Source organism: Dysidea avara, chromosome 14 (assembly GCF_963678975.1).
Source record: "Dysidea avara chromosome 14, odDysAvar1.4, whole genome shotgun sequence".
In the NCBI taxonomy this organism is placed as follows: domain Eukaryota; kingdom Metazoa; phylum Porifera; class Demospongiae; order Dictyoceratida; family Dysideidae; genus Dysidea; species Dysidea avara.
The window spans coordinates 1,060,631-1,132,719 of NC_089285.1; the positions used below are offsets into that span (position 1 = coordinate 1,060,631).

General features: G+C 38.4%; 3 protein-coding genes and 1 long non-coding RNA gene across 8 annotated transcripts; 2 read left to right on the forward strand and 2 right to left on the reverse strand.

Annotated features, from left to right (window-relative positions):
- The first annotated feature begins 6,916 nt into the window (after positions 1-6,916).
- LOC136244849 (uncharacterized) lies at positions 6,917-7,915 on the forward strand. Its single transcript, XM_066036393.1, has one exon. It carries the CDS (start codon positions 6,917-6,919, stop codon positions 7,913-7,915), a length of 999 nt encoding a protein of 332 aa, XP_065892465.1.
- Positions 7,916-56,279: 48,364 nt separating this feature from the next.
- On the forward strand, positions 56,280-58,218 carry LOC136244753 (uncharacterized). Its single transcript, XM_066036312.1, has one exon. It carries the CDS (start codon positions 56,585-56,587, stop codon positions 57,440-57,442), a length of 858 nt encoding a protein of 285 aa, XP_065892384.1. The 5' UTR covers positions 56,280-56,584; the 3' UTR covers positions 57,443-58,218.
- LOC136244752 (uncharacterized) lies at positions 57,464-59,152 on the reverse strand. The gene is made up of 2 exons (XM_066036311.1): positions 58,772-59,152; positions 57,464-58,684 (listed from the first exon to the last, which is right to left on the reverse strand). Exons 1-2 carry the CDS (start codon positions 59,017-59,019, stop codon positions 57,637-57,639), a joined length of 1,296 nt encoding a protein of 431 aa, XP_065892383.1. The 5' UTR covers positions 59,020-59,152; the 3' UTR covers positions 57,464-57,636.
- Positions 59,153-60,216: 1,064 nt separating this feature from the next.
- LOC136244589 (uncharacterized) lies at positions 60,217-62,929 on the reverse strand. Of its 5 annotated transcripts, none has more exons than XR_010695453.1 (10): positions 62,848-62,929; positions 62,636-62,695; positions 62,476-62,531; positions 62,150-62,419; positions 61,903-62,094; positions 61,737-61,844; positions 61,223-61,381; positions 60,603-60,761; positions 60,500-60,552; positions 60,217-60,441 (listed from the first exon to the last, which is right to left on the reverse strand). It is a non-coding gene; the product is annotated as an uncharacterized lncRNA (long non-coding RNA). The 5 variants fall into 5 exon arrangements; XR_010695454.1 differs by having other exon boundaries at positions 60,603-60,650; positions 61,223-61,425; XR_010695450.1 differs by having other exon boundaries at positions 61,223-61,425.
- Between the last annotated feature and the right edge of the window lie 9,160 nt (positions 62,930-72,089).

The window sequence follows — 72,089 nt, forward strand, 5'->3', positions numbered from 1 at the left end:
CGTAGCGTATTACAAGGACTGGATACTCTCACCGAAGCTAACAATGGTGGCGACATACAAGCTAGCTAAGACTGGTAATAGATAATATAGCTAACTGGACTGATCTGTATACATACCTTACGCAAGGAAATTTAGACTTAAGAAAATTTTGACTAATCAAACCCGATTCGTCAAATTCTCTCGCGTATAAATTTCCTTGCGTACGGTATGTAGATCAGTCCAGGTATATTATCAGTGACCAGTCTTAGCTAGCTTGTATCTCGCCACCATTGTTAGCTACGGTGAGAGTATCCAGTCCTTGTAATACGCTACGTTTCCGCTTCGCAAACTTGTATAAATACCAGTATACGACTATATTTGCTTCGAAATCACCATCAGCCACTCTGGATATCAGTAGACAATCGTGCCCTGAGTGCAAATGAAGAACGGAGTCCACGTCCTGTATCCCTTGAAAGCGCACCGAAATTTATTTTAGTTGGATACGCGCTCCTCAACAATAAAATTCAGGTCCGGTCCGGTCCGGTCCGTTCCGGGTTTTAACGAAGGCCAGAACTACTGATCGAATTTAAACATCTGTTTCCTGATGTGTCTGGGTGTACTAAGTCTATCTATCATGATGTGGATGTTGACACTGCTCAGCCATGTAAGCAACACCCTTATAGGGTTAACCCGATCAAGATGGAGTATTTGAAGGCAGAGATAGACTATATGCTGGAAAATAAAATCATTGAGCCTAGTTATAGTGATTGGAGCAGCCCATGTATTCTTGTTCCTAAGCCAGATGGCACATTTCGCTTTTGTACTGACTTCAGGAAGGTAAACACAGTGACCAAGACCGACTCTTTTCCTCTCCCACGAATAGAGGATTGTATCGATCGAGTTGGAAAAGCCAAATATGTAACCACCCTGGACCTTCTAAAAGGATACTGGCAAGTTCCTCTTACAGAAAGAGCAAAACAGCTGTCCACTTTTGTAACACCACAAGGACTATATCAATACCGAGTCATGCCGTTTGGCATGAAGAATGCTCCTTCCACATTCCAAAGAATGATCAACAGAGTGTTGGGGGTCTGGAGTGTTGTGAAGCCTACATAGATGATGTTATTATATACAGTGACGCCTGGCAAGAACATCTCTCTCAATTGCGTGCTATCTTTATTCGATTTTCCCAAGCTAATCTCACTGTCAATTTGGGTAAAAGTGAATTTGGTCATGCTGAAGTAATGTTTCTGGGGCATGTGGTTGGGAATGGCCAAGTGAAACCAGCCGATGCCAAGACTCAAACTCTACTTGAATATCCAGCGCCTCACAACAAACAAGAACTTATGAGGTTCCTGGGGATGGCAGGATACTACCGTCGCTTTTGTCATAATTTCTCGGTGATCACTACCCCACTTGCAAACCTGCTGAAGAAAGCCCAGAAGTATAGTTGGAGTATCGATTGTGAAGCTGCTTTTATAAAGGTTAAAATGATGCTATCTTCAAAACCTATACTACAGGCACCTGACTTTTACAAACAGTTTCGGTTGATGGTAGATGCAAGTCACATGGGTGCAGGAGCAGCTTTGATGCAAGTTGATGAGAAAGGGATTGAACACCCAGTGTCTTACTTCTCTCATAAGTTTAACCCACACCAAGTGAATTACTCCACAATTGAAAGAGGCTTTGGCATTACTGCTAGCCCTCCAGCACTTTGATGTGTATTTGAACACGACTTTACATCCGGTCATCGTATATACTGATCATAACCCTCTTGTGTTTGTGAACAAAAATGAAGAATTCTAACCAAAGATGGAGCATGCTGTACCAACAATACAACATGGAGATTCACCACATCCGTGGCAAGGACAATGTTATTGCGGATGCTCTGTCTAGGGCTTAAGTTTTGACCAGCACTGATTGAACTACTTGCACACATTATTTTCATTCAAAATTTTGAGCTAGTTATGTATTAGGACACATTGCTGTCTCCCCATGTTTTTTTCTTCTTTTGTAGAGGGGGGTGTTATGTACATTGAGATACGAATGTGGGAGGGCGTGGCCGAGTGTGATTTAATTAGAACATTACAACCGCATGTTAGTAAAGAGATTATCCACCGTAACACGGTTGTACCAATTTTACGTCCACTAGAAACATTAAAACCAGCCATTGAATTGGTGCCTGTCCTTTTTTCTTTGTAAAATATAGCCACATGTACATTTTTTGTATCTTATGTTTACTGTTTCATCACAGCCTGGGTATACTACTGTACAAAGCCTGGGCCCAGGGTTTACTTCAATATCCCCACATATTAGCATTAGTATTGCTAATACAATATATATTAGACATATAACATAAAAGGTCCTCACCACATGTCGTACTTGGTTAAAACAACCTATGGCTATCCTTCATTGTATAAGAGTTATCATGTTTCGTGAGAACTCAAGCGCGCTGTTCGTTTTAATCACCCTAAATGGATGGAAACACTTATAATTATATATACACAATACGTACTTTTGGTTAATACATGAACAAACGTCCTTTCGGTTAATACATGAACACGAGGCTTATTGTATTCTAACATTTTATCTCTACCAAATATTTTGTTGACGTACAGTATTCATTATTAAGGTTTAAACTACAGTAGAACTTACCTAGAAGGAAGCATACAACGCAGTTTCTTGAAGTATAACTTCTAACAAATTTTTGAAACAGTTGCAACAATCGTTATTTAGGGCGCACCGCAGACATTATTGCTTGGCACCGGAACCTATTGTTTTGTTGTTACTTGGCATTATATGGAGTCTATATAATTAACCTGAGCACGGAAAGAAAATTCCTATGTTTAGTTTTCCCTTCGATTAATTTCAAATGCAAAACCGGTGAGTGTGTATTTGTACACGTTGTTTCGTCGTACATTAATTATTTATGACGTATAATGATGAAACTTTAAATTTGTATTTATGTTATTACTTGGTTGTGTAATTATTAATGGCACATTTTCATAATGAAAAATTAGAACATTAGAAATTACGGAACAGGGGGTTGCGTGTTTATTAGGAAAGCTTGATATTGATAATGGTTCACTTTTGTGAGCTTGGTATTGATAACGGTTCACTTTTGTGCCGTTCCAGGTTGCAGTAATGACTCTGTGAAGAAGCCGGAGTTGTCATACCATTGAGTACCTTTACATAACAAGAACTTACTTCGACACTGGATACATAAAATAGGACGGACAAATCTACCACTCATAAACAACGATTTCTTTTTGTTCTTTTTTTATAATTCAAAATGCAAATGCTGTTTACCCATAACAATGGTTGTATTAGTTTCTTCTAAGGTTATTTGTACTTCTTTGGCAAGGGAATATTTATATGGCAGCTATTTTTAGTACTGGTTAGGTCTCCAAGACTGGGAACCTCCACCATCGGATGATGACGACAACAACATTGGACAGATTCCACCACCCAAAGGTAGCCTCACTGAAGTGGATGATCAGGAGACTGGAAGCTACTGATGATGATGTATGTCACACTTTCTTCCATTGTCAGCTACTCACTGTAATTGTATTTATAAATACAAGAAGAACGCTCGACTGGAAGTGGTCGAGTGTTGGAGAGTGGTACTGGGAGAATACTGGTATGTCACTGAACAGTTTGTCTTGTTGATAATGTATTCCTTTTAGGCTGAAGATGTTTCTGCACTGACCGAAAGTACTGGAGGGAATGAGATTGCAGGCGTGAGTGGAGGGGGCAGTAGCAACAGCAGTTCTAGTGAAAGTGGCTCCCTAGGAATCTCTATTAACATTTCTAATTTAAGCAGAGTACCAAATAGGTTAGGTGTTTCTATTGATTTGTCAAATTTAACTTGTCCCATTCCTCCACCTTCTACTACAACTGCTAGTGCCTCTATTCCTCTCAGGGGGGATCCATTTGTTGAGCCTGTGGGTCCTACAACACCCCTGCCACCAACAGCTACGGCAATGGATTTTTTTGGGCAGAGTTTTGATGACGATCTTTTTAGGCACATTGTAGATGAAACCAACTTGTATGCCTCTCAAAAGGGTTCTAAATGGAGGTGGCCTCTAACTGTAGATGAACTAAAGGCCTTCTTAGGGGTATGGATCGTGATGGGAATAGTTAGGCTACCCCGGGGTTCGTGATCATTGGTCCCAAGAACGTATTTATGGGGAACATTTAGTGTTGCTAGAGATGGTTTTTTTGAGATCTTGTGGAATTTGCATTTCAATGACAATACCAAGACTTTTCCACGGGGACATGATAATTATAATAAGCTGCACAAAATTAGTCCCATTGCTGATCACCTCTCACGCAAGTTTTTGGCCCTTTACAATCCACACAGGGAGAACTCCATAGATGAAGCCATGATCGTTTATAAAGGTCAGTCATCCCTGAAGCAATTCATGCCCAAAAAGCCAATCAAGCAAGGTTTTAAAGTGTGGTGTAGGTGTGATAGCAAAAATGGGTATACATGTAGCTTCCAAGTATATACGGGAAAGGTAGGCCAGACCACGGAAAAGAATTTGGGGTCAAGGGTAGTTAAAGATTTGTCCGAACCATTAAGGGGTAAAAACTATCATCTCTACTTTGACAATTTCTTTTCCAGTCCCACACTTTTGGCTGAGCTATTGGATTTCAAAATCTATTGCATCAGGACTGTGGTGTCAAATAGGAAACATTTTCCGAAATATAGTAAGGCCCAGGTCAAGGCATGAGAGCACATCACCTCACAAGTCATAGACAATAAAGTCCACTGTTTTGTTTGGAGGGATAGGAAACCTGTATGTTTTAATGACACCATTTGTGATCACACAGACATTACTTCTGTGTCTCGGAAACTAGCTGATGGCAGCCTAGCTGACTTCAGCTGTCCACGGTCAGTTAATCTCTACAACCAGAACATGGGAGGGGTAGACTTGGCTGATCAATTGCGTAGGTCATACACATGTTCTCGTAGATCAAAATCTAGGTGGTACATGCGAATGTTCTGGTTTTTTTTTTGATTTGTCCATTGTAAATTCCTACATTCTTGAGTCTGTCAGCCCAAATCATTGCCCAGGAATAGCTAGGACTGGGCGACAGAAGAAGCAGTATAGGTCCCACTTAGAATTTAGGAAAAGTTTGGCTTTAGAGCTTATAGGGAATTTCAGCTCAAGGGGAAAGAAGGGAAGGCCTAGGCGTAGTGCAGAAGTAGTACCTGCTGTGTTTGATCGACCACGGAAGAGTTGTACTTCGAAAGTTAGATGGCTGAAATCACGCCATTATACAGATTTGTCTTTTCTTATTTTATGTAAGCTTGTAAACAAATGTGATAGCATTTTTGTAGAAATCATAACTTGATCAAGTGATTTTTTATGTGTCTGTAAACGTTATTGTATGTCAATGTATCATTCCAGAGTATTTCTTCCAAATTTGGCAGTGCTGACTGTTTCCATGACGAAGTTGTGGCCATCGCAAACAAAAGATGCACGCGTATTCTAAAAAAAATAGCGATGATGTTACAATTATTATTTAAACAACACCTCACCTTGTAGAGCAGTTAATGGACAGTATTCAGGCCGCTTTTCAGTCACGAAGGATCCTTAGTTAAAGAGTTACAGTGGTGAGTTCACGCCTGTGTAATATACAAAATTTTGCTTAAAATAATTCAGGTAACGGGGTATGCGTGCCACTTTAATGGTTTTTAGGTAACAAAGGGTTAATATACTGGAACTCAAAAGTTGAGGACAGTGCTGGTGAAAAAAAAGAAGGGCTGTCCAAGAACGTTAGCACCTATTGAAGAATTTTTTCTTGTGCTGGTAAGACTCAGGCTGGGGCATCTAGAGCAAGTTCTTGCAGATCGATTTGGCATGTCTTGTTCAATGATATCAAGAATATTTACCACATGGATTAATTTCTTGTATTTGAAGTCCATGTTTGGAGTCTTTGGACAATGGTGAAATGTAAGGTTTAGCTTATAGCTGAAATGAATGACCCTGAGCAGTCTTAGAAATGCTGGACTACAACCATATTTTAATCTCTTGTTTGTATTAGTGTGCGATGGGCCCATGTTGAGTGGAATTTGTGTCATTTTGGCCCATGTTGAGTGGAATTCAGAATTTCCCGAGAGACAAAGAGTGAGGTGTGGAAAATAGATGAATTGTTGGAAGTAATTAAGGTGGAGGTTGAGGCAAGGGGATGTGGAACTCCAATTCTGCAGAACTTTGTACTAAAATTCAGAGGGCAGAATCTCAATCGCAGGAGCAGAATGTGGTCGATCCATCATCTGCTGTAAATGAAGAAGAAGAGTCTTTTGTTAAATCTGAAACTACTCTGCCTACTCCTGCTGATGGGTCATCCCTCAACTGCTTGGTTTAGTGTGGGACTGTGAAACTGATCAGTTCGTATTCAATCTTCAAGAGTTGATAGATTATTCAGCTAGTTTGCCATGTAGCAAACGATCACTGCTGAAGGTTACTGCAAAGATTTTTGATCCTTTGGGGTTGCTAAGTCTTTTTGTTATCCGACTGAAAGTTCTGTTTCAAACCCTGTGTAAAGAAGGTTCTCATTGGGATGACACACTTGCAGAAGATGATTTCAAGAATTGGAAATCACTCCTAAGTGAATTCAAGACACTCAATAACCTCAGAGTCCAAAGATGCTATTTCTTCACAAACACAACTCCAGTGTCAATTCAGTTACATGGCTTTAGTGATGCCTCTTGTCAAGCCTATGCAGCAGTAGCGTATTTACGTTCAGTTTTTCCAGATGGGAGAGTAGACATACAGATTGTGGCTTCTAAAACCAGGGTGGCTCCAATTAAGCAGCAGTCAATCCCACAATTGGAGTTTTAGGTTCCCTGATATTATCGAGAGTTTCCCATTCTGTGTTGACTTCTTTACCAAACCAGGTTCAAACATTTTATTGGACAGACTCTATGACTGTCGTCTACTGGATTCAAAACAGTAAACCCTGGAAACAATATGTTAGCCACCGAGTCAATGAGATTCATCAACTGACCAATCGATCTCATTGGAGACATTGTACTGGTGTTTTAAACCCTGCAGATTTACCATCTCGTGGCATTAGTGGTGGAGAGCTGACTTCAAGCAGCCTGTGGTGGAATGGACCTGCATTCCTACAATTGGATGAGGAGAAATGGCCACTAACAGATGAATGTTGTGATATGGATGAGGTTGTGCAGTCAGAATTAACGGAATCATCAATAGCCGCTTCTCGTATCCTTGCAATCCCTAGTAACCCTGTTACTAGATTTCCTAAGCTTGACCAGATCATTGATACTACAAGATTCAGTAACCTCAAGTCCCTTTTGAATACAACTGCTTATATTTTACGCTTTGTCAAGAATACCAGACGACATGACCATGTTTCACGTCAGAACAGTGCTTTGGTTCAATTGAATGCATCTGAGATTCTTAATGCTGAGGTTTACTGGATTCGGTCTATTCAGGCTGCTCAGTTTCAACCAGAGATCAAGATTCAATTTCTTGAGACTGCCAAGTCACCGCAACCGATTAGAGTTCTTCAATTCAGGCTGAAGCTTGATAGCAACCACATCTTGAGATGTCAAGAAGATTGGGAAATTCCTCTGTTACTTAGCTGCAACAATCCGATCCTTTTACAGCCTGATCATCCTTATTTCAAATTTCTTGTCCTAGATGCTCACTTGAGGGTGAAACACAGTGGGGTAGAAACAACGTTATCTACCTTGAGGGAAAATTACTGGATTTTAATGCTACTGAAGGATGATGGTACTAAGAGGATGTTTTGGAAGCTTGCTGTTCTCATGGAGCTGATCACTGGGAATGACAATCAAGTTAAAGCAGCCATCATCAAGGTTGGTGATTCACCACGATTACTGAAACGGAGTATCACACATTTGGTACCTCTTGAATTGAATTGTCAGGACGTTTAAATTGAATTACTTTTGTATAGGTTAAATTCTTACTAGGCCAGTTTTATTTGTTTGACTTTTGTAGGCATTTTATGTAATAGGCATTTTTTTGTTGTTGTTTGACTGTATCAAACCTGGGGAGTGTAGGAAACCTTTAATAATTGTAGATGATGTAATGATGATGATGTAATTATTGTGCACATGATGTAATCAACTAATTAGTGATAACGAATAGTCAACTAGAGTGGAGTGGTGTAAATCGTAGCAATCGTTTTTCTGTTACAATAACTATAGGAATGCAACTGGCTTCTTCTATCCCAGTAAAATTGATGATACAATGTGTTTGGCTTCATTTAATGCTTACTGTGCTTGTAGTTGTAAGCACTAGCTATGTATGAATATGTCGACATCCACATTGAATATTTCTGTCTTCCTTTCATTCTTGGGGTTACAGTAACTATCATACGGTCCCTGGTATTTACAAGTGACAAAAACCACAAGGTCACATCTCAGATTCACACCATGCATGTACTGTAACGTTCACGTAATACACTGACCCATCTATACATCCGTATATACAGAAGCCGAAAGGTTTCAGCTTGTCATACCCATCCATGTGCCACACAAAATCAGGGTCCTGCATGGAGTTAGTTATATACACAATGACACCATAATCAAGGTACAGAGATACTAATTATGAACAGTACATACAGGTATTATTATTAGGCCGGGGCACATACAAAATAGCACAGGACAACCTACCAATTAACCGTATTTCTTATTATTCTTAGTACTCATTTATATAATTATGCAGCATATAATGGTGCCAGACATGCAAATTGCATCTGAACGGCTGAAAAGGTGAAGTGGCCATCATGTTCATGGTGAACACGATGGTCAAAAGTTTAGCTCCGTACCTCAATCTGTTGGTAAGTTACAACTGTTTTTGTAAGCGCCTGTAATTTATTCTCCCTATACTTGCTGTACAAATTGATTTTTCTCTTGTTGCTACTTTGTAGGGCTGTAACTCTCATACACTGCTTGAAGGTTCTTAGTTTACTAATTTGTTAAGCTGCTTTACTGTAGTTGTGCCCAGTTATACTGATAGTAAAATGTCAGTAACTTTAAGTATATGGAACATAATTGTTTTACTAAGTTTTAAACTCTCAGTAAACATCAGTGAATGCAGGTTTACTGAAAAGCTACTAAAATTCCAAACAATTAACTGTTCCATATACTGGGGATATACCACTCTAGTAAACTAAGAAACTTCAAGCAGTGATAGTTATTGGCATATGAAGCTGAAATATTGCCAGTGGGTACACTTGGCTATGTAGATTATAAATATTTAATAAACAGTAATTCGGAAAAAATGTGATTATGTTCTGCTTTCACAGATCCGGTCACATATTCTCTTATCAATTTATGCCTCCTCACCAACAAGATCATGAATAGCAGATAACAGTATCTCTGTAGGAAATAGTAATTGTGATACTAAAGCCTCAACAGCAATATCGCCTTTTGCGAATCGATTGTCAGTACACACAGATTGTCAATCGTATCACGTGAAATAGAACCAATCAAATCTTAGAAATCAGATGTTAATATTTGAAATATCGCGACCAAATAAGGATATTATCATGCCTGCTTCGTATTCTGAAGATCTGCGTTGGCGCATTGTGTGGTTGCACATGTTCTTGAGGATGGAAACATCAGAAGTGGCCAGGTTCTTGTATGTTTGCACAAGAACTGTCTACAGGTACGCCAAAAGATTTAATCTTACTGGGGAAGTGAGAAAGAGCATAAAACACAATGGATTACATCCTGTGCTTAATGAAGGTAAAACTCTATTTTTGATAAATCTTTTATTAACTAGACCAGGAATTTACCTAAGAGAATTGCAACATGAGTTGTGCATTCGTTTTGGGATAGTGGTACACTTATCTACCATTTGTCGAGGACTAAGAAAGTTTGGGTTTACTTATCAAAAACTGCAACACATTCCACTTCAGCAATCAGAGTCAGAATGCATCAAGTTTGTAGCTGAAGTGATGGCAGTTTTTCCCAACACAATGATCCTATGGATAGATGAGACAGGTTGCGATCGTAGAAATTCCCTTCGTAAGTATGGGTACGGTATAAGAGGCCAAGGACCCCAAGACCATCAGTTGCAACTTAGAGGTGTGCGTTACTCTAGTATTGGCATACTTTCCAGTGAGGGAATCATGATGTCTATATAACTGAAGGGAGTGTTAATGGTGATACCTTTTTACATTTTGTTTCTACCATGTTAGTTCCGATTTTAAATCCTTTTGATAGCCAGAATACTTCTGTTGTGATTATGGATAATGCATCAATCTATCACATTGATTCAGTTGTTAGCATGATTAATGCAACAGGTGCTCTGATTAGATTCCTTCCTTCTTACTCGCCTGACATGAACCCAACTGAAAATGCATTTGGTGAAGTGAAACATTATTTACAAGCCAACAGCATCCTGTTCGACACATCTTTATCAACGCATACTATCTTACTAATGGCATTTAACTCATCGCTCCTAACAACTGTAAAGCATACATTAATAACGCTGGATATTATGGTGTGCCATTTGTTTCAAAATTATGCACTGGCAATGGTGATAATATCGACCTGGTTTGATTGCAAACCGAGTCAGTCCTAAAATAAATTGACTCAGTTTTGATTGCAAACCGAGTCGGTCCTAAGATAAATTGACTCAGTTTTGATTGCAAACCGAGTAGATCCTAAAATAAACCGATGGTGTGCCTCTTAGTGGGTCAATTGCAAAAAACGACTCGGTTTCAGTACGTTGCAAAAATCAACTCGGTTTTTGTACACACAAAGAATCGAATCTTTTTTCGCAAAAATTGAGGTTAATAATAATATAGACACGCAAAAATTAGATTCGGTATTTGTAACGCCGGCGTAAAATAGAGTAGCGTATTTTCGTAATACGCAAAATATCAACTTGGTGCTTTCACAGTGACGCAGCCTCCAGCAGAAAGAACAGTGGGATTGTGTGAAGTGGAGATGTAGTATTGTTCGAAGTAATGGTAGGTGCAACTAATGGGCATGCACAGTTTACTGCAAACCTACAGCAATTTGAGGTAAAGCAAGTATACTTTCTACTAAAACCGGCTGAATTTATTTATTATTTTCATTATTGCTTTACAACACCAGAAGCAAGATTACAGAATTAATTAAAATAGCTACGTACAAAAATAGAGTGGTGGTGTTGAGGGTCAGATGGCATATGTGCCAACTTCCCAAAATAATTACTTGTAGCTAATACTGGTTAATACTGTACATGCATGTAGACAACATACAAAGACACTTACTCATCTACATAAATAATTAAAATTTATATGGTTGGATAGTTTAGAACACTTACAATAGGGACACAAGTAATCGAGTATTGTGGATTTAGCCCTGCTTACCTAATTATATAACTACTTCCACCATGCATGCATTGCCATTAGGCCACTCCAAATAAATTCTCTGTTTCCTGACCTGGTTTCAGGCATATTTGCATGCAGGCGGGTGGGCGGTCCATTTCCATTATTTCATGATAAGATTGGCTAGCTCTTCAAGCCATTATTTGCCTGGCACAGCCACAAAGGCTGCATAAAAGCATGCAAAGAGTGAGGGGGCCAGGCCAGCTGTAAGTTGAATACCAAAAAAAAGTCACTACTTGCTAGTTGCTTTCCACCAATTACATCTCCTTATTTATAACTACACATATGTAGCAAAGTAGCTTGCTACACTGCTTCTCTGAATACTGTGACTGCTTTATTAGAGTATCCAGATCCTGACTGTGTTTTATTAGGGTATCTTGATCTTTTCTTGCAAACAGTGTCCCATAAAAGTGGCCCCCCCTGTCTCCACTGCCTATGTATCTAATTGTTATAGTTTGATATTTATGTCATGGTGGAAATGGAAACTGGAAACGGAAAGTGCAAATGGTCAAGTCATCATATAAATGTACCCTAGAGTAAAACCCTTGTTTAGTGGAACCTCTTAAGACCACCTCTGTGCAAAGACCATAATTATAGTTAGATCTCAAAGATGGTTAAGGCATACCGACCACTTCATGGTCACCTTTTATAAAGATCACCTCTATACAAAGGCCACTTCTTTACATTGCAATAATTGCTAGGTTCCAAACACCCTATGTCATCAAAACAGCTAAAAGACTAGGCTCTTTGTTGATATAGTAGTTTGTAGTGTACTACATAGCTACATTCACTTGCATGGAATATTTTTGTTTGACACGTTCTGGTGCCATAGTATTATCTATGCTGGTGCAAACTAAGTGATGATGGTATATGACTTGAGTGAAATGTACATGTGGACAAAAAGATAGCATTGATATGAGTCATGAAATACATGTTTGAAGCTTACTAAATATTACTATGTAATGAGGTGGTCTTTATCAAAGGTGACCAAAAAGTGGTCGTTAGCCATCTTTGAGATCTAATTACAATGTGGTCTTTGTACAGAGGTGGTTTTTATAAGAAGGTGGCCACTAAACAAGGGTTCACTCTAGGGTACATTTATATGACGATTTGACCATTTCCATTTTCTTTTTCCACTTTCTATTTCCAGTTTCCATTTCCACTGTTTCCAATTGCCCCATGTGTAAAGGCTATGAACAGCACTATTAAAGTTGGATATAAAATTAAACAATGTGCATCAATTAAAATACCACATTTATTTAAAATATGTAATTACACACCCCTGTAATATAAAAAAAAACATTGATGTTTATAGCAATATACCACCAAATTTTTTTCAAATGTATACAACATGAGTAGATGTATTTTGTAATAATGAAAATTTTACATTTGTTCAGATAGTTAGGGATATTGTAAATTTGCACTTTTCACCCTAAGGTCCCTTAATTTCATAATGGTATGAAGGATACATTTTATGTTTTACAGTGTACGTGCTATTGGAATGCTAAGTAGTTTGGAATTTGTAGAGCTACAAGATGGTTGATATATGGTTATAAAGAAATGCGCATCCCGCTATGATGATATGGAGTGTAATACAGTAGTAACAGAGTATGTGCATCCCTTACTACTGTATATGAACTCTTGATGATATTGTATGGTTAGCTGTTATGCTATAGTTGTAATTGTAGGAATTGATGGGGATCATATCATTATGGGTGAAGTTTTTCAGCCTTTTTATGGTGTTAAAATTTTCACAGCTTTTGCTTGGCTTAATAACAACATAATATCCTCTTCGTATTCATTTTTATACCAGTTAGGCACTTGAGGGTGAACACAGAAGGCAGATTTGTGTAGCTATTATGTTTTGCCTTAGCTATAATTATGTGTGGTATGATTTCAGTTGGTAGCTACATCCAGTTAGACAACTCCCACCTCCACACACACACACACACACACAAAAGAAAGCAGTGTAGCCATGCCAGAATATGTCAGCTTTTCCCAGCTGTTAATTGTGATTTGTGATGCCATTACTTACCACGTTATATAATATTACTGATTTTTCTAGTTAGTTATCCTTGAAAATGTATTAGGTACCTGTGTATACTTAGTATTACACAATACACACACTTCTATTTGTGCTTTATTCATGTAATGTTCTGAGTGGTCAGTCTACAAAGAAGTGGTCACTCTTGAGAGGTTTTACCTAGCTCATATGCTGTTCTCCATAAAATATTTATGTGGTGAAAATTTCATGTCATTATTAGTTTCCTATCTAGATTTATGACACTTTGAATATTGTGTTTGGTGCCATGTGATACATGTAATAAGCATTGAAAATACTGTACGCAAGAATCATCGCACTGTCAACTTCTTTTGCTTATATCTTTTGATAGGAACCACCAATTAGGGTGGGGTTTGCACTAAGATGACCCTGACAAATAGCACAATATTTTTCATACCAATAAATGCATGAAATGTTAATTATTTAATTTAGTTGGAAATCTCTACTAATAGAGCAGTCATTTCTGATTTCGGATAACCGAGGGTCTATTGTATTATGGTTTTTTCGTATCATCAGAAATTTATATCATGCTATGGATTGTGTACATCAGCCACCGATTAAATAATAACAGGTAGTTGAGAATTGGAGTACTATATGCTAACTTTGCATGCAGTGCTGTAAAGTTTCAGTTGTAATGTATGCTATGCACACACAGGTTTAGCTATCCATTAATGTATGTACTTTTTAGCTATACTATAAACATGTAAATCTGTTCACATAGGTATTACCACAGTCATTCACATTGCTACATGCATCAAAACAGTTTACCTGAATCAAATGTTGTTATGTACTACTCAAAGCAACTGTGAAAGCATAAAAAAACACACCTATAGTTCACGGAAAACTAAAAATTAAACATTATCAATCAGTTTTCCCACAAGTTCTCAATCATGCCTGCCTATAAGCATTGTATATGACTCTTCTGCTGTAAGGGCTTGCAAACCAAACACAAAAGTCTCTTGATCCACTATATTCCTAAAAAAGGGTCAGCTTCTGCTAACAGCTATTGCTTTACTTGTAGAATCAAAGTCCATCACAACACAGCCAGTACTGTGAATGGACCCTGTGACAAACTGCAAAAATTTCTTCAAATCTGCAACATTTGCATTATTTATGAACCACAAGAGATATTACCGAACTTGATGTTCTTTGTTGCTCATGTTGTTCTCTTGAGGGTGGGGTCTTAGCATGGATATCTCTAGTATCCCATCCTATGCTAACACAGCAGCATCCAGCATTACATTGATTTCAAACAGCAATTATTAAATATTGTACATGTTCACTTTCTGTATTTCTCAATTTCAAGACTAAATGCACATAATGACTTTGTGAATACTGTACAGCAGCAGGTTTTCAATGACAATGAAATCTTCGTATGCATGTCCGAAGGAGCATGAAACCTACACTGCCTGCCAGGTGCCATCACAATCCAACTCAATTGCTGATTAGTTTCCATATAAGGAAAACAAAATCTCATTACTTGAAGCCATATATGAAATTGCGTGTGACCAGTGACACATGGCGGTGGTAAAGTTGGCTGAGTCTTCTTTTTCAGTGGTTTCTACTTCATGCGGCTGGAGTGCCATTTGTGCATGACATAAAACAAACGCAGTAACATAATTTGGATTGTCATGGAACTCAGTTTCATGCTCCTTCGCCAGCTCATAAGCTCCTGATGTCCGATGCTTCATTACTTTTACAAAACATTTGCTCATGTGATTTAGCCACACCATACAAACAAGCATAAATTATGGTAGCTAGTAATTTAAAACAACTAAAAGAAGTCACTGTCAGTAATAATAAAACTACGGCATGGTAAAGGTCAGATCATGGACAACTGCTTTCATAGCAGAACAAAATTCTTCCTCATCACCTTGAATATTTGTAGAAAGAGTCAACCTCTGATGACAGGTGCTGCTGGAAATAGCCTCTGCACCTTCATATGACACAAACTTTACATGAATGGTGTCGATCAGGTTTGGAGAGCCTGTCACGTAACAAACATATGCTTTGAGATCTATAAAAGTATATATCATTTACACCCTGATGTAAAATACAATGGATTTACCTTCTTCAGTAGCTTCATGAAGGAATGACAGCAAATAGCACCAAATACGATATTCATCTACACTCATTCTTGTTATTTCGGCACTGTCTTCAGTTTAGCTATAACAGCATCTCCTGTAAGGCTTTCACTGAAGACAAATGCTGCCTTGAACTGATCAGGAAAATACATAATCATTGATTGCATTCCTAACACCTCCAAGCCACTTGCTAAAGCATCTAGATAAATCTTTCTCTTATATAAAGCATCATAAAGAATAATGCACTCAGAAATGCACTTCTTGTTATCAACCTATATGTATACAACAGAGTAAAGTTAAGAAAGCACAAATAACACATACTGTCAATGGAAGGTCACATCCACTCTTTTCCATCATAATGCAGAGCTCTTCTCGTTCTTCACGACTAAGAGCCAGCAGTTCATCTTCAGAAATGCACTTCTTGTTACCAACCTATATGTATACAACAGAGTAAAGTTAAGAAAGCACAAATAACACATACTGTCAATGGAAGGTCACATCCACTCTTTTCCATCATAATGCAGAGCTTTCTCGTTCTTCACGACTAAGAGCCAGCAGTTCATCTTCAGTTTCTACACATTCTCTAACTATATAGATGGAACAATACAAATAATAATAAAGTACAGTTTTATTAATCAAACCTTTTTGAAGAATATCTTTTATTTCCATGCTTACATCTTCACTAGTTATGGCTGTTGATAGCAAGGTCTTCATTGCCAGTTAGGTAATGATAGCAATACTCTGCTAAGAATGGAAATCCTTGACCATCTAAGAGGATGCTATGGGCAACCATTGTACCTACGGTACGTAGTAATCCCGATGACAATGATGTGGCTTTGTATGCTAGGCGAAGCCTACATGGTTCCCCTTCAAACAGACTAGTAGCTGATGGTTTTACTAACTGTGTGAACACAATAAAAAAGAACTGTCTACGGACACCTCCTGCTGTTTGGCCATGAATGGTGATTCTTACAGCCGCATGCTTGTCAAACTTACTGTATTTATAGAAGGCTAATGCAGCAGTCAGCCAGTCTTCATACTCATCTTCATCATCCAAGCTAATGCGAGGGCTTTCATCTAAAGGAGTAGTAATTAGAGACTCTGCTGCCAGACTTCGCAGTGATGATAATGAAGTCACTGAAGTCAGAAACTCAACAGCTTGTAAAAACGAACACGAGCAAAGCTCAAGCACAAACTTCAAGAGGCCTAAAGACTTATCTGGAAATATCTCTTGTAGGTTCGCTATGTCTGCAGAAGATGAGGTGACAGCTGGCACGGGATGGCCATCTTAACTACCTGCTTGTAGGCTGTTTTAGTCACCAGCACGAAAATGAGCAAGCAATATATGTTTGTGCCTTTGTTCATAGTGCATGTCCGTACGTTTTGCAGTTTCTGCATACATTAATTCATTACTTGTGATGTAATTTTAACTGGATTTCTTATTATCTTTAGTACTTGGTTGTATAATGCATCATATTATTCTTCACGGGCATAGCAAAGTTTACAAGAATCCTGGGATAAAAAAGCAAGACTTTGTTGAATGGACCATTGTGCACATAGCAATTATGGCAATGCTTCAAAAATAATAGCTACTATGAACAGAACAATGTAGATTTGATGATGTAGCTAAAAGAAGCTGATAGCCAACTAATAGCTTTATTGCTTATTTTGTAAAAAAAAAAGTACAAATAAAGTGTAGCTATTAGATGTTTACTAGATCCAGGTACAATACCACAATCCAAACAAAAAAGAACAATATTAATGAATGTTCAAAACCTCATTTCACTCCCAATTGTAAGAAAAGCCCGGTCTTGTGCAGCCAGATCATTTTCATTCTTGACCCATTAACTAAATAAGAAGGTGGTAGCTACATGTACAACTAAGATCTCTAGCATAGCTTTCTACTACCATCTGTAAAGAAACAAAAATTCTGTAGCTTAGCTGAGTGCACAGGAGAGAATGAAGGTAAATGTTTGAACAACTGAACCAGGTAATAAATGAAATAAGTCGTGAATGCACTTTGATGTCTTATCGCAGCTAGAGTAAACAGGAGGCAGTTGCATAGCTGACACTGCTGAAAACAATGCTTGGTATTTCAGTTATACTATGGGAGTGAGCTAAATTTCACATCCCCAGTTAACTACGTGGTAAATAAACATTACAGTAAGCACCATGACATATTGATCTCATGCATTCATCCCGGCACTAATGTATAGCTGAGGAAAAAAATTATCCCGGCCGGTGTTTTTGCCTTGCTGGTGGCACTGACTTTACCACATGAACGTCTATGTACCAGGCCACAGTGTACCAGACTAACAGTTATAGTCTCACCGACACAGCCAGCGGACCACTTTTTCCTCCACGTTTTCTTTTGGTTGGGACCTTTTCTTCCCTACCCAATGGCAAAGGAGGGAGAAAAATGATCCGACTAGTGGCTGGGCGAGACTGCATGAGCAAAAAGCTTATAGGTAAAAGCACAACTTGCCTCATTATCTGATGCATCTTGTCTGACCCTGATCCCGACATCACCGTGACGACTCATGTTCTTTATCAACATATGCATCAGTGCAATCAGACAAAACGGCTCCAGCTACAAGACAATCGACTCTTAGTGAATTGAGGCCAGCCTAATAGTAGAGTTGGCGACATAACACCATATAGCCTAAATATTTCGAGGGGGAAAATTTTCGCTGATTTCACAAAAATTTTAGCTTTAAAATATTTAGACCTACATAATACATTGACAAAAATTCGCAATTTAAATATTTGCAAACAGTCAATTTTGACTAAAATCGAGTCGGTTTATTTCAAAACCGAGTCGGTTTGCAATCAAACCGAATTGATATTATCACCATTGCCAGTGCATAATTTTGAAACAAATGGCACACCATAGGATATATATTATAATGTAACATAATAGTCATAACATACACATAACACCCTCTACACAGGACATGTTCAAATACGTAGTTAAGCTTGCAACAAAGCTTATATCGCATTCAACTTCTTTAGTTGCTTTAAAATTAGTTCCTTCTGTTCCTTGAATTTGTCTTCCGTCAATGCTCCGCATTGAAAGAGCTGATGAAGATCCCTCATTTGTTGCAAATAGTTACTGCAGTGATTGACAACCTTTCCAGGTGAAATCCCTGATGAAAAACTTGGTGTCTGTTCAGGTTCTTGCGATCTTGTAGCCCGGGCAGGCAATGCTCGCTTTCCACGATTACCAAAGGCTGGGATTCCAGGTAGATCGTCCGTAGATCTAAAGAAACAAAGGTAACAATATTCCATATGATTTATTTCATATAATCATTACCTATGGCTTCCAACATCAAGCATTTTGGCCCATAGGCGATACTGTATGCTTGTAAATCTTTCACTATGCTTTTCACGAAGTTAAGCAACAAGTTTATCCACTCGCTTATGTTTCTCTTCAAAAGCTGTTAACTTGCGTCTGTTACGTTTATGCACAGACTTAACTTCTGTATCGCTCTCACTACTTGATGACAATTCATTACTGATTCCATGGCACCATAAGGTTAATAGGTCACAGGAAGGAGTTAATTTTGTGAAAAAGGCATGGCAAACAAGGATAGTTTATGCAACTTCTGCCTCTCATTTTAACTTTTGTGCTTGTCAAACTTCTAGCTAATAAACATCAGTACATGCATCATGAATAGCCATTCCATAGTCTACTGACTCACCAGCAAGTAAAACATGCTACGGTATATATACGATCACATCTACAGGAGATTCTAGAAACTTACCAGATAAAGTAATTCCCCTCCGCACGGCGTTGCAAGCGTGAGTCTAGGATTTTAAGCACTAAAGTAGTTGAAGTTCACTGCCTATGTTGAATTCCAGGTGATGGTTACAAGATGGTATGCTGCGATAGATGTAATAAATGGTTTCATGCTGCTTGTGTAGAGTTGTGGTACCGTGTTGAATGCAGCAGTGGAATCTATAGGTATCTAACATTTATAGTTACATGTTTACATTATTGTATGACACATCATATATTTGTAATTGTCGAGGGTAGCTAATTGTCATTGTGCTTATACTAACATTATTATGATTATTGAATTTTAATATTCTGTTTTGAATTAAATTGCATTGATTGTATACCAAGTTTTTAAAAGTTAGATCTATATAGTTACTTGCTTGTTACAAGATAAAAAGCAACTTTCTGGATCATCCTTACGCTCAGAAAACTTTTTATCTCGCCTTCTAGAGTATTGTTGAGCTTTTTACAGGCAAGATTTCAGATTCCAACCCCAGATTCCAGGCAAAATTCTGGATTCCAGATATCCAGTTACAGCTAGCTACGGAACTAGCTGTAATTTCGTAGGATTCGGAATCTTGTACAGGATTCTAGGGTAATGACAGACCCCTCAGACAGAAGCCCCTTGGAATGATATCCTGTTGAATATTATTATTCTTCTTGGAGTGAGGCTGAAAGTCATAAAAAGAAAAAGGTCGATATACTCTAATAGAATGCTCAACTACCTCATCCACCACTGATTAGCTTTATATATAATATTATAATGTATCTATTGTAAACAGACAAAACAAAATTTAGTTCATGACTTTATAGTTACTTGCAGTAAGTCATACTATTATACTTAAGCCCTCAGCTGCTTTTCACCATGAGGTGCCATGCATGCTTTGCTCAATGATGGTGTGCAATATATAGCTAGATGTGAAATAGGTTGTTAGTGTAAACATATGGTTTCATGTATCGTATATAGGCCTGAGCCTAACAGTTCTAACTTTTACTTATTATTCTTCCAAAATTTCCCTAACCTTTCTCCCATTAATCTTTTCTCTAGCTTATCTAATCCAAAACAGCCAAGCTGTAAAAAAAGTGTGCGGCCCTCAGAAAGGTTATGGTGAAAAAAGATGTGAAATCCAAGGTGGTGGCCAAGAAATGGCTGTGATGGTAGGGTAATGGTAAAAATTTTAATAATGACAATTCAGGTGAATTTTGTGCCAAGCTGATCTCTCTACATAGTGATTTGTTTGTAACCGAACAATATACAAGGTAACTCCTTCTAGCTGATCTCTCTACAGGATGATTTGTTTGTAGATGAATTCTGTGCAGGTGATTTGTTTGCAGCTGAGCTCTTTACAGAATGGTTTCTTTGTAGCTGAACTCTCTAAAAGGTAACTTCTTCTAACTGATCTTTCTACACGGTAATTTGTTTGTGGCTGAATTTTCTACAGGGTGATTTCTTTGCAGCTGAACTCTCTACATGGTGGTTTCTTTGTAGCTGAACTCTCTACAAGGAAATTTCTTCTAGCTGATCTCTCTACAGGGAGATTTGATTGTAGCTGAACTATCTACAAGGTAACTTCTTCTAGCTGATCTCTCTACAGGGTGATTTGTTCGTAGCTGAATTCTGTACAGGTGATTTGTTTGCAGCTGAGTTCTTTACAAAATGGTTTCTTTGTAGCTGAACTCTCTACAAGATAATTTCTTCTAACTGATCTTTCTACATGGTGATTTGTTTGTAGCTGAACTATCTACAAGGTAATTTCTTCTAGCTGATCTCTCTACAGGGTGATTTGTTTGTAGCTGAATTCTGTACAGGTGATTTGTTTGCAGCTGAGCTCTTTACAGAATGGTTTCTTTGTAGCTGAACTCTCTACAAGGTAACTTTTCTAGCTGATGTCTCTACAAGATCACTAGTTTGTAGCTGAACTCTCTACATGGTGGTTTCTTTGTAACTGAACTTTCTACAAGGTGATTTCTTCTAGCTGATCTTTCTACAGGGTGATTTGTTTGAAGCTGAACTCTCTACAAGGTAACTTCTTCTAGCTGATCTCTCTACAGGGTGACTTGTGTGTAGCTGATCTCTATACAGGTTTCTTGTTTCTAGCTGATCCCTTGAATTCTCTTCAGGGTGAGGATGACTGCTCTATTAGAGTATCTCGATCTCGCACTTGTTGCACCAAGTTGGATTTCGTGTTATAACTCTGTGGCTTTAAGTCTGATTCTTCTACACCATTGATGAGCCTTTCTAAGACGATTACTCCATATGTACAACGATTTTCAAAGCATTACCCCAAGCGGTTTATCTGGTAGGCGTGGCAAGCAGTCGTTTTTTTATTAGCTAATCTCGATTGCGTAATTGTTACACACTGTTGGTTTTTTCGTTGTATCTTCCTGGTTTTGAGCTCGATTTCTTTCAAACCACAAAAGGTTTGAGGTTCAATAGTTAACCTATTTACCCACCGATTTTCAGCTTCTTTCCATACGCGGTTTACCCTGTAGGCATGACAAAATAGTGGTGTTATTTTTCGTGAATAATCGTTCATAACTCTTTGCCTGTTTATCGTATTCCAGCCAAAGTTGGTACCGAGATGCGCATTCATACCCCCCTTCTGTGTGACAAATTTCAAAGCAATCGGATATGACGTTCGCATTTTATAGCAGTTTTTGTAAGTGTGCGACAAGAGGAAGAAAAATAAGAAGAAAAAAAACGAAGAAACTAAGCCAATTTTTGAAGTCGCATATCTCGGGAACGCATTAAGTGATTTTGTTCAAATTTGGAATGTGGAGTGCTGAAGTTGGAGGGCATGTCCACAGCAAAAATTGTCTTGTTTCATCAAGGAAGCACAGAGCTACGGAGGTGCGAAAATTGTGTTTTCTTTCTTCTTGTCAATATACTCACGGGTGTTACGCGCCGGCTTTTCGGCCCGCACGACACACTATTGTGTGTCTTGATTATTCCATAATAATACTCATTTAGTTTCTGTAGCTCTCTTAATGTGGGAAATAAAGGTAGTTTAGGGATGGTCCACAATTTTCTGCTTTTTTGCAAGGTACAAAGAGTACTCTTTTTTTCTAACCCCCTCACCAGCCCAAAGCGTACTGTATAAATGTTGACACATGGATGTATTGTATAGCAGAGCAAACACATGGATACTTTTTTAATATTGCAAAATTCATATAAGGTATTTGTTTAGTCTTTTAGGCATCTTATCATTTTGATGCTTTTGAAGCTGATACCCTTAAAAAAAACATTCAGATACATAGCGGGCATTAGTACCTAGAGGTGTACCGATATGGGTTTTTGGCATGTAGTGATATCCGATATAGATGCCACCAAAAGAAGCCGATAACCGATAGTCGATCTGATATTTGCATTATAGTTAAAAGTGTACATTTACCTACCCTACAACATGTGCATGTATTCATTGCTATACTCTGCCTGTGGTGGTATACAGCTTGGGTTTCTATTGTGCAATCCAGACAATTAGGCACCCACAAACATTTTTATGTATACTCCCATGAAGCCTTATACAGATATTTCTGCATTCAGCTAATGGTTTGTGAAAAAGCTGGTACAGCAAGTTTCCATGGTTATCCTGTGACCCTTCTTTTTATAACAAGGTACTCTATAACTGCTTCATTTATAAAGACTGTGATAAGCTTTCCAGCAACAGACAGTAGACCGCTTGTATTTATATGGCTTCTCGTAGCGTAGCGCTTGTTTCAGAGCCACTGGCACTAAACAGCCACATGAATAACATAGAAAACCAATGCACAATCCGTTTATGTACAAACTATTGCTACTGTATAAATATCGGTAGCAATATCGGTCCTCCTGCTGTTCTGTACCGATACCGATGTTGCTAAAAATTACCATATTGGTGGCCAATATTATAGCCGATCCGATTATCGGTACACCTCTATTAGTACCTGCAGCTGATGCACATTTGCAAATGTGTACATACACATCATAGAAACAGTTGTTGGCTATCTTCAACGTGTTCATACAAAACCATCCCAACACTGCAGTAGCAACATGTTGGGTATTCACCATTGTCTGAGTTGGACTGGAGTCCGGAGATGTGGGTGAACACTGCAGAGACAGGTTTTCTCTATAGGCAACCCACAACTATGTAGTGTAAACAAATTAGTACCCACATAATCCAGCCTCCCATACCAAACAGTATTCCTAAACCCACAACAACACCTTCTGCAGGTAGAAAACAAAAGCAACAAGCAGTGTAGCTACAAGCTATTCAGTTGTAATCGTTTATCAGTGTTAATTGCTAGGCTAAGTCTAAAGAGAAAGAAAAATAAGTGCTGTTATAAAAATGTATAAAGCCTGTAGTACGTGTTATCACGCTGTTAACTGTTTTACCTGTAGATTTAATGAGCTTTATCTTTCCTTTAGCTTATAAAGCTTCTTTTCATTGGTAGCTAACCCTAGCTACACTGTTTTCCAGAGTTCAGAGTTCACTGAAGCACAATTTCATCCAATCATGCGTTGGCTTGGGCCCATGCATTAACAGCAACAGCTTGCTTTAGACCACCATTTATATTTGGACACTGAATAAGTAGAGGTTTACTACTAGAGCCTTATCACTACATTCGGATTTCTCGCCAACTCACATGATTGACTTTAAAAAAAGCGTACATGCAATTTTACCCCCTCCCCTCAGCGTACGGTTTGTACGTTCGCAAAAAAATCAGAAAATTGTGGACCGCCCCTTACAGATCAAGACACACGGTAGTGTGTCGTGCGGCCCAAGAAGCCGGCGCGTAACACCCGTGAGTATATTGACAGGAAGAAAGAAAATGCAATTTTCGCACCTCCGTAGCTCTGTGCTTCCTTGATGAAACAAGACGATTTTTGCTGTGGACATGCCCTCCAACTTCAGCACTCCACATTCCAAATTTGAGCGAAATCGCTTCACGCCTTCCCGAGATATGGGACTTCAAAAATTGGCTTAGTTTCTTCGTTTTTTTTTTTCTTCTTATTTTCTTCCTTTTGTCGCACACTTACAAAAACTGCTATAAAATGTGAACGCCATATCCGATTGCCTCGAAATTTGGCACACAGAAGGGGGGTATAAATGCGCATCTCGGTACCAACTTTGGCTGAAATATGATAAACAGGCAAAGAGTTATGAGCGATTATTCACGAAAAATAACACCAATATGTTGTCACGCCTACCGGTGTTCTGATGATAGCTAAATTCCACTACAAAATCCCATCTATTTAAAGCTTTGCAATTTGCAAGAAACAGCTTTGGTTTAAAGAAATTTTGATTAACTAGTAAACCTACTGCTGCAATTTTTTTCATACAAACGCGGGATGATTGCAAGATTACCCATCATGCAAAGCATCTTACAATAAGCATTATATTTTGCGACATTAACTGCGATGCTCATTCTTTATACATAAAACTTAGCCATATCGCTAGGATAACTGCGAGGCGATTTCCTTTATATACGAAACCCTAATACACCGCTGGGATAACTGCGAGGGGATTTCCTTTATATACGAAACCCTAGTACACCGCTGGGATAACTGCGAGGGGATTTCCTTTATATACAAAACCCTAGTACACCGCTGGGATAACTGCGAGGGGATTTCCTTTATATACGAAACCCTAGTACACCGCTGGGATAACTGCGAGGGGATTTCCTTTATATACGAAACCCTAGTACACCACTGGGATAACTGCGAGGGGATTTCCTTTATATATGAAACCCTAGTACACCGCTGGGATAACTGCGAGGGGATTTCCTTTATATACGAAACCCTAGTACACCGCTGGAACAGCTGCGGCTGAAGATACCGGACATGTGGATAGCTATGCCAACTGTGGTGTTTACTGCATGTTTCTCCTGCATTTCATGGAGCAACTATAGCTGCTCAGTTCATTATGATTATGAGCATAATTAAATAATGGTATAAAGGCATAGCTTGTATGCCCGATCAAATGTACAGGTTGTGCCTTTGTTATTAGCTACTTATACACATATTGATTCCAATCATTAATTACTCTGTTAAAGAAATAATTACATTTGTATACAAAGTAGTCTGGACTGATGCTTAAATAATTTAATTTGGTGGCCCCTGGTTGTAGCAGATGAAAATGTGCATAAATCAGTAAAAGCAGTGTTAAAGTAATTGTTAAAGATCTTGTATAACAGGATTCATTCTTACTGAACATTTAGCCACCAAAGTTATGTGCATGTGAAAACCCCATGAATACATGTATCTATAGCTAAGAAGTTACCCATGATATAAAGAAAAATTCATGACCCATCAATGAGCTTGTGTGAGCTCGAGTGAGTTTTCATGGGACCATGTAGCTCATGAAAATGCATGGTAAATACATGAATATATTTCAAGTTTTTAATGCAATGGGATAGTCATAGGATTATTAACATTGGATATTTATGGTAATTCCATTGGCTGTTTTGTCCAGTATAGTGTTACAGCTCCACTCTCAGTCAATGCCTTATCCAACCTGCAGCCACATTCTGATATGCAATACAGTTTAACCAATAATAATTACAATGATTACAGCATGTGCATGTATAGATTGGCATAATGAATATTATAATCACACAATTATAGCATGAGTATGTAGATTATAATGAATATTAATCACAATTTCTCATATAAAGAAAAGAAAATAATTACAATGATTATACGTAGTATGTGTATATAGATCATAATGAATATTAATCACACAATTTCTCAGTATAAATAAGTTTGCAATGTGTATAGATCATAATGATTATAAGCAATCTAGCCACTGGAACTCATGCACCATTTATTACTAGCTTGTGGTTTACAAAAAAAATCTATAAATTTGTCACCAAATTGTACTATGCAGCTATAGTGTTTTATTAATGTACACTTAAATTAACTTTACTTCACCCTTTTCCACAGCTTTCTTCAGTGACTGGATTGATTCGTTCTCTTCAGGTCCGCAACCATCAAAATTCACCACATATCCCTTGTTGCGACTGTATGCTATCACTGTCCCTTTGTACCAAGTAGTGGTAGTCTGTGAATCATTACAGTAGAATTCTACACTAACTCTTGTACCTACTGCAGACTTGCCAGTTGGTACTACCAACAGCAACGAGCGTTTCTCAGGTGGCTTTTTAAACTGACTACCACCTCTTTTCCTTTCCCTTTTCTTGGTGTGGTGTGAAATGGTAATGTTGGCTTCAGAGGCAACCTGCAAAATTGCTTGTCGCTTATCTTCGAGGTACAAATGTTCAATCAGTGGCTTAAGGGATACTTGCTTTACATTTGATGGAATACTTTTCCTATTAATCGATTCCACTGGGTTTGTTGTAGCAGGTAAGTCGTCCCACTCAGCAGCTGTTAATGTTGTGTAGGCTTTACTATGTTTTTTCAATACACGTGGCCGTCTCCACCAGTCAACCCAAGTCAGTGCATGCTTCTACCCACTGGTTTCTACTTCATTTAACTTGGATAAGTTTGGTGGTAAATAACTAGAAAGTTCCTGGAATGTTTTCACAGCACACAAAACATCAAAACAAGTTTGAACTGTCTGTTGAAGATTCTTCTGGAATGCGTTTTGCAATAGCCATAAAGATGTGATAGCCAAATGAAGTGGTAGAATGGTTTACTACTTTAGCAACTCTTAAAGCAGACCGAACGAAGTGTACACTACACCCACGGAGCAAATTACTAATAGGTTGCCCAAAGCTTTCCACAAAGGCATTAGCTTCAGCGTCGTCAAAATCTATCAGGATTTCCTTGTGAGCCTTTGTCACATCATACCCATGGTGCTGAGTGGCTACATTGTACACAAGAATGGACAGTGCTTTACCAATGGATATGGCATCGTGTCTATTCAATAATGCTCTTCCACATGCCATATACTTGGTAGTATAGCTATTAAGTGATGACACCCTGTATAATCAATATCGGAAAAGAGTACATCTGCATTTGCCCACTGCTCTGCCTGGAAGGGTGACTGAAAGTAGGCATACTGTCTTTCTTTGTTGAAGCAATAAGCGTCATCATTATCTAGTTGGTATGTTCCAACCAATTCGTTAATTGCTGTAGCACTTGAATCAGTTGGTAAATTTCCATCAATCCTTGCCTTGACAGCAGGAAATGAGGCAATCACTTTAAATGGATTGACCTTTTCGTTGTCAAACTTCTCAATTTCCCTCTTTGCTTTCTTCACATGAGCTTGTACACGCTCTAAATTTGCTGCTGCAAGAGAGACCTCCATTGGCGAGTAGTCCATTCCATTACCTTTTTGTATCTCTTTGGCAGTTGTCTGTAGATTACGCTTAACAGCTTGGGTAATGTCACGTAATACATTCGGAGGTATCTTCCACTCTGATGGAGCAGGGTGGTTGTGTGTTTCTCCTTCACCCTTGGAGTTAAGAGCAACACACCATCTTCGACCATCTTCCTGATAATTTCTGGGATACACATATGCTATGTGACAACTACATGTACCAGATGGTACAAGCGACATCTTGGTATGTTCTTTGCATCTGTTTATACGCTGTTTGGTTGTTACAGTGTACGTGCAACCATCTCCAGCACAAATTTTCACTCCAGTACAGTATGACCTATTTGCTACAAGAGTGATTTCTTCACCATCTAGGCAAACAGATATCTCAGCTACTGTTGACTGTGTGCGCGAAAACTGAATGTTGTCTAGCAGGTAGTGTGGATTCTTCACAGTTACATGCAAATCATAGCAATTATTGAAGTGCATGCATAAATCTACATCATGGACAGAAATTCCAAAATTTTTTAGAATATTGATGTCTCCTTCAAGCCATTTACCCTCTAAGGCAGCCACAATACGGGGCTTCAATTGCACACCACAACTTGAATAGACTTACTGCTGCATTTCCGATGTGCCTCTCCAACAATTGCATCTATAATATGGCTGTGAGGGTCTACTCACATTATAGTTTGTGGGTTGCTCAAAAATGCCTCACCATCACTCGACAATTTATATCTCCTGTGAACTTCATAATGACTGTCAAAAGGCCTGAAAAAAAAGGCATATCAAGGTAGTCTGTGTGGACAGCAACATAAATAATTTTGTGCCAAGTCACTTGTGACATCACAATGCCATCCATTGATTTTCCGCATCCCCAGCAGGATTTGTCATCATTTACCATTGCACAAAGTATATCGAATGTCTTCACATACTTTTCATTGCACCCAAGTAAAACTGCTGTCAAAAGAGTTTTTGTGACACCATCAAGACCTGAATCGCACAAGTCTCTTATTGCACCTAACAATATATTGTTTACAATATAAGTAGTGGTGTTTATGCTGCTTGCACCGCTAAAAAAGGTGGTAAGTGCCTGCATTAAGCACTTTCCATGATAAACAGCATAAATAAAGCGTCAACCCTGTGAATAATTAAAAAGCATCTCCATCTTCTTTTGTGTACTATGATCATCTTGGTCAGGCCCTAACATGGACCGTAACCACAATCCTAAACGTTTGTCATCTACATGCTCATTAAACATAAGCAATCCATTAGCTATTGAATCTGGTGACCTACCTGCACGACCGATCTCTTGAAGAAAGACCCCTAAGTTACGGGGACAACCAAATTGAATTATTTGGTTGATGTTTGGATTGTCAACCCCAAGTTCATAAGCTTCAGTAGCAACTAGGACTGATATACTATCTTGAAACAATTTGCGATCTACATTCTTTTTTTTTTCATCTATTTTCATGTCACCTATGTACTTACCAGCCTTGATACCATCATTTTGCAGAATATCTACAACCTCATCTACATCCTTCACAAAAACAAGGTAACACACAGTAGAGCTTCCAACAACTTCTCAACTTTGCCAACTGCCATGCCACACATGGATATTGATGAATTACTTGTGCTTGGCATAACATTTTCATCCTCTTCATTGCTCTCTGCGAACACATGCCTTTTACAACGTTTGTATCGCTGTATGTGTAACTTAACATTTTGTCTATTATCTCTATTTGCTAAAACCACACACCTCCCACTGTGTAAAAACCTACTTTGGAGCTTCTGTACATTGTCACTGCTTAGTGTAGCAGACATTGCAACTATTGGGCATTGCAGTTTTCTCAGTTGATTCATGGAATCAAAGGCTAGACGGTAAGATGATGAACGATCAAAAATTTTGTGGGCTTCATCAATAGCAACCATACTTAAAATATCTTTCTTTTCCAATAAAGTGGAGAATTGGCCAACAGTTCCACCATAGTTGCCAGATGATTCCGTGCCAAACAAATATTCTGGTGTACAAAAGGCTATAGCTGGTAAGTCTGTGCTTTTAAACACCCTCCGAAAATTTGCAGATTTCCTACTACTGCCAGCAGGACTTCTTATAGCAATCGCGTCTATTCCTTTCTTTGCAATGAGTCTACTTGATTTGTAATGATTGCAACTGCAGGTTCTATTACTAAAGCTACCTTTCCTGGAAACATCAAATCTGGTAGTACAAAACAAAGTGACTTACCAGATCCAGTAGGTTGGACTACTATCACATCACTTCCTTGGCTTACAGCTCTAATGCAATTCAACTGAAACTCTTTTAGTTCTTTTATTTGAAGCGTTGACTTGATGCCTTCAATGTCCATAGCTTCCTGACTAGACCCTGTCTGTGAAGGTACTTCCTCATCTTCGTTGCTTGGTTGGTAGACATAATCATTGTCACGCATAACTGTACTCTGGATTTGATGACTACTGATGGTGGGGCCTTGATTTGCATTACCTGCAATACCAAAAGATTGGTTGCTGATTGACTCATTAGAAGATTCACTTTCCACTGGGTCACCATCTATCTGATATATGCCAAGAAACAATTCTTCTTCAACCTCTGCACAACTGCTTACTGGAATGGGTGTACTATTGTGTTGTGATGTGGACTCATGATCGCAGTCTGAATACATTTCTAAATCTTTTACAACATTACATGCCGTGGGACGTAATGCAAAATTAGACTGCCAGCAATCCTCAATAATTTTAGCCATGGGCATTGGAGTACATTCTGGTATTGCAGGACGATAACCATGCTTAACGTTGCTTATTAACTGCATTGTAACATGTATCCATGCTGGTTTGCAACAATATACCTCAAAGAAAAGAATTCCAAACGAATAAATATCTGAAGATTTTGTTGGGCTTGGTGGCAAACCTTCTTCGGAAAAAAGCTCTGGAGCTGTGTACCCAGGTGTCATAAGTTGTTTAAAAGATAAAGATGCTGATGATCTTGATGAAGAAGACAGGGAAGTGCACTGCATATAATCAGTTAATTTAAACAAGAACTCTACTTCAGCGTTTCCATGCACTAACACGTTGTTTGGTTTGTCACCATGGATCACATTGTTTGCATGCAGATAACTCAAGCCACTAACTACATCTATTAAAGCCGTCACTCTTAAGCTAAGTGGGTAACTCATCTCCCATGTGGTTCAGTAGATCAGCTAATGAATGCATGGTAAATTCACCAATACTTTTTTCACACAATTCAATGACAATTTGACCAGCCTTTACACATAGTCCCAAAATCCTACCCACATTTTCATGGCTAAGATTGAATAACCCTTCATAACTTTCAATGAGAGTTGACGATAATCTTGGATGGTAGGATTTTAATTGCTTTAGAGCCACAGTTTCACCGTTATAATACCCACAGTAAACTCTACTGGACATACCATCACCAATCTCAGAATCAGGCTCAATTGAGATTTCAACACGCCCATCTAATTTATATTCGCTCACCCATTCTGCCAAACTAGATCGTTTTGGTAGATTCCAGGAGGAAAGGTCGAACTGTCGTCGTCGTTTCACACCTGTCGTACAATCTCCAGGTTTCTGAAATACTTCAGATAGCCTCGAACTCGCTATAGCAATCACAAACATTAATTAACCCGTTTCTATATTATTGTATACACAACTCACACTGAGAGTCAGACGGACGAGACATGATAGAGCAAACCAACAAAATTCAGTCCAACCAGGTGCACATGTCAACGCGTTTCATTTCGCGCGCACGTTTGTATGGCAAGCTATCAGTAACAAAATTTATCACGTTTTCAATCTAAAAATGTACATCTCAACACATACATACGTACATCTCAACACGTACATATGTGCATCTCAACACATACACTTTAAAACGTACATCTAAATAAGTACGCTTTAATATGTACATCTCAACACGTACGCTTTAAAAAGTGAACTAGCACTTGCACCAATCTCATGAAATATTAGAAATTTAGTTCCTAATTAACGGGCACATTCACATTGTGGTCAGCTAGAATATGGAAGCGGTCGCTTCTTTTTTTGATGAAATAACCAAACTGTTAATGGAACTAGAAAGACAGTATGGTGTAGCAACTGCTAATTATACTTCGTATGCAATAGAGAGATGGGAGTACAGTATCATTGCCTGCACTACTGTTCATGGTCGTTTAGCGGAGGATTCCACTCTAGATGGCTATTATTCCATGTTGAATGATCTTGTAGGATGCTTGAGGGTCTTGTACTATAAATGGGAAGAGTACCAGGACATAATGGACTCTTATCCTGATGGATCCGCGCAACACCAGTGCCAACTGGAAACCTAGGAAGGCCACGATTCAATATTAGTAGAGATCAATTGTTATATCTCATTTCTCTTTCATTCAAGTGGACTGAAATTGCAGCATTATTAGGTGTCAGCTGGATGACCATTTACAGGTAAGGCCATGCCTATTTTGAAAAGTTGTTGCTCGGATTTATTTTACAACAAAATCGGTCGGTAGGCAAAAAAAGGCTAGTAATAATATTCTTATTAGTAGATATGTGCATGCTTGTGATTCAATTCTGGTTATAAGCCATATAACAGACCAGTAAGTCGTATTAAAGCTATATGCAGACCTACCAAATCTCTTCTAATGAAAAACGGATAAACATAGCTAGTAGTTCAATGAGCACTACACTGATGCTATCATAGATTTTCTTCGCCAGGGGTGAGGAACATGCTGGTTTTATGTTTACAGATAGCTAGGATTTAAATATATTTGAAATCAAAATTGTATCAAATGACTGTTCTATTAGAGTATCTCTATCTTTTGCAGTAATTTTTAAGGTGTCACGTGATCAATTTTTAAAAAAATTCTTAATTTAAATCTGTACAAAATTGGGTCGGTTGGGTCCAAGCAACAACTTTTCAAATAGGTATGGCCTAATGCATGTGATGCTTTGAATACTGTATTACCAAGAGTTCATAATATACCCATGTAGAAGGCAAGTTATAATAACCGGAACCGGAATATGGAATGGAACGGAACGGAATCAGCTTTAATTTTGTAGGCTCGCTATATACCATTTCCTCGACCAGACCATCAAGATTGAGGTAAAGAACTGCTGGTCCGTGGCCATTTAGCTAATAGGTAGCTGCAGTTAACTCGGGGTAACTACAAAGCGGCTCAGGTGTCTATAAAATTCCATTCATATATACTGTAGCTACTTGCAAGCGTTGCTCTGTTGTTGTGTGTACCGCGGACCACCTCGTATCACGGTGTAGCTACCTGGCCGGCTGCAGCTGGCCCTTTTTTCGGATAAAAAATCATAAAATTAAAGAAATCTTGCCCCATATCATGCAACACTTTGGCACACCAACATGCACACTATATGCAACCATTTATAATCAATGCATTAAATGTACCGGCACAAATACAAAATGATTTATAATCATGCAGTTAATCAATAAACCAAAGTGTTAGTACAGATCAAACTTTTAGGAAAGTGTTAGTCCAAATGTTTGAACCAGAAACAGCCAATGAGTTGGCTGAAGCTTTTCCTTCACATCATCTGGTACTTCAATCTGATTGGGATCAAAGCTGGGGCATCGCTGACGAGGACAAGACAAATTAGCATGATAATGCACATTAGATAATGCAGACAGTTGTTGTCGTCCCATGACATTATTGAAATAAAAGTGTTGCTCTTTCCTCACTAAAATAAGGTCCATGGGTGGTGGAGGAGGTGATTTACCATCTGCTGCTCGGCTATATGCTCCCCTACATCCAGCGCATACTTTGATCAAAGCATATAGAAATTTTAACTGAAATGGTCCTGAATTACCAACAACAGACTGAGTATGTGTGGGTGAAATCAATTGTGCTGAGGTCACAGCAGGGGATGGATTCACATTCAAATGTAAAATTTGATTGCTTTATAACACCTGCTGAGTGCCATTATTCGTACTGGTGAAGTTTCCACTTGTAACTGAACTGGGTAAGAGGTTGTGAATTGTACTAGCAGTATCACTAGTCACAGTCTCAGTAGCAGGTGAGAGGATCAATGACGGCTTCAATATCTAATCTACGTGAAGTAGCAGGACCTTTGCGCTTAGGATGACCTGGCTTTTTCCCTACTCCCTTTGAAAGCCCATGGGTGACAGCAGCAGTAAGGTTGGGATGAGTTTTACTACCCTTGTAACCTTTCAAAAACTCACTAAGGCAGCCCATTGACTCAGCTGCAGCAAGTACATGAGAGCAAATCCTCTGAGATTTCCAACCAAAACAATCACCATCACACTGCAGCAGTCCCTTTTGCGTATTTCGTGTCACTATATGTGGCCTCCCGCCGGTTTCACTGGCGACACATTTAGCACTTGTCATTCCTGGAGCATCACATACTCCATTAAAAGAGTTGAGTAAATCCTCTGCTTTTTTCCATAAAGACAATACAAAATCAGCAGGCAAACAAGTTATACCACATTTGTCAGGTGGCACTGACAGACGCACAGTAGTTGAGAAACTTTCACTGGTGCTGGGCTGCTCGTATTGTGATTCGTAGGCAATACAGTTTTCTTTGAACGCTTTACTGCGATAAAGACATCTCACAAAGCTAGTTCAGCTACACGTGGCCCAACTCTCCCGTTCCGTTCCATTCCATATTCCGGTTCCGGTTATTATAACTTGCCCATGTAGAAGGGTGTATCATAAAGTTATGATGTAGTGACAACGTGTTGTGTTTTGTGACATGTGTACGGCCATGAAAGTGCAAGAATCGTTAACACCTTTCCATACTTGCGATGCTCGGGACAGTTGTATTCATGAATGGCCTACCAAGAATTGTCTACGCAGCAGTCTAAACCATGAAGGAACGATTGTAGTTTGGTGAGAAACGCTGAAATCCAGTTGCTAGCAATAATGTTAGGCACACAAGTAATGACATCATTACAAAGAGAAACGGAGTGTCTTTAAGATACTCCCTTCTACAGGGGTATATAATGAGAGTAGGATACTCTCCTCAGTATTATACATATATATATATATATATATACATATATATATGACTCTTGGTATTATCCATCATGTTGTGCAGTAAAAGCTCTCACAACCATCTACCTCATTTAATAAGACTACCTTGTTATAGTGGTCATGTCAAGGAGGTTCTGAACATGTCTAAGGTGTACTTCATGGCCTCATTAATAAGACCACCTCATGGTAGTAGGTTCCAAACATGGCTAAAGTGTCTGACCTCAGTAATAATACCACCTCATCATATACCACGATAATGGGTTCATAATAGGGATCGCCCATGTTTTTGTTTCTTTTTGCAAAAATCTTAATAGAACTCACACCTAAAAAACACCTTGAAAAGCATCCTTTGACTTAAAACAGCCCTCTGGTGATTTTTTGTAAGTAGTATACAAGGTGTAGGTCAATTAGTGAGTATCAAGTGAAAAGGAAACAGAAGCGAAAGTTGCCCCGTCATATTATAATTATTGTTATTATTGTTTCACAGGGGTCATTCCATGCATAATCACCAAAGAATTGTAATGACCCCCCTCGGATTTTGATGAAATTTGGTGTGTATGTAGTACTTATGGTACTTATTCACCATACCAATTTTTAGCCCCCTGCACCACATGGTTTCTGATTTATGACCACAAAAATTTTGAATATTTTATGAAAAGTTGGTACGACTTGCATTACAAAATCAACTGTAGCTCACCACTGTATTAATATTTTGAAATAAAATTTTCGGTGAATAAAGATAATTAATTGATCAATTTAAAAATCCATAAATTATGGGATAGCAGCTTAATTAAACTTTTCAAAAGTTGCATAAGAAACTTTGATCCTACATATTTCAAAAAGTGCTGCTTCAAATTCTTTGAATTTTTTACTGAATGATTATTGTGTCATGGTCTATTGTTGATAAAATTTTTGTGGTGGGGTCACAATGGGTTCAGGAGATATAATTAAAAATGTTGTAGCTTATAGTGAAGTATTGTAATCTATTATTGCTGTAAGGGAGTGTACACCAGTATTAACCATTCCTAATAAGGTCATTTCAGATCTGTCTTACATAATGAAGATTTTGAAATGCAGTGTAACCTGTATTAGTGACCACCTGTATTGAAAACCACCTTAGTTAATAAAGTTTAACTCTACAGTGTTCTCATGGACCCAGTTTGTATAGATGGACATACTCAGACCTTAATTGCATACTTGTAGCTGGCTAATAAAATTCCAGTCATACAAGACATTGTTCAAATTGCAATGACATGCATTGCAAAGATTCTTCAGTGAGCAAACAACTTTCTACCAGGTATAACATATTCAGTTGCTAACTAGATATTGGAAGTGTGCAGTGACTACTCCTATTGTCTCCATGGCTCAGTCCTGTTGCAATCCATTTGATATACCAGACCATACTTGGAGTAGCCGTAAGAAGAATCTCAGACCTGTTTCAGCCTGGATGTGTGAAAGAGCTCCAAATATTACTATTGATATGAAGATTTGTGACACATGCAGAAAGAAACTAAGTAAGGAGTCACCTTGGCTAGATGTCACTGAGTCTGCTGCTTCTGAGCTTAATCCTTCTAGCTCACAAGCAACACAATCTGATTCTCTGTTCTTTCATAGTTCAGAAGCAGTATCTTCGCTTAATGTATGTCTAGCAGAGATTGGTGAGACGCCATTTTCTCAGTGTAAAAGCCGTTCAAAGGTTTACTGTGGACAGAAGGTTAAGAAGATTACTGAAGCCTTGCAGCGAACAGTTATCCCAATGGCACCTATGGATGATGGAACTGAGATGATCCAACAACTAAAGGAGAAGTTATGGGAAACAAATAAAAGAAGTGAGCAAGTTCAAGTATTAACAGTTTTACCAAAGAGTTGGACAGTGAAAAAAATACAGCAAGAGTTTGGTGTCTCGGAGTATTTAGCACGACAATCAAAGAAGCTGGTAGAGGAACGAGGCATTCTTTCTCTTCCTGGTCCATCACGCAGACCTTCACTTTCACCAGAAACATTTACCACTGTTTGCAATTTCTATGAATCTGATGAGATTAGTCGTGTTATGCCTGGAAAGAAGGATTTCGTGTCAGTGAAGAAGGAGGGAAAACGTGAGCATTTTCAAAAGCGACTGGTCCTGAGTGATTTAAAACAGGTGTACCGTGAGTTCAAAGAGAAATTCCCAAATTACAAAATTGGGTTTTCAAAGTTTGCTGAGCTGAGACCAAAACATTGTGTATTAGCAGGAGCAAGTGGTACTCACTCAGTTTGTGTGTGTACAATACATCAGAATGTGAAGTTGATGTCATTGGTCCAGGAGATGCAGATACCTGAGCTACCAACGTATCACCACTGTTTGGGGAAGACAATGTGTAACCCCCCACATCCTAGGTGCTATTTAGGAGAATGTGATGCCTGTCCCAAGATTGAAATTTTGAAGGAAGACCTACTTAATCACTTTGATGAGATCAATGTTGAACAGATTGTTTATAAGCAGTGGGTGTCCACCGATCGATCTACACTAGAGACGTTTTGTTCCCCTATTGAGGAATTTGCTGATACCTTTTGTAAGAAGATAGAGCTCTTGCGTCCCCATTCATTTATTGCCTCAGAACAGGCATCATTCTATGCAAACTGTAAGACAACTTTGAAGATGGGAGAGTTCCTAGTCACTGTAGATTTTTCAGAGAATTATTCTTTTATTTTACAAGATGCTGCCCAAGGGTTTCATTGGAACAATTCCTCAGCAACCCTACATCCCTTTGTCGCCTACTACCTGGATTCTGAAGAACTACGCCACTTGAGTTATGTGGTGATTTCTGACTGTCTCCACCATGATACTGTTGCTGTCCACCTATTCCAAAGATCTTTCATCACCTTTCTGAAACAGTTCCTGCCGGCAAGATTGCACCCTTGTAAAATTATCTATTTCTCTGATGGTGCTGCACCACAGTACAACAATAGGAAGAATTTCCTAAACTTATGTCACCACAAAGATGATTTTGGAGTTGAAGCTGAATGGCATTTTTCAGCCACTTCACATGGAAAAGGAGCATGTGATGGTCTAGGTGGAACAGTCAAACGACTTGCTGCTCGTGCCAGCTTACAAAGGCCATACAATGATCAGCTCATGACAGCACGTCAGTTGTTTGATTGGGCATGTAGCAACATTTCTGCTGCTCACTTTGGTTATTGTAGCAATGAAGATTACAGGAAAGAATTGAGTAGTTTGGAAGGTCGCTTTCAATTGTCACGGACAATTCCTGGTACAAGAAAACTACACTGTTTTGTGCCAGTTTCAGACAGTACAGTGGAAGTAAAGTTTTACTCTTCATCTCATACTTCCAGGAAAGAGAGAGTGGCTCTAGGAAAGAATGAAATTCCACCTGAATCAATTGCTGGATTTGTCACATGTTTACATGAAGGGAATTGGTGGTTCGCTTGTGTGCTTAAAGTTTGCTGTGATACAAACAAAGTACAACTGACGTTTCTGCATCCACATGGTCCATCAAACTCATTCAAGTACCCAGAGCCACAGAATATCCACACTATACCAATGGATCATATTCTAACTCTTGTAGACCCAAGGACGAGAAGTGGTCGTGTGTACTCTTTGACAAAGAAAGAAATGACTCTTGCTACAAAATTGCTTCACACTATATCATCACAGTTATAAAATAGTACTAGCTACATGCCTGTTTCACAAGTTGCTTATGCACACATTTAACTTGAAGTGAATTAAAGTGTCCTCTGTGTATGTACAAATCAGCATTATAAGTTGTCCAATGTTATCTGCTATAATTCTGTGCATGCTGCTAAATAATAGCACCTATCTTGTAATTCCATAGAGAGTTCAAATGGTCTTGATTTCATAATTAGAGGATGTGTCTGGTTGTTAACCGAAGACTATTAATATGCATTAAACTTTCGTAAACTAAGGATGGTTTTTCAATACAGGTGGTCACTAATACAGGTTACACTGCATTTCAAAATCTTCATTATGTAAGACAGATCTGAAATGACCTTATTAGGAATGGTTAATACTGGTGTACACTCCCTTAAAGCAATAATAGACTACAATACTTCACTATAAGCTACAACATTTTTAATTATATCTCCTGAACCCATTGTGACCCCACCACAAAAATTTTATCAACAATAGACCATGACACAATAATCATTCAGTAAAAAATTCAAAGAATTTGAAGCAGCACTTTTTGAAATATGTAGGATCAAAGTTTCTTATGCAACTTTTGAAAAGTTTAATTAAGCTGCTATCCCATAATTTATGGATTTTTAAATTGATCAATTAATTATCTTTATTCACCGAAAATTTTATTTCAAAATATTAATACAGTGGTGAGCTACAGTTGATTTTGTAATGCAAGTCGTACCAACTTTTCATAAAATATTCAAAATTTTTGTGGTCATAAATCAGAAACCATGTGGTGCAGGGGGCTAAAAATTGGTATGGTGAATAAGTACCATAAGTACTACATACACACCAAATTTCATCAAAATCCGAGGGGGGTCATTACAATTCTTTGGTGATTGTGCATGGAATGACCCACAGGCAAAGCGATTTATACACAGAGAATTGGAGGATAAAAGGTAGCAAGACTTGCTGATTGGATCATTGTGTCCACGACCTATATTTTCAAATGAAAATAGCCCAAACCAGGCCATTTCTTCTTGTCGAAATGCCATTGTGCATACAAAGCCATACAAGATCACATTTAGAGCTGGGTTTGTTGGTTTGGGCTGCTGGTTGTTTTATGAAACGAAGGAAGATTTATGCTGAAGACTTTGGCTTTTTGTTTCTGTGATTAGCATGTGTGGGTGAACTATCTAATAGAGCAGTCATGCAAATACTCTAATAAAGCAGTCTAGTATACATAACAACAAAGCATGCATTGAGTTTGTCCATTAATGGGTTAATAAAAAGTTCACAAACCAGACGGATAAAAATTGTAAATTTCAAAATGGGGATAGGGATTGCCGAAAAAAGCCACAAAACAAGAAGGGTGGTAATGTAAATCGCAAATCCCTATTTTGATTCAAAGAATGACCAGAGCATGTACAAAGAGTCAAAATAGGATTTTTGGTTTACATTACCACCCCATCGATCCCTTCTTGTTTTGTGGCTTTTTTGGCGATGCATATTCCCATTTTGAAATTTCCAATATTTTATCCATCTAGTTATAGTGACTATGCCAACAAGCATATTGAAGGTGTTTAAGCACCTGTGACAATGTCTACCCTGGGGATGACTTCAGGTGGCAAATCTCTGCAACCCTTGGTCAGACACTTGATGACTGTTGATTCCTACAGTGACACTAGTGAATGCTTGTTTTAGCATGTGTAGGCTGCATGTTACAAGATTTGGGTCACTGTTGCAGCAAGTTATTTGTAGTCTGTGATATTCATAAAATATGTATTGGTATAATTTATATTACAGAAGAAGAGTTGAGTATGGCTTTATACAAGAACCTACAAATGAATTAACTGACGAAGATCTAATATCACTTGCAAGAGAGGTAAAGAGGAGTGATCCGCATTGTGGGGTTCAAATGATGTGTGGACATATAAGGAGTAGAGGATACAAAGTTACTAGAGAGCGTGTGCGTAATGCACTTCATTCTTTGGATCCACTGCATGTGGTTAGAAGTTGGCCAGGACTAGCTACTAGGAGGCGTCCTTATTCAGTTGCTGGGCCAAACTCTCTTTAGCACATAGGTAACACTATGCTGTATGTTATGATACCCCATTATGTATATACAAGTAGGATTTTGAGTCCATGGTGAAGAGATATCCTAATAGTGGGTGGGGTTCCAACCATTTAGTTTGTACATGTGTTGACATGTGTTGATAAGGCTTTTTTTTTTCCTTTCGATGCATGACAAACGATATTTCCTAAGCTTCCATTCATGCTGATTTGATACTTAAGTCAAGAACTCAAAATAACACAGGGGCTTGAAATTTGGCTCTCTTACAACACTAAATGGCTAAAATATCTGATACTTAGAGCACTGTTATGAGGTTTTATGGAAAGTAAAGCACAGGTGGCATCATGGCATGGTTGAGACTAATACAGCATCGAGGCAAAGCCGTGTTAGTCTTGAGACTTCACCACCATACAGTGTTTGTATAATCAAGTAAATGGAGCTTTAAGTGGACACAGCACTTTATGGCTTCTCATAGGAGATATATGGGGAAAATTATGACTGACTGTAAAATTAATATATTTTGTTAGAGACATAAGTGCATAGTATCAAGATTCATAATATATACAGTATACTGAGTTCGCCTGTTTTTCTTTGTATAATTGAAGAGGTCAGTGGAAATAGGCACATTTGAAAAATAAAATAGGTGTGTAGTGGGCATTCAATAGAATTTTGTGACATTCCTGAATTGCTGTAGACTAATGTAAATTTAAATTTGGTTGTGACTTGAACTTTTAAGCCCTGTTGTTAAATTTTGTGGAAACATTAACATGCCTAACCAAGCAATTTTGTTTTACAAAGTGGCAAATCTCAAAATGTGGGTTACCCCGTTTTTCCACTGACCCCTTCAATTAATGATGTCATTAGTTGAACATGGTATCAATTGAACGCGTGCATAACAACATCGCTAGCAACCAAATTAACTCCAGCTCTAAGTGTTTATCACCGAACTACAATCGTTCCTTCATGGGTTAAGACCGCTTCGTAGGTGTTTCTTGCTAGGCCATTCGTGAATACGGCTATCCCGAGTGTCGTGAGTGTGAAATGGTACTAACAATTCTTGTACTTTTACAGCTGCCCATACGTCACAAACCACAACATTTTGTTATGTCATAACTTCACGATACGCCCTTCTGTAGGGGTATAAGAGAGTAGGACACTCTCCTCAAGTATATATTATGAACTCTTGGTAATATATAATATCTATGGTTAGACATTTTAACGAAAAAGATTTTGAAATATATTTAGTGGGTCAAGCAGCACTACAAATTAGTCAAGTTTCAAGATGGCATATGTGAGTTAATAAATGTTTTTGACGATCCAGCTCAATGCGTACACATTATATATATTGTGCATTATTATGGGCCTACAGTATTCAAAATGAAAGACCAATATGTACAGGCTGTTGTCAGACCTTAGTGTTCAGGTTCTAGGTACAGTTCTCTAGTCACTCCTGTAGTCTTCTATAGCATAATAGTCATTACAGTTTCTCACTGAGAAAAAAGAATATTGCATGCACAAATGATATTTTCAAAATCTCAGTATTGCACATCATAATATTGCCCAACCCTACCACAAACTGTTCTTTACTTTCCATACAGTACAGTGCTTTCAACAGTAAACCATAATGAGTATTATACCTACACACTGTGAGGTAATACAATACCAGGAGTGCTGAGAATACATACTTGCCAGCTAATAATAAATTATAGTCCTATTTAATGTATAATTTGTGCTTATTTATTTTTTGTAGACTCTCATCACAAACTTATTCGTTGGAGAATTGTCACTCATGGTGGAATAGATGGCTATAGTTGATTAATTGTATATTTAGGGTGTGCCTCAAATAAATTACTTCGCAACCACCGTGTATGAAAACTTTCTACGGGCTGCACAAACTTACCACCTTCCATCTCGAGTAAGATCTGACCAGGGTGGTGAGAATGTGTTAGTTGCAAGGCATATGATTGAAAAAAGAGGTGCTGAGAGACATAGCATGATAAGTGGCTCTAGCACTCACAATCAAAGAATAGAGCGACTTTGGCGTGACATGCACAGAAGTGTAGCTATTCTTTTCTACAAGTTGTTTTATTTTATGGAACACCATGGATTGCTTGATTGTCTAAATGAATATCATCTATGGGCATTACAATACGTGTACCTTCCAAGAATATCAAAGAGTTTACAAGAATTTGTCAATGGCTGGAACAATCATCCTATGCGTAACTGTAATCATAAATCTCCCATCCACTTATTTACAGCCAGAATGCTATTATTACAGGACTCACAGCTACATGCATTGGATTTTTTTTGACCACATTGATGATTTATATGGTGTTGACCCTAACGGTCCAGTATCAACAGAAGATGCTGATAGTGGTGGTGTAGAAATACCACAAAGTCCACTACGCTTTTCAGACAGACACATTCAAATCCTTAAACAAACCATAGATCCTTATGCACCCTCTGATAATTATGGTATAGATATATATATGAACAAACTTTACATTTCATTATGAACTTGGATATTGTTTAACATGAAAAAAATTGTCAAAACAAAGTAATCACATGATTATCACATAGTAGTTATTCGAACAGTCACAGGCCATCCATACGCCATGAAAATTCATTGTTGGTCTGCTGAAATATACAACGAAAATCAATAAAAATCGTCATAGTTGACATATGCAGTAGGTAACTGAAGGACAAAATCACAAGTATAGGCCATTGGGCATCTTCCAAAGCCCTGTAACCCATTGAAAGCCACAACAATTTTGTTGGTTGTACATACACAGCTCCCACTGATAAAACGCATTAAAAGATGCAATTTGTCTTTGCTCAAATTTCCAATCATGGTACATAAGTAATTGCATACTTGCTGCTGTTGCGGTGTACGAGTATCAGGCAACTGAAGAAACTGCAACATTTTCACAGGGGTGACTGTCAGGTGTTTGTGCAACTCAACAATGTAATCAGGAGACTTGCCTTTCCAAAAATTCCTGTGCATTTCTGGAATCCCAGAATTGATCAATGCAATAGCTGCTGCTGGCTTGTTTATGAACTGGTAATAAGCCACTTGCTCGATTATGCTTGGCAGTGTTGATGGCTTTGGTAATATACGCACACCATATGCAGTCAATATGTCCTCTAAGTCATCCTGCAGATCTTTTGGGTATGTACTATTTGTATACGCAAGTGCTCGCTTTATTACCTTTCTTTCCTCAGCACTGACAAAGTTTAGAATTGTTTCAGGTAGAAGTTCTTTTGAAACTGAGGCAGTAGGACCAAGTAGCATACATACAAGTGTAGGTAATGCAACATGAACTGGTAGGATGCCTGTTGTTAGGTATCCATGAGACAAGATCTGCCCAATAATGGGAAATACACTTAGATCCATTTGAGGATGAACCATTGGTGTTATTAATGTAGCTCCTTCAAATAATTGCTCGTATGATACTTCCCAGAAGCTTGAAAACATGTCACGTTGAACACCTCCATTATCTATAGCCATTTCTCCCTTGAATTTGATGAAAATCGGACACTCATTTATTATTTCTCCTCCTTTATAAAGATCCATGACGTCATGAAAAACATTGCTGAGCTCGATGCTGTGTTCATTTCCATCTATACTGTTGGTTTCATGCTCCATGTACCTCAACCTTTCACCTGCACAGATATTGCATGCATATAAACAAACACATTCACCAGCCACATAATTTTCTCAGGTGAATGATGAAATAGAATTTAGGGATCACACAGAACACCTATGGCATACTACAAATAGCTTTAGTAGTGTTACAAAAGGTCATAACTAAAATATTTATTTACGCAGCATGCATATACATATAGCAAGTCTTTGTTAGCCACTGGCTCAGCTGGGTCATAGCTACCTATTTAATACACACTGCTAAACACCAACTATGTGGTTAACAAATAGAGCTTGAACTAGAAGTCAAACAAACATGGCAAGTAAATTACGTGTACAGGTATAGCTATAGAAGAGTGTTTAGGAAATTTACTTGGCCTGCACATGCAATGTAAGCACCCACATGAACAGAAAGGATTAAAAGCAAAACAACCACTTTGTGAGAAATGAAGGCTGTGTAGAATACCTCCACTAATAATTGCATACCTTCATAATTGTTGTTGTCAGGCACCTTAGTCTGTTCATATTCCTGGTCTGAATCCTCTTCACAGTTTAAATCCTTTATTACATACAAAAACATTTAATATATAAATGTATTAACAGATCAATGTAGTGCTAGACAGATTAAGTTTATTATTTTCTGGTCATTGTGTCCGAACTTATGTAACCATTAAAAAAAACAGCATAGTTCACACAAGCATGCATTTTGAGAAAAATGAACTTGTATATACCACATATTCATGGAAGTTCAAAAATCTTTGGTTTGTTTCTGTAGCCCCCATGCCACGTGTGTTTGTTTATGATGTGGTAGATATAAACAAAACCTTCATTGTTTCTTCAACTTCAAATAAAACCACCTTCATACATATATGCACAAATGACTACAAGACTAAAAGTATTTCTTAGCTGATTTGCCTATTTGATTTGCCTAGCTGATTTGATTCTCACAGATCCGATCACATAATATGCACCTATAAATATAATATATATAAGCAAGCCATGGACATTTTCGCATGACACCATGCAGCTTTAGATACTATGGCAAGAAGACTCCAGAAGTAACATACTATTCACTTGAAATTTTTACTCCACCGTTGTCACTTTTACAAATAAATTTTTTTGTTACTACTTTGTAGCCTTGTAATTTGACAAGTTTTCAGCATAAAAAAACTTAAGAGTAACTTAACTCCACTTACAACTTCTGGATCAGTCAGATACTTTAGCTCTTCCAAAATTTCATTGTTGTCTGCTTCACAGGTAATTACCATGATAAGTGTGTCTTGATATTCAGCAATCGGTGAGCTTTCCATTTCAGGTAGAGAAAGGGGAATATTTGGGTGACACACACAAAGATTGAATGGTGGTGAAACATTCATTCTCGAAAAACAAATAGGTACTAGAGAAAAAGAAAACCTCAATAAGGTGTCAACAAGACAATACACAATACTTACCTATAAAGTAGCTTTCTCCACAAAGACATGCTGAACTTTAGATCCATCAGATAGCTTAAAAGCAATTCTAATTCCTTTAGATGGTTTGACATCATATTTTACAATCAGCTTTGATCTCAGAGCAGCAATTTTCTATGCAGAAACTTTTCAAACGCACAAGATTTAATACATACACACCTACCTGCTCACATTCTAGCTGCAGTCCAGCCTCTCTTTCCTGCAAACAAGGACACAATTCTATTGGTTAGCAGTGCTAAAAGCTGGAACAGAACTATAAATACTAGTATATTAAAAATTATAAATTTAAAAATGAAATAGGGATCAAAGCAGTAAAACAAGAGATGAACGATAGTAGCTAAATCCCTACTTTGGGATGGTATACCCATTATTTTGTGTCCAATGCCAAAGTAGGGATTTCCCAATTGCAAGCTATGCTGTAATAACTACCATCGTTCATCTCTTGTTTTCACTACTTTTTACCGCTTGGATCCCTACTTCATTTCTAAATTTATAATTTTTAATATACTAGTTTGTTTAGTTTTTTTTTGTTAGAGCATACAGCTAGCTATAAACAAGTGACTGTTCTATTAGGGTGACTGCTGTATTAGAGTATCTCGAGTCAGTCTGTAAAGATGTGCGCTTGTCCAAACGGGGCGTGGTCATCATGATTTTAATCAATTATTAGAGTCAGCCCATCCAACTTAAAGGTTTGTGGTCACTGACTAGCTATTCCGTCACCTAGCATAAAAGGGGTGGTTTCAATCGATAGATCGATGATGCGTACAATAAAGAATGGGCGTGATTATTATTTGATCTTGTGACCTATAGTGAAGATACAGGTAGCTATCTAGTACCAGTACCTCCGTACAGTTGCTACTTAAAGAAAGTGTTGATATGGAAAATTAACGCCTTGATATGGTTTCGTTGTATGAAGAAGACAAGCAGCCTGATTGAAGATGAAAGAAGAGACAATGCGCAGAGGACCTACACTCGTTTGAACCCCAAAAGGCAATCCCACTGGTGAGTTTGTTATTGTGGCATAAAATGGTGGCTGTACGCTGCTTTGTTTGGCCTCTAGCCTTGCAACTGTGGTCAGTCAGTGAGGCAAAAATTCGAGTTTTGGTGATATCTAAATATTTTATATCTGGCCACCTGCAAGTGTTTTGTTGCATTTAATGCTGTTTTATGTATTATACGGACTAGTACTATTCCATAAAGGTGATTTTGGTTGCGTAAAATGTCTCTAGGGTGAATTTTAAAGGCAAAATTTTGGGCAGTGCACGAAAGTTTCACTGCAATCCCTACTTAAACGGTATGGTAATACGGTGTCAAACATTCAGACCTTAAATTACTACACATGTACACAGGGAATGAGGCAAACACTGCATTGGTTAAGTTGCAGGTTATCAACATACACCTTATTCATGATGAACAAACTATCTTCAAACTGAGCATTGAATTTTTTTACAAATAATAATTCCATTTCCTAAGAACCCTGGCTCAACTGTTAAGTGAACAAGGGGTTTATTGCCATATAATACCTTTGCAATATCTTCATTGAGCATAGCAAAATACTCTTTATCTTGAATCGCTCTTAATTACCTTGCTTCATCTGCAGGGCTACTTGTTTCTTCAACCTTAGTATAAACATCATTTACACTTTAGTAAACTACAGTACTTTTATGTGTAAACTGTTAAGGCCGTCAACTGATTATGCAATAAAATGTTCTATGCTATTGTTGTAGAAAGAAACACTAGTTATATATCACACTATTGATAAGCCTATAATAGACCTGATCATGGCAGTGATGTATCAATGGGCTGAGGTGAATACAACTAAAATTAAATATTATAGTATTGCTAGCTATCAGCCGATCAGACAAAAATGGCTATATACTAACTTGAACATAGTGCATCATAATGTGTTTCACACCAGTACTGGTGTAAATACCTTACAATCGAAATCTCATCCGTATCCATCATTTCTTCTTTAAACGTTTCATAAGATTTCTAAGATTAGCCTTACGTGGACAAATAATCTTATCTTAATAGCACTAACCTTTATTCTGTTGACAATTCCTTTAGCATTTGATAACAATTTCTCTATTTTTTTCCCAGATAACTTATGAACATACAATCAGCCACTTCCTGCCAATGTAACTACCTCATTGCCATTGAGGTTTTGTTTCCCCGCAACTTTTAAGTTGCTGTCCTTGCAGCACTGCAAGTATTCAAACTTCAAGATTTATTGCTGTAAAGCCATCTTTCATCAATGTGATAACCTCTTCTTCTGAACCACAGTTCCTTAAGATGTCCCGAGCTTCGTAAATTGTCTCTTTGCATGCCTTTCGGTATGGTGGATGGAATATCCTTTAAAACCACCACTGATACACACTTAGCCCTCCCTTTACATTTAGGGTTGGCTGCCTTCTTTCTGCGCTGCTGTTCAGTGGCAACACACTCCTGAACTGGGTCAAATTTAATCTTCTTGATAGCATTTGAAGTATATTTAGTAACCTGCAGTCATAAGGTACAAATTACGCGAAAGTGTCTGGGTGATAACCTCACTACTTTATTTTGTACGTTAGCGGGAAAATACTGTCCCGCCCATACACACAAAAAGCAGTGGTCTGGCTACGCAAGACTGCAGTAACTACAGCTCTGACATATAGTACGTACCTCCTTACTACCTGCTCCAGATGTGCCGGTACACAAATGAATGACATCCCGTTGCTGGACGAAACCAGTTACATCAATATTTCAGCCATCCTCTCCATTTGGAGGTAGTAGTCATTTGTGGTGCTAGTGCCTTCGCCGGTTTCTAGCACATCATGAAAGGCCGTGAGTACTGCTTCGAGCAGATTTTCGCATTCTTCTTTTGGAGTTTTCCCACTTGAAAATGTAACAGGCCTTCGTCTATGAGTTCGGAAAACGACCAACACTGTCTTTTCTTCAGTTAGTTCGTTAGACATTACCTTGACAACGTCACCACGTGCTCTTCAGCATACTAGTACAGTGTCGTTGGCTGTCATGGACAGCGAGCATGCGCACTAGAGCAGGTACACAGAATTTTCCGGTACTACATACTACGGATACTAAATGTACTGTAACGTATGTACTTTAATACGTAGCTACGTGTTGAGATGTACATATTAAAGAGTACGCATTTAGGTGTACATTTTAAAGTGTACGTGTTGAGATGTACATATGTACGTGTTGAGATGTACAATTAGATTGAAAACATGATAAATTTTGTTACTAATAGCTTGTCATACGTTCGCGCATTATTTGATGATGTCACGTCACAGTGGTTTGATTGCAGTCACGTGATTTAGTGTTGCTGCTGGGAAAACTCAGGGAGAAAACTTTCCGTTAAAGAGATTGCCATTGTGTAAGGATACCTGCTACAGATCATGGCTAAATTAAGAACGCTGTAGCACTGATAGAATACCAGAAGCACTGTTTTGCCAAAAACTTCAGCCTTTGCAGGACTACCAGCCCGGACAACAGCACTGGCGACTAAACGATTTCCATTTGCAGGTATAACTGCTTCATATACGTTTTACTCTTAAAATTGGCACTTCGCCAGGACTTCTCCTATAAGCATTTGTTGTAACTAAAAGAAATCTTTCTATTTGGAATTCCTGCAAAGTTTGTTTCCTTTAGTATAAGAGAATTTAATTTCGCTGGATATACCGCATAATACACTCTTTATACTAAAAGTCGTTAAACCTGCAAATTATTTCCTTTAACTTAAAGGCATTTGCTTCGCAAGAATCTTCAATTTCAAAATTTCCTTTATATTGTAAACTTCTTGCTAACAAAATATATCACTTATATATGTTCCCACGCCTACAGGGTAAACCGCGTAAGGGAAGAAGCTGAAAATCGGTGGGTGAATAGGTTAACTATTGAATCTCAAACCTTTTGTGGTTTGAAAGAAATCGAGCTAAAAACCAGGAAGATACAATGAAAAAAACAACAGTGTGTAACAATTATGCAATCGAGATTAGCTAATAAAAAAAACGACTGCTTGCCACGCCTACCAGATAAACCGCTTGGGATAATGCTTTGAAAATCGTTGTACAGATGGAGTAATCATCTTAGAAAGGCTCATCAATGGTGTAGAAGGATCAGACTTAAAGCCACGGAGTTATAACACAAAATCCAACTCGGTGCAGCAAGTGAGAGATCGAGATATTCTAATAGAGCAGTCATCCTAATAGAGCAGTCACCCTGAAGAGAATTCAAGAGATCAGATAGAAACAAGAAACCTGTATAGAGATGAGCTACACACAAGTCACCCTGTAGAGAGATCAGCTAGAAGAAGTTACCTTGTATGAGTTCATGCAACTATGGAAAGAGATAGTTCATCTAGAAGAAATCACCTTGTAGAGTTCAGCTACAAAGAAACCACCATGTAGAGAGTTCAGCTACAAACAAATCGCCTGTAGAGAGATCAATAGAAGAAATTACCTTGCACAGAGTTCAGCTACAAAGAAACCATCATGTAGAGAGTTCAGCTACAAACAAATCTCCCTGTAGAGAGGTCAGCTAGAAGAAGTTACCTTGTAGAGAGTTCAGCTACAAAGAAACCATCAGGTAGAGAGTTCAGCTGCAAACAAATCACCTGTAGAGAGTTCAGCTACAAGCAAATAATAAATAAAAATAAAATAAATAAATCTCCCTATAGAGAGATCAGCTAGAAGAAGTTTCCTTGTAGAGAGTTCAGCTTCAAACAAATCACCCTGTAGAAAGATCAGCTAGAAGAAGTCACCTTATAGAGAGTTCAGTTACAATGAAACCACCATGTAGAGAGCTCAGCTACAAACTAGTGACCTTGTAGAGACATCAGCTAGAAGAAATTACCTTGTAGAGAGTTCAGCTACAAAGAAACCATTCTGTAAAGAGCTCAGCTACAAACAAATCACCTATACAGAATTCAGCTACAAACTAGTGACCCTGTCAAGACATCAGCTAGAAGAAGTTACCTTGTAGAGAGTTCAGCTAAAAAGAAACCATCTGTAAAGAGCTCAGCTGCAAACAAATTGCCTATACAGAATTCAACTACAAACAAATCATCCTGTAGAGAGATCAGCTAGAAGAAGTTATCTTGTAGATAGTTCAGCTACAAACAAATCACCCTGTAGAGAGATCAGCTGGAAGAAGTTACCTTGTAGAGAGTTCAGCTACAAAGAAACCATCATTTAGAGAGTTCAGCTACAAACAAATCTCCCTGTAGAGAGATCAGCTAGAAGAAGTTACCTTGTAGAGAGTTCAGCTTCAAAAATCACCCTGTAGAAAGATCAGCTAGAAGAAGTCACCTTGTAGAAAGTTCAGTTACAAAGAAACCACCATGTAGAGAGTTCAGCTACAAACTAGTGACCTTGTAGAGACATCAGCTAGAAAAGTTCCTTGTAGAGAGTTCAGCTACAAAGAAACCATTCTGTAAAGAGCTCAGGATAGTTCAGCTACAAACAAATCACCCTGTAGAAAGATCAGTTAGAAGAAGTTACCTTGTAGAGAGTTCAGCTACAAAGAAACCATTTTGTAAAGAGCTCAACTGCAAACAAATCACCTGTACAGAATTCACTCAATTCAGCTACAAACAAATCACCCTGTAGAGAGATCAGCTAGAAGAAGTTACCTTGTAGAGAGTTCAGCTACAGTGTACAAAGAAACCACCATGTAGAGAGTTCAGCTGCAAAGAAATCACCCTGTATAAAATTCTGCCACAAACAAATTGCCCTGTAGAAAGATCAGTTAGAAGAAGTTACCTTGTAGAGAGTTCAGCTACAAAGAAACCATTCTGTAAAGAGCTCAGCTGCAAATAAATCACCTGTACAGAATTCAGGTGCAAACAAATCACCCTGTAGAGAGATCAGCTAGAAGAAGTTACCTTGTAGATCGTTCAGCTACAAACAATTCTCCCTGTAGAGAGAGCATCTAGAAGAAGTCACCTTGTAGAGTGTTCAGTTACAAAGAAACCACCATGGAGATTTCTGTAATCAATATATGTATTATATAATTATATATAATTTGTACATTTACTGATAAAATATTTAAAGTACATCTACTTCATCTTTTCTTCTTCCTGTGGTAAAGAAAAAATGATAAAAAAGTCCCAAAGCCGGGTATACAAATACAAAAAGAGATGTGAAATCCAAGGTGGCGGCCAAGAAATGGCAGCTTGGCTGTTTTGGATTAGATATAATTTTAGCTAGATGCATAGTATTTGTGTCTGTAATTTGCTTAGATTTTATAAAGGTGTCAGGTGTATGGTTGTGTCTGTCTGACTCTGACCATGTCTTGTGGACATTTTTTATGTGTATTATTATAGTCCACAGAGAAGCTCCTGTGTTTGACTATAACTTTATGCCTTTTGTAGACTTTGAAAATTTTTGGGTGAATAGACATGAAAGTTATGGCAAAAATTTTGACATTTAAGATCTCTTTCACAAAGCTGCCACCACTCACAAAATTTGCAAAATTTTATCAATGAAAACACATGTTTATTATAGCATACACTTCAAAAATGTTGATGAGGTATACATTGTGTGTCTGCGTAAGACTATAGCTAAATTCCTATAAACAAAAATAAATGCTTATAGTTATATTTTTAAAATTTATAGTCATGTAATATATTTTTAACCCACAGCACATCAACCCTATCTTAACTGCTAGGGATGTTGAGGAAACTTCACAATTGAAGAAGGTTGCATTTAGAGAATGTGCAAAACAAAGGATGCAGAAACACTGGTCATATTCAGAAACTGATTCAGTGAGACTATTAGTTGTCCACAATTGATACTTCAACCTGACACTGGCATGAGTGAGGGCCTAAGTTCAGTTATATTACCTCTACTTGGACCATTACCAAATGACACCTTAGTCACTATTAAAGGTTCTGGGATTCAAGATGCATCACAAAGAACAAAAACAGTAGCTGTAAAACATTATGTTGGAAAAGTTGTTGAAGATCGTGAGAAGGCTATGCTTACAGCATGATGTCTCAGAGATAAAGTGGAAAATCTTGAATTAGAAAATGAAAAACTGAAATGTGAAATGAAAGCGCATAAGAAACTTTTGGTGTAACAAGGTTGCTGAGGGTGGCACACGTACAGGCAAATGTGTACAAAATACACTGCATTAACAACCTATATGTGAATTTTTAAGGATGTACTATATTACATAGCAAAGTATAAAATATGGTTAAACAATAGTGCTGCATGCAAGTAACATAAAACTTTATGGGAATCAGAACATGTTACAAAAAATCTGTCATGATCATGAATCATTTTATATAAGTGTTTTCAATTATTGGAGAAAGTAAACCACCATTAAGATGTCAAAAACACATACAAATAAAATTACATAATATACCCTGGACACATGTGACTATACTGATGTGCAAAAACAGTGTAGGCTGATGGAGAAAGGCAAATACAGCCTTATTAAGGACAAGACATTTAAAGGATGCAGGAGAGTATTGAATGGAAAAGCTATATTATCGCTATGAGAGAAGGATATGGGAAAGTGTAAAAACTGGTCAGATCTACTGAAAAGCGGAAAAGGGGTGCATAAATTCTACCAGTCTAAACTTCTCAATATTCTTCACCATAAGCCAACAATCTGGTACTAGAGGCTGCCAAGAACACCATCAAAAAAGGATAGAAGATCTGAAATTTGTAAGAGATACGTCAGGTAGAACTGTTTATGTAGAATGGGCAGAAGGGATTACTAAGACCAGACATGGTGGACTTGGGCAATGACTACCACAGTGATTGTACTACCAGAGTCATGATTGATGTCCAGTTAAGTTACTGGAAATGTTGATATTAAAATGTCCTGATGAGTTAAAAGAATAGTGGCTCTCTTTACCTTACACCTTTAGTCACAACAACTCAACCTGTTGGTATCCACTAGTGTTCTACCGATAATCAGATCAGTATCAAATCGGAACCGATAGTGGGCTTTTTGGTATCAAATGGTTTGCTAGCAAAACTTAAGATACTACAGACTGGAAATAGTGCTGAGCATTACTCTAGCATAAAAGGTGCAGGAATTGCTTTGTTAAACATTCAGCAACTGCTCTTACTATGTTTGCATGAAAAAGATCAAAATACTCTAATAGAACAGTCATTGCACAATTAAAATATTCTAATAGAGCAGTCACACATAGCTAACTTGAGAGGTGTGTAAATTGTATGGCAATTGTTGGTATTGGTATCTGTATTGCTGAAAATTTACTGCTAGGTATCGGATCGGTAAGTATTTTTCTGTATCGGTGGAACCCTAGTATCCACACAATTGACACTTACATGAAAGTACATCGCTATGCAAGGTAGCTTATATCCCTTAAACTTTACAAATTACAGTATTAGAAAAACAACAGTTAATAAACTTCAGAAAGCAGGGGTTTCAATTTACAAAATAACAGCAGTGACAGGACATCGTAATGAACCAAGTCTTTGAGCGTACTCAAATCCTGATTCGGATGATCATCAAGAATAGGTGGAATTCTCAGCAATGACTCTGACAAAATACATTCCCCGATGGTGTCCATCTTAGAGGAGTTCCACTGTACTATTATTAGAGGGGCTCCAATCAAGATCGTTCCATTTCAAATTAATTAGATCAGCTGACAACGGTTAATCAGATCCTAGACCCTGGACTCATTATTTTTATAGTAAACGTATTAGGATCCATAGTATTACACTGTAGATACTCCTGGTTAGATACTCGCCGACCTAAATAATGTGAACTGATGGGAAGGTGTTCATGGGATCATAGCATGCATTAAAAGGTAATGGTTGGTTGTATAACTCCTATTGTATTCACAGACCACCAGATTCAAAGATTCGGGCACAAGGTGTACGCTGCGGATCTCTCGACATGACGTCAGCGCAGTAATCTCCAAGAACATATTTGCTACAATATTCTTTTTGTCATATACGTCCACAAATGCGATTTGAAATGTTGTCAGGAAGAGACCCTAAAATGCAGCCGTTCTCAATCCAGGATGGAAGGGAGATATACTTCATAGTATACAGAAAGGGACACACCGTTTATGTTCTCAAACACAGTAACATTAAAGGTGCCAGCCAAGTAACATCTGCAGATTTTGTGGATATCAGCGATCAAAACGTATCCACAGGTCAAATTTTGGGAGTGGATGCAATAGATCAAGCACTCGTTGGGGAAATTACATAGATTGGAAGAGAAGCATTTGGTACCTGAGAATGATGAGAAGCAATCTCATGCTTGGTATTCTCAGGTACAGTTCATGGCTATTGTACCTGGCAAAATGCACGTTTCATGTATTTCATTCATAGAATCTATTTTAAACAGTGATTCTACTGACGCACAGAAGATCAAAGATTTAAATAGTCTATCAAAGTTTAGTGTTGATGAAGAAAAGCAAATAAGCAAATGGTTTACTCAGAAAATGATGCCTTGCTTGAATAGGCATGGTTATGAAGTCTGGGAACATAGCATCAGAAATCAATTCTCAAAGTTTGGTAGCACTATTCTTGACTTGAGGTGTTTCCAAAAGATTTCCACATGAAGCTATCTTCTGGAATTGTAAGTGTTGTAGAGTGTGATGTGTACTCTGGAGTTGTTGAATTTAAGAACGATAGTATTAAGTTTGAAAAAGGCTTATATCAGACTTATGCAGACATGATCAAAGCTGGCACAGACTGTGCATTAACAGCCTTATGTTCTGACAAAATTGTTAAAGAAGTTATTGTCTTTGGGTTATTTACCTGTATTGATTTGAGGATAGCCAAACCTTTGAAATATTCCATTAATTTTACCACTGGCAATTCTACATTTGAGATTGCCAATGATGAAGTCGATTTTTTGAAGCATTTGTAAGGTTGTTACAGAGAATTGCTAACAAATAATGAATGTAACAATTATAGTTGTCTATTTTAAACGTTATTTTAAAATATTAAACGTTATTCTAGTTATTTTAAATGGTTCATTCATTGTTAGATGGACCATAACCAGAGTACAATATAACGGTCGGCCATCGGCCATTTTCCGACCGAGTGATGCTGTTGACTAGTCTCGCGTAGCCAGACCACTTTTTCTTCTTTTGGATTGGGTCGGGAAGAACCCTCCCACACAAAATAATAAAAAGGGTGTGGCTATGCGAGACTAGCTGTTGACCGAATAGCAACATTTTGTGTTGATTCTGTTGTCATTTCACACTTGTAACTGTATTTGAACTGTTGTACGTAGATGTGTTACTTGTATATTTACATCACACATACTGTTACAATACACACACTTGAATACATGGTAAACTTACAGGGACATTGCATACACATGCATACACAATATTGCGTTGTATTATTTAATAAATTTAAGAATCTGTAACTATAATAATTATTCAGTACTTGTACTTCATATGGCAAATGTTACATAGGTTAAACAACAGTATTGATATACATAACAATTAATTGAGAAAATCCACAACTCGTTATGGTGAGACTTAATATATGTGTAGGAATGATTGGGTTTGGGGGGGGGGGGGGGGGGGATAAATATTCATTAAAATTATAAGAGTACATATACAAGGTACAATTGGTGCATATGGTGCATAGGACTAAAGCTGCTAGCTATGTATTGCTCAGCTTAGTAAGATATTGTAAGGGCAGAAATTATTGGGTGGGCCATGTGCTGAACCGGCCTTGTATCAAATAATGGGCTTCTGAACACAACCAGAGTAGAATACCTCTAATTTTATTGTGCAGTGAAGATGATATTATTGTTATTTGTTTGTCATACCTACCATGGCACCAGCTGAGGAGTCCTGCCATGTAAATTATAAGGGATGAAAAGCCTAATACTCCATTCACACCAGCTCGCAAGCTCGGTACTGCTCGGTACGGTACAGTTCGGTCCAGCAAAAGTATCGCGTGTGAACACATACCAACCGTCCCGCACCGAACCAAGCTAGTCGTGCCAAAATTACGAGGCTGCTCGCACTGGTACGGTTCGGTTCGCACAGTTGCCACTCGTCTGAACACAATTTGGGTCGGCAACTCGGACCATCCCACAATTTAAAGTGCTCTCTAAATCGAAATCTTAGTGGTGCAACACGTGGTGACCAGTCGTTAAGTGGTGTGTTAATAGCCGATCGTTAATAGCTACGTATGGTAACAGCTAAAATCAGCTATGGCTACGTTCTGGAGCAAAGAAGAGACACTTAAACTTATTAGCATATGGGGTGATGCCAGTATACAAGAGCAGCTAGAGGGATGTCGAAGAAATAGAGATGTGTACACAAAGATTGCCAATGAGTTAGCAGATGCAGGTTATACTAGATCTATGGATCAATGTAGGGACAAAATGAAGAAGCTAAGAGGTGAATATAAAAAAGTAAAGGATAAAAGAAAGGAAACTGGACAAGGCAGATACCCAGAGTGGGATTACTTTGATGCCATAGATGGAGTAATTGGTCACAAGCCAGCTACTCAACCTCCAGTGGTTGTAGATTCATCTCTGAATGACCCGATTGCAAGAATGGACGACACTATTCCAGACACTATTCCAGACACTTTTGATCAGTCATCGAGCTATGATTCTACGCAGTTTAATGATAATGATGAGTCACAAGCAGTGAGTGACACAACCGACCCTATAACACTGGTACCATCTGCTAGTAGTGAAACGTCTGAGACTCCTGCAGGCAACAGTACAACACCACCAGAAAAGGAAGCTGTCAACAACACAAGAAAGCGCAAGAAATCCAAGTATGATGTCACAGGAGATTTGCTTGACAAGTTTATATCTATGCAGGAGAAATCAGACAAGATGATGATGGAGCTAGAAAACAAAAGAGCAAAAATGGAAGAACGTCAGATGGAACTGGAGGCCCAAATGAGGAGGGATGAGCAAAACTTCCAATTACAAATGATGAACGTACTTACAAGAGGTAACGTCAATCCACATCCCAGTTCATTTCAATTGCCATACCCATCCTATCCTTATCCGGACCCATATGATCCTGATGCCACACAAGATGGGTTGTAGAGCCCTAAGGTACATCTCATGTGATTACTGAAACATAATTGTATAGTTGTATACACTTTTCGCATCATTCAATGTACCAATGTTATTATAATAATCAAATACAAGTAAGAAAAGTTAATCTTGTAAAGTTTTTAATACGTGTAGTCTATTATATGCATGCATGCATAGTACATACTTGCATAGTACATACTTGCTTAATGTGTTTGAAAGTAACTGACCAAAGCATTCCTGATTTGCCTTGATCTGCTACTGTTGCTACTTGACGTATCTCTATACATTGTAGTGGCTGGTTGATCGTGAGTATCTTCAGCTTGTAACCAAGCATCATTGAAATGTTGATTGTGCTGCTCACAAATGTTGTGTAGAACACAAGCAGCAGCAATAACCTGTGGAATGTTGTGTACAAACATGTCATTCCTTTTCATCAATCTTCGCCACCGAGCCTTCAACCTGCCAAATGTATTCTCAACCACAATTCTAGCTCTACTAATTCGATAATTGAAAGTACGTTGCTGGGTAGTTAAATCACTGTTATGTTGGAAGGGCTTCAAAAGCCATGACTGTAAAGGATATGCTGAATCCCCTATCATAAACAGTGGAACGCTGATGCCAGAAATGAGTTCTGGTTTATCCGGTAACAATTGTCCTCTTGTAATTTTTGAATACAAATTAGAGTGAGAGAACACCCGTGCATCATGGACACTGCCTGGCCATCCCACGCATATGTCCAGGAAGCAGTAATTGGCGTCAGCCAAACCTTGAATGAGCATAGAGTACCACCCCTTCCTATTATAATACTCGGTATGATTTTCACATGGTACCGATATAGGTACATGGCAACCATCTACAGCACCGAAGCATTGAGGTACACCCCACTTGCTTTTAAACAAGTTCACTGTTTGATCCAAGTCCCTACCAGTCGGAAACTTTATATATTCCTTGAGTAGCACATCTACGATTGCGTTGCAAGTTTCATGCACTATCTCACATACTGACGATCGTGCAACTCCAAAGAGATGACTGATAGTGCGGTATTCAGCTGGAGTAGCTAAACACCACAATGTTATAGCAACTCTTTGTTGCACAGAGATGGAACGCCGCATAACTGTGTCTTGTCTGATTAACACTCCAGATAATCTCCTGCAAATGTACAAGAAAGTCTCCTTACTCATACGGAAGTTCTCCAACCAATCCTGGTGAGTGAATGTTCTTAACACAATGTTCTTCCACCACGTGTCAGACCTACAATTAACAGTTATCAAGACAAGCATACACCTACGCAATGACTGTAAAAATCATAACAACACATAATAGCTAGCAGTTAGTCACCTGGTCACAGTCCAGCATAGTCTTTCTATTGGTGTCAGCAATTGTGCAACTAGGAGGGAGATGGCCATCAATATCCTTCGTTTTGCCACTTGTTGCCTTCGAAAATTCTCTAAAGATCTTTTAGCGATCTGCAATCTCTTCTTGGCCCGCCTAGCTCTGAGCCTCGCTCTTCGTGTCGATTCCACACAGAGAAACTGAAACAACTGCACGCTTAGGTCCATTACGCGCTGCCGCTGCAAGATAAACATCAAACACGTGACCACACGTGATTCCTATACTTCTGTGGATGTACGCAAATAGGTTACGTGTGAATGGATGCACTTTCCGTACCGAACCGTACCGTACCAGGCTGGGCTCGAGATGCGTGCTGGTGTGAACACAGTATAATACTTTTCCTGGTTGTATGTACTGTATCAAGAGTTCATAATATATATACTAAGGAGAGTATCCTACTCTCATATACCCCTGTAGAAGGCATATCGTGAAGTTATGACGTAATGACAAGATGTTGTGGTTTGTGAAGTACAGGAAGCCATAAAAGTGCAAGAATAGTTAGCACCGTTTCACACTTGCGACGCTCAGGATAGCCGTATTCGCGAATGGCCTAGTAAGAAATGCCTACGAAGCGGTCTTAACCCATGAAGGAACGATTATAGTTGGGTGAGAAACGCTTAGAGCTGGAGTTAATTTGGTTGCTAGCGACGTTGGTAGGCACGCATTCAATCGATACCATGTTCAACTAATGACATCATTAATTATACAAAGAAAAACGGGCGAACTCAGAAGTGTTACGTCATAACTTCACGATACGCCTTTCTACAGGGGTATATGAGAGTAGGATACTCTCCTTATGAACTCTTGACTGTATATGTGACCGGATTTGACAAAACCCGGCTTCGACGCACAAACTAATATTTTGCATAAAAAGCAAAACAAAAATATCGCAATTTTAAAAAACTCCTTTTAATACACCAATGCATTGATACTTATTAAACGCATCTTGCTCTGAAGTTTCAACTTATTTAAGCATACATAGAGCGAGTTATAACAGAATAAGCTGTACCTTACACGGAAGAACACGGATGGTGAACAAATCGATCGGTTTGTCTTCTTGGCGGGAAGATAGGCCAGGGCTGCTAGAAGCATCGCTTCTATTCTTCACACACTCACCAGCGAAGAATAGGTTTCCTCAGAGAACAGTGACAGCAATGAAATGGAGGCGCTTATTGCTGAATATTTCACCGGAAATGACGAAGTGACGGATAATGATGAAACAGAAAGTAAAGTGGAAACACTAGAGAGAGGTGTAAATTATTGTAATTTTCCTAGGTGATGAAAGCAATTCCGATGAAAAGGTGGAGAGACTTAAACAGATGCCACCTTCATACAATGAAGCAGTGTACAATGACAGTGAAAATGCATTCTCCGACAGAGGTAAAACATAGTTAAGATTGACACAAAAAAAATAATTAAAATTCAAGTAAATAAGTAATGGAAAAACTGATTAGTGTATAATAGTCCGTGTATACTAATAGAATTGTTTGAAGATGATGACAGCCTTGTGCCATTGGTGGTGAATGAAGTACTCGCTGAAACCACAGCTGTGGTAACTCCACCTCATAATGAAGAAACTCCATCACTTGTAGCCATCGATCGTGAGCCATCCATACCTAGCAACATTACAGAATCACGTGACGTAGCAAAATGTAGGAAGTATGTTGAACGTACTTGTAAGTGCGACTTGGTAGAACCTGATGGCAGTCCTTGCAGCACTTTGTTCCCTATTGAGCAGTACATACAAACACGTGCACAAGCAAACTTTTTAACTCACGATGAGCTTGACTTAGTCCTCTTGGGGCAAATCGAGTCAGCAGTCTTACTGACATCAACAGTCATTGATGGTCGCCACAGTAATACAACAGAAAGGAGTAGAGTAACAATGAAATACAAACACCACGGTATGACAATTTGTCGGAAAACTTTCCTCTTCCTACATGCAGTTGGTAAAGATCGACACCAAAACCTTAAGCAGCACTACATTAAGAATGGACTAGAGACACATGTTCACAAAAACACCAAACGGGCACCAAAGCATTCATTCCCATATTCAACAAAGAAGCACATGGTGAAATTTTTACAAAACTATGCTGAGGAAAATGCCTTGTTACTTCCAGGAAGGATTCCAGGGTATAAAAGAGACGATATAAAACTCCTTCCATCAAGTCGCAGCAAACGGGTATGGGTAAAGTTTACACAAATGTCATTTATGTCAATTACAGTGGAACCATGGCAACGGTTATCTTTGAACCAAAAAATTTGGCAATAGGCAGGTGGCTTGTCTAGACAGATTGATAGGGTATAAAATTCTCTCTTGGGATTTGAAATTTAGACAGGTGGTCTTTCTATACAGGTGACCGCCAAAAGCTGGTTCCACTGTACATAACTGCTCACCCGTTTATTTTGAACATCACAGACCATCTGGGAGTTTTATCAGGAGTCATGTAGATCAGCTGGAATGCAGGTAGTGGCATATACCACATTTTGTGCGTACTGGCGGTCATTCCTTCCATTCATTGTTGTTGGTAAGCCAATGAGCAATTTGTGCTGGACCTGCCAACAGAATAACACCATGATCCTGAAGACTGTAAACAGACCTACCAGAGAAAAAAGCAATGTGAGTAAATCACAATGTTAGTCTTACAGTGACCTACTGTATACTTTGCACACACAACAGGCATTAAAAACAGCTGAAAACCACCTGACATTGGTTGCATTAGAAAGGACATTTTACAAGGAGATCTGCCAAAAAGCTCACACAAATTTAAAGGAATTTTATACTGTTGGAGATAACTTTCAGCCTCCACCATTTGGGACTGTCAGCAGGCCATTGCTACTATCAACAACAGTACACTATAGTTTTGATATGGCTCAGCAGGTACTGGTTTTAGGTATGAACAATGCTCACCATTCTCCAAACAGGTCCATTATCCTAGTGATCCTATGCAGCCCGGGCCAATTTATTTTCTCACTCCCCGTAAATGCGCCATATTTGGTGTCTGCTGTGAGGCAATACCTAGACAAGTAAGTACATACCAGCATTATAAACAACAGTGATTAATTATGTCTCGTACCAGGTTAACTATCTCATTGACGAGGCATTCAATGTTGGTAAGGGGTCCAATGCTATCATCTCGATGCTTCACCATTACCTTGAGACACATAGTTTTGGTGAGACCCACCTACATTTGCATGCTGATAATTGTTGCGGCCAGAACAAGAATCGGTATATGATGGCATATTTACTGTGGAGAGTGATGACGGGGCTACATGTGGAAATAACCATATCATTCTTGCTTGTAGGTCACACAAAATTCTCACCCGATTGGTGCTTCGGCCTTTTCAAACGACTGTTTAAAAGGATGAAGGTAAGCACCTTGGAGGAGATAGCTGGAGTTGTGTACCGGTCAGCCACAGTCAATCACCCTCAGCTAGTTGGCAGTTATGATGGCACCTCTTCCGTATTGTTCTACAACTGGACTAGCTTCTTTGATACCAAGACGACGGCACTGAAGGGCATCACTAAATTCCATCATTTTAGATTTTCAGCACAACATCATGGATCAGTTTTTGTAAAAACCTCCAGCGACACTGTTGAGAAAGAATTCAATCTTCTGAGTGACAAAACTTGGAAGCCATCACAATACCAGTTGCCAGCAGTGATCGACCCACCAGGACTTTCGCTTGAACGGCAGTGGTACCTCTACAACAAAATAAGAGAGTTTTACTCAGAGGAAGCACGAGACCTGGTGTGTCCTCAGCCAAGTACTCCCTTAAAATAGCTTGTAACACTTATGTATTATTTACCTTTCACTGTATTCCTGTAATAGACAGTAGTCACCCATTGTATCTCATTAAGATAAACACCTGTAAAAAAACAGCGATATAACTTCACAATCACGTTGCAGGAAAGACACAATGAAGTAACTTCTATATAAAGCGCGTCGTCCAAAACAGGCTTCATTAATAAACTCATGATAATCCTAACCTTTAAGGACATCAAGGTGAAGTGCCCTTACTTGTAGTGTGTTCATACACTTCTTGATAGAACGATTCATTCATCACTTCGCCCAAAATTGCATTCTTTCTACCTCACGTGTTGCTGAGCTCTGCATAATTACGGTTTTCATCGGAGTCATGAATGGCAATTTGTCGAAGCGGCTGTCAACGATTTGTCAACTTCACGTATGCGGAAAAGCCTGAAAGTAAGTTTTTATTATTGTACACAATGTGTGACAGCTTGTATTGAAGCAATGCATTATTGTACGGTTTTCAAACTTGAACCATAGTTGCATTACGTTATGTAGGCCTGATTTATTCAATAAAACTTTTTTTTAAATGTGCGTCGAAGCCGGGTTTTGTCAAATCCGGTCACATATATAGTCATGCAGTTGTAAAAATTGTATTTGGCATACCATGTGGCAAACCATATGCATGTTCCTACATTCATTAACCAAGTATTGTACGGATGTGCTCCAATTATGATTGTGAGAATTCAGTAATTAAATTTTATTTGTAAACATAGTACATGATCATCAAGTGAATGTTGCACAATTTATAAGGTAGGTGTTTTACCATTTAAGCATACAGTAGATACTTTACTATTACCTCTTGGAAGCTCTGTTCATGGACTCAATAGTGCTTTACATTCAGTCCTCGTAGTTTCGCAGATTTACTTTCAATAGGTAAAGAGCTAGAAACCATTATTATGCATTTAAGGCAGATCTGGACTCGATTCTGCCTAACAAGCTTCACATAGTATGTACAAGTTGAGCTGGATCCTGAGAAAACTGAAAAAAAATTGGATTTTTTCTGAAGGGAAATACTTTGTCTATTAGGTGATTAGTGATGGCTGTAATGAGGAAAAGAACAGACACACGCAGTTTGGCACAATTACAACATTAGGAAAGGGTCATAACAGACCATGCACTTTATGGCTTCTTAATAGGAGATGTATGGAGAAAACTTTGATTGTATTGGTAAACGGATAATGTTATGGTGATACTGTACATATCATTTTTAATTTGCTACAAAGTACAAAGACAACTACAACTATACAAAATATTCATGGTGAGGCCCCTAGTGCACAATCATCAGTAGTTTACCACGAACTGCTGGTACACTGCCAGCGACAGTTTGAATAAGTGATTATTCTTACCCAGTTAGCTGATTTTACAAGCATGATAGGTGTGAGTCACTCAATTGTGAAAGTAGATCAGCTATTGTGGTTGACACACACTCAGGACAATGACAGACATTATTGCCTAGTTTTTTCTCCCAATTGTCTGGCCTCATTAAATACTGTAGATAATGCTGAGAAAATAAAAAGGAAGATGTGCGAACAATGCGGGTTTTCGCTGAGAAGGTCACATATGAACAAGTGCCCTGACCAAGGGTGTCCTTATTAGCAAGGCATTGTAATGTGCAATAGTACTTGTGCAGCAGCTCTAACCACTGTTAATTGAATAGCCTGCTAATGGATCATGATTAATGCCACTTCTTAACACTGTTATATTTACATACTGATAAACATTATGGCTGTATGTAGTGATCTGTATTGGTTTCGGACAACTGTATTGGTTTCGGGCAACGCATGAAATCTATCAAATGCATATTTTCTATTCTTATCCTCTGTACGCCAACGATTCAGGAAACCACGCATTAATAATCTCAGGAACTTGGAATTTAATTGAATACAAAAGTATTATGTGTGTAATAATCTCAGGAACTTGGAATTTAATTGAATACAAAAGTATTATGTGTGACCTTGTATGAAGTTCCGTATGGCTCTTACATGTCAGCTCGGTAGGGTAGAAGCTCATCTGAAGAGTAGGGTAGAAGCTCATCTGTACATCATCATGAGTATCTGCAAGGGCAGTCCTTCAATACTTCAATCTGCAGTTGGGATAGGAAAATTCCACAATGAAGCTTCAGTACACACAATAATACAATGCCAAAATACACATACTGTATTAGTATAGGTCAATTGTCATAGTATGTACATCTACCCAGTGCATGATGTGCATGCACTACAACCCAGTACTTTCAAAGGCCGGTAAACTCTCCAAGGGGAAGGCTCAGTAGTACAGACTCTGGCTATAGGGCTTCTGTGTTATACCCTCCAGTGCCTAACTGGTAAAGAACAAGGATATCTCATTGCTATGACCACTGGACTGCTGCATAATACCTTACCATACCTTACCGCACACATAAAGCGGCTACCATAAAATGATGACGGCAGATCTAGCTGCCTGACCTGGGAGTTGAATGAGCGACTTGCTGGTCAGACCAGTTTATCTACACTTGAGATCCACGTGAGACTACTAGGTAGTAACAACAGTAGTATTGCAGCCACTTACTTGACACAAGATCCTAACAGTGTCCTCCAAGTTTGGATGCGCATCATTTGAAATAATTTTCTAAGTAAAGCACACTTAACAGTAATGAAGTGACGAGAAAAGCAAGGAGAAAAGTATGTAATACATCCTGTAATTGATGTGTTTCTGTACTATAGTTTGATTGTAGCGTAGTCGTATCTATTGTTATATATGTTATCTTACAAATTCAGTTCAAGTTTTCAGCAGTACGTTCAAGTTTCTTTGCCAGGTCCAAGTGTGTATACAGGTGTGTGTGTGTGTGTGTGTGTTTGTACATGTGTGTGTGCAGTGACCCATGGCAATAGATAGCTTAGCGGTGACAATCACAAAGCTGAAATACTGTATGTCAAGCCCATGATGCAGCCTGATGGTATTACTTGGTACATACCAACCTTTGCCAGCCGCCCAGGAGAAATTAGTTTGGTGGATTTTGTCACAATTTTATATGTACAGGGTCTGTATCACCCCAAAACACCTGTGGCTCATGGAAATCAGGGGTGACAGGTAACTGCTGTTCTTGATGCATGCTATAGACAGTTGAATTTTGCTCCCCCTCATAGCATAAGTGAGTAGATGTATTATACCATACATGTACTGTATAATAATGAGCGACCACTACACTAGTGATATCCGATAATTGTTTTTGAGCACTAAGACATAGAACCTAGAACCTTTTACCACTTGGTGCTCACAGTGCACAAGATCACATGAAGATAATACACAAATGACTGTTCCCTTATAAGCAGTATACGTATATAGCAACACCTGCAAAAAAATTAGCCTTCCAAATAGCACCAGAACTGGTGCCACAATAAACGTATCATATAGGAGTGGTCATTACTTATAAAATGTACCAAATCCAGGAATTAATAATGTGGCATGATTACTAGACCCCTATTAGATATGGTCACAATAATGATGTGGTCATCATGAAGTAAATCTTGGGACCTACTGCATTTACTTGACACAGTTATTGGCACAGTTATTTACAGTTGTATTTTGAGGGGGCCTTAAGCGTAATTGTCACAATGATGATGCATAGCACAGAAATGATAAGATCATGTACCTTTGTATTATTTGTATCGTCATCTGTTGTACCTGACTAGCTCCCTCATCCTAATAATATGTCAAAATAGCTTAAAATTTAAACTGTCAATATTACCAAGAGTGAATAATAGAGAGGCACTCTTACTTAACATTTTTCCTCCACAACCTTCCAGTTGTTGTTGTAGTTGTTCGATCTTGTCATCTGGTTCCTGTAGTGAGGTCATATCAACTCATGTGATGTCAGAATGGCAACAGAGTACATACCTTCTTAACTGTGCCCCCTATTGGATGACCACTGTTAGATGCACCTCTCCCTCCTCAGTCCTCACGTGGCAACTGTACATTCACTTTACATAATTTAAGATGTACATAGCTCATCTTGAACTTACAGTTGCAAATTTCTCTTCTTTCACAGCAACCTCAAAGTCATACTGGCCACTAAGTGCTACAAACCATTACAAACACACTTATAAGGACACAAAGTCAATATGCCCTATATCACATGTAGCCGATTTGGACCAATACCTTAATTATATACATTTACAAAAAGCCTTTGTACAAGAGTTTTATATTGTTAGCAGTTAAGGGCAAACGATATATGATCCAGTGGAATTTATGGTACCTCACAGCCAACAAGCACTTAGTCAAATTAATTGGGTGCATCTATTGCACCCTAATGTGTAGGTACCACAAGGTGCTCTGTAGCACCCAAGCATCTGAAGTTTCTGTAATTGTATTACATCACCTAAAGTGGTGACCACTTGACAAAATAAATTTGGAATTCTGCAATTGACAATAATAGTCTCACCCCAAGACCGCAAGGATCTGGTGACATGCAATACTAAGTCTTGGCAGTGACATTTAAGACCAAGGAATGCCAATCAGATTTCAGAACGTCTCTGACGTCAGTTGTTTACGCTTTGTGTGTTCATAATAGTGAGGCAGTGTGACCATCTGGGTCATGGCAAAAAGTGCTAAGGAAACCTGCACGTTGTTGATGATATAGCTTGTGAGCAGGAGTTAAAGCAGAACAAAAGCCTCCTTTTTAACATTAACCTTTATTGCCAAGGGGGACAATTGCTAAGTGTACATATCTAATTAAGGTTTTGCATTGCCAAAATTTTGTATTGTATGTCACCAGACCTTTGTTGTCTGTGGGCAAGGGTTACACCAAAGGACACACTTGCTTGGTCCACACATACAAATATGTAGGTTGCTACGTCAACACACAAGTTACCAGAACATACTCTGCTCAATACACGGAAAAAGCGTACTAGCCATGTGAGGTTAACATTAGCTGCGCCCTCTATTTACACAATATACGAGTCATTATCTATGAGAACAACACACAGTACCATACACACACTCCACACATCACAGAGAGATGCTTACTGGTTGTTTGATGCAGTCTAATTAGTGCACATCATATGTGCATTAGGTATGACAGTAGGATGACTGATTTTAAGTACCACTAGTGGGCACTAGTTCGAATTAAAGAATTATTATCTCTGAAATTGATGCGCTTAAGCTTGAAGACGTGCCCCAGTGCTGTCTTGGCTGTATCTTTCGTAATGAGACTGGTAAGCTGTTTGTACTTGTGAGTCTCGATGGCATATGAACATCTATAGATTCTAGATAGGGTTTCCAATGAAATATTTCACTAACTACCAACTGATTTTTTAACCACTCCCTTAAGTGCTTTCCTGTTGTGTCACGTAACGTCGGTATGCAGATAACAAGTAAGCCTGTGTACGTATAGTTACTTGTATGATTCTGTGATGTTAGCCATTTTGTTTTGCATGTGAAATTCTTTTTGTGTGATAATATATACACAATATGTTGTAACTGGTGTACTGTACTGCTTTAGGTGTGGTGCAATTGGAACTATATATAATAATGGACACTTTATGAATGGGTAAGGATGTGATCGAATGTTTCTACCTTTAGGTATGGTCAAATGGGAATGGGAATGCGAGACACTCAATGGGACCACACACCTGGGTTGATTATATTTGTGTCTTTAGTTGTGGTCAGTGGGAAATCCAGTTCAGTATAGCCAGCTGTTTATGGGGACCTGGTGACCTAGTGTCAACTGGGAAAGCAACCCACCCAACTGTAACATCTGGGGAAGCAAATTCCCAACTGTCCTTGTCTTGCTTAGTGGTATTGAGGTTGTTGTAGTACCTAGGATTCTGTTGCTTCTATCTGGACAGTGTGACATTTATGAGCTCATGTTCAAGACAATCCCATGCATTAGCTGCATGATGCATGTGTGAGTGACTATATAATGTTATATGTATGAGCCCAGCTGCAGTCACTTGAGATTTCTAAAATAATAAAATTCATGCCATATCCTCAATTATAAAATTAATATCCACACATGCATGCATATGGTATGTATATCATACCATGTATGCTAGGTATGTAACTCTTGCAGGCATGTGTTATCCATTATGTATGCATGCATGGGTATATATAGCCTCAGTATATGCATGGAAAAGTACATGCTCTATTAAAGCAATCAGCTATTAAGGGTATGTATTACATACCACACATGTCAAAGATATGCCACTCATCAATATTCATGTGCAAACTATTGGACATGCATTCGTGCATGCTTGTGGTATCATGCTATGCATGGGTGTCTTGTTTAAGTTTGGAAAAGTACAACTATATATATAATGAAATATTTCATACCCTCATAAAGTGTGTTATACACTCCAACTGTGGTATGTCAGCATGACATACCATTGGTATGACCCGCTAAAAGTAAGTAATACATACTTTCGCATGTGTAATACATACTTCGTTTTTAACAGTGCAAGTACAAAAGCTGAAAATTATACCTAATGAATCTCAAAAGACACACTTGAATTACACAAAAATACTTCACACTAGCCAATACCCGGACCTACCTCAATGAGCACCACTTCTGCATGCCAGTTTTGCACTATAGGATTAATCCTTCTATCTTCTGGCTAGGAGAATGAGCATTAATCATTGCAACCTGAGAACCCATTGTACTTGCAACTGTCAGTTGATCTCCACCGAGTATTATTCGATGCTGCTTTACCTTAATCTTGGAAACAGGCCTTTGTGCACTGGGAATAACATGTTGTCAACATACTGAACTTTAGGAACATATTTCTGCAAGTGGTGTAATATTTCAATCATCTCCTTTGTTCTCATTCAACAGCAAAACACCAAGAGGAACCCATGAAAAATTGGACAAGGATTTATGTAACTCATGCATACTAATAATGTACATACCACTTCAGACTTAGTGCTCATTTCTTCATAATATTTGTGATCCTTGTGCCATGTAACAATATCTGAGCAACATAATTTGAAATATTGCATATTAGAAACAATCATAATAAAGACTTCTTTCATTAGACTTAGTGCTCATTTCTTCATAATATTTGTGATCCTTGTGCCATGTAACAATATCTGAGCAACATAATTTGGAATATTGAATCCTAGAAACAATCATAATAAAGACTTCTTTCATTTTCATTGCTTTATCATTTGAAATGGTAGGTAACAACTCTAACACTGTTTTCTCAGGTGTGTTTATGCAAACATGAGATGGTGTGATGTCGAGGTCAACAAGTTACCTGATTCTGTCCTTAACAGTAAGACTGTGATAATAATGCAAAGAGCTGCTTTACATTCGTGTCCTGAAGGGGAAGTTGGATGAGGTAACAGCTACACCATCCACCCTGCTACCGACTACACCATCCACCCTGCTACCGACTACACCATCCATCCTACTACCAGCTACATCATCCACCCTGCTACCAACTACAACATCCACCTTGCTACCAACTACACCATCCACCCTGCTACCAACTACACCATCCACCCTACTACCAACTACACCATCCACCCTGCTACCAACTTCACCATCCACCCTGCTACCAACAACACCATCATCCCTGCTACCAACTACATCATCCACCATACTACCAATTGGTAACAACACGGTTGGTAACAGAGTGGATAACACAGCTGGTAACAGAGTGGATAACACAGCTGGTAACAGAGAGGATGACACAGCTGGTAACATAGTGAATGACACAGCTGGTAATACAGTAAATGACACAATTGGTAACAGAGTGGATGACACAGTTGGTAACAGGGTGGATGACAGCTGGTAATACAGTGGATGACACAGTTGGTAACATAGTGAATGACACAGTTGGTAACAGAGTGGATGACACAGCTGGTAATACAGTGGATGACACAGTTGGTAATACAGAGGATGACACAGCTGGTAATACAGTGGATGACACAGTTGGTAACAGAGTGGATGACACAGCTGGTAATACAGTGGATGACACAGTTGGTAACAGAGTGAATGACACAGTTGGTAACAGAGTGGATGACACAGTTGGTAACAGAGTGGATGACACAGCTGGTAATACAGTGGATGACACAGTTGGTAACAGAGTAGATGACACAGCTGGTAATACAGTGGATGACACAGCTGGTAATACAGAGGATGACAAAGCTGGTAATACAGTGGATGACACAGCTGCTAACAGAGTGGATGACACAGCTAGTAATACAGTGGATGACACAGCAGGTGTGGTAACACTTGGGTGTATGGTTCCTCCATGTGGTGTCACACTGATAATAGTACCTTTCGGCTTTTGTTTGTTTTCTCTTTAGAAGGCTTTGGTGGCCTAGTTGCCTTTGGCTGTGGTTTCTCCTTGTTTTCTAGCAAAAATTTTATTTCAAGTACGTTTTATCTGTTTGCTTCATTGGTAGAATTTTCAAAGGGAAAATATCTTGATGTACTATTGCAGTGTGCATAGAATTTTGCAAAAAAATATTTTGTTGCAAAGTTAGAAACATTCCCTTTGGATATTCTTGACAATAGTATTTTTATGCTTTGTGTTTTTCGTTTCTTTGATTCCTTCTCCAGGGGTATTTCCAGCAAATCCACCATTGATTTTCCCCTATCCTCCACTGGATGGAACTTTTCTTCAAAGAATAATTGTTCCAGCCGTGTCATTTGTTCCTTGGTACCTGTGTGGGAATATGAGAAATGTTGACTAATGATCCAGTGTATTTCCCTTGTTTAGTTTTTATCTCGGTTGTCACTCCTGCCTCATATCTGCCCACAGAAATTCTAGGAACAATTGTCACTGAGTCTTCTTCCTCCCAAAACACCAAACAATACCCTGTAAGCAATCGGCAAACCATTGCAACAGCTACAGCTATTGCATACTAACTTGTTTCCTTTGCTTCATTTTGCATAGCCCTCTGTACTCAATCTGAGCATTTCCAACTGTTAAGGAAGGAAAAAAGTAAATTAGCAAGACAGCACGCACGCACAACACTCGACGAATATTGTCTTACATAATATATGAAACTTTGTATCAGTTTTTACCATGCCTACCCATACTTGGAGAAAAGAAACCCACTAGACTAGTGAGACTATATAGTTGATTACGTTTCGTTTTTTGTTACTATTGTTTCTTTCAGCATTCGATGGGTCCAATACTATAATTAAACTATATCCTTAAGCTATAATTTAAGTTAGCACAAATCAACTTGGAAATAAGAAATCACAGTAGAAATCAGGATATCAGTGTGCAAAGTTTCCAAAGTGTCAGACCTCTTGTATGCATTGCTCTACTGTACCCACATGTATTAATGGGACCTGGTGTCCAGTAGTCTACCCAGCTGTGTTAATGGAGATCTGGTGCCAGCTGATATTGACAGGGACCAAGAATTGTTACAATAGTTTTCAAATGTTATTGTATACTTTCAAGAGTGCAAGCTTGTTGCTAAGATAATTACTCAATGAGAAAGGACTCGCCTATACA

Excerpts from the sequence above, each read along its gene's own strand:
- LOC136244849 (XM_066036393.1), top strand. The coding sequence starts at position 6,917 with ATGACTGTCGTCTACTGGATTCAAAACAGTAAACCCTGGAAACAATAT.
- LOC136244753 (XM_066036312.1), top strand. The coding sequence starts at position 56,585 with ATGGCTACGTTCTGGAGCAAAGAAGAGACACTTAAACTTATTAGCATA.
- LOC136244752 (XM_066036311.1), bottom strand. The coding sequence starts at position 59,019 with ATGTTTATCTTGCAGCGGCAGCGCGTAATGGACCTAAGCGTGCAGTTG. Across the intron at positions 58,685-58,771 it reads CTATGCTGGACTGTGACCAG|GTCTGACACGTGGTGGAAGA; the intron begins GTGACTAACTGC and ends TGTTAATTGTAG.